Genomic DNA, 71,537 nt, shown 5'->3' with positions numbered 1-71,537 from the left:
TTTTATTTATTGCAAGTTATAATTATATAATAATGAGTAAAATATATTAAGTGAATAAAAATTCATGAAATAATATCTACAAATTCTAGAAGAGTAACTGTTAACCCAGCTGACCATCTTTCAAGAATGAAAATAAAGACATTTAAAGATAAAACAAAAATTAAGAGTTTACTTTTATCATTCTCTTACTAAACCAAATTCTAAAAGGATATACTTTAGGAAGAGTAATGAACAAAATAGTAATGTATATGTAAATATAGTTTAAAAAATGGTTGGTATAACAAGAACAACATTAATGCCTAATTTGTGATGTTAAAAACAAGGACTAAAGTGGGGTCCTGGTGGCTCAGTTGGTTAAGCGCCCAACTCTTGATTCTGGCTTGGGTCATGGTCTCACAACTAATGAGATCAAGCCCCAAGTTGGGCTCTGTACTGACAGTGTGGAGCCTGCTTGGGATTCTCTCTCTCTCTCTTTCTCTCAATATGTAAGTAAGTAAGTAAATACATAAATAAATACACATTTTAAAAAAGGACTAAAGTAAAATATTGGATAGCAATAGCATAGAGTTTTGGAGGAAAATGATCAGAATAATGTTCTGACATTTTTATATTTTTGAAGTGATGGTGTGAGACATTGTTACACATGAATGTTTAATATGCATGTTAAAAATTTCATAAGTAATCATCCAAAGAATAGAAATAGCAATGGAAACATAAATATATATATATTCTAACTGATTTAGTGGTCCTAAATACCCAATAGGTCAAAGAAGAAATCAAATGGAAAATCAGAATATACTTAGCAATGAGTAAAAATCAAGGCACAATATACCAAAATTTATGAGATACAGCTAAAACAGTGCTTAGAGACAAATTTGTATTTATAAGTGCCTACATTACCAGGAGGGGAGGGGGCAATATCTGAAATCAATATTCTAAACTTCAACCTTAAAACACTGGAAAACGCAGAACAAACTAAATCTGTTAAGTAGAAGGGAGGAAATAATAAAGATCAGAGCAGAAAAAAATAGAGAATAGAAAATAAAGATCTGAAACAAAAATCTGGCCCTTTGTAAAGATCAATATAACTGGTGAACTTTTAACTAGTGTGACAAAGGAAAAAAAGAAGACTCAAATTACTAGAATCAGAAATGAAAGTGGGACATTACTACCAATCTTACAGATATAAAAAGGACTTTAAAGGAATGCTATGTGCAATTGTTTGCCAACAAATAATGGAAAGGGGAGTGTATTTTGGAGTGTGCTGGCACACAAACTACTGAAACTGACTCAAGCTAGAAATAGACCATCTTAATAGATCTATAACAAATAAAAAGATTAAATAATTTTATAAAAGTAACCACAGAGATAAGCCAAGGCTTAGATTGCTTCATTGTTGAGTTCTACCAAACATTCAAAGAATCAATACCAGTTCTTCACAAACTCTTCCAAAACTAGAAGAGGCACTGGTGCTTCCCAAATCCTTCTGAGGCAAGTATTACTCTAATGCTAAAATCAGACAAAGACAGGACAAGAATCCTTCAGCCCATTATCTCTTATAAATATGGAGTCAAAAATCCTCAAGAACATACCAGCAAACCAAATCCAACAAACATATAAAATGAAGTATACCCTGGCCAATGGCGTTTATCCCAGTAATGCAGGGTTGGCTTAAAATTGAAAATCAACTAATGTAATACATCATTCAATAGAATAAAAACAAAAATCACATGATAATCTTAATAGATGCAGAAAAAGGCATTTGACAAAATCCAAACACCTTTATGATTAAAAATACTCAACTACGGGGCGCCTGGGTGGCGCAGTCGGTTAAGTGTCCGACTTCAGCCAGGTCACGATCTCGCGGTCCGTGAGTTCGAGCCCCACGTCAGGCTCTGGGCTGATGGCTCAGAGCCTGGAGCCTGTTTCCGATTCTGTGTCTCCCTCTCTCTCTGCCCCTCCCCCATTCATGCTCTGTCTCTCTCTGTCCCAAAAATAAATAAATGTTGAAAAAAAAAATTTAATAAAAAAAAAAATACTCAACTAGCAATAGAAGGGAATTTCTTCAACTTAATAAAGAACATCTACAAAACCCCCACAAGTAGCAGCATACTTAATGGTGAAACACTGGGTAGTTTCCCCTAAGATCAGGAATGAGACAAGGATGTATGCTCTCACCACTTCTATTCAATATTGTACAGGAAGTTCTGTCCAAGGCAATTAAACAACTGAAATAAGAAATAATAGGCATTCAGATTGGAAAGAAAGAAATAAAACTATTTCTATTCATAGATAACTTGATGTAGTATTTTGAAAATCCTAAAGAAGCCACTGAAGGCCTTTTAGAACTAATAAATTAGGAGAAAGCAGGAAAAAACCTCTCTGACCTCAGCCGTAGCAATTTCTTACTTGACACATCTCCAAAGGCAAGAGAATTAAAAGCAAAAATGAACTATTGGGACCTCATCAAGATAAAAAGCTTCTGCACTGCAAAGGAAACAATCAACAAAACTAAAAGGCAACTTATGGAATGGGAAAAGATATTTGCAAATGACATATCGGATCTAGGGCTAGTATCCAAAATCTATAAATAACTCCCCAAACTCCACACCCAAAAAACAAATAATCCAGTGAAGAAATGTGCAGAAGACATGAAGAGACACTTTTCTAAAGAAGACATCCAGATGGCCAACAGGCACATGAAAAGATGCCCAACGTCATTGCTCATCAGGGAAATACAAATCAAAACCATGCTGAGATTCCACCTCACGCCGGTCAGAGTGGCTAAAATGAACAAATAAGGAGACTATAGATGCTGGAGAGGATGTGGAGAAACAGGAACCCTCTTGCACTGCTGGTGGGAATGCAAACTGGTGCAGCTGCTCTGGAAAACAGTGTGGAGGTTCCTCAAAAAATTAAAAATAGATCTACCCTATGACCCAGCAATAGCACTGGTGGGAATTTACCCAATGGATATAGGAGTGCTGATGCATAGGGGCACTTATACCCCAATGTTTACAGCAGCACTTTCAACAATGGCCAATTTATGGAAAGAGCCTAAATGTACATCAACTGATAAATGGATAAAGAAGGTGTGGTTTATATACAATGGAATACTACTTGGCAATGAGAAAGAATGAAATCTGGCCATTTGTAGCAACGTGGATGGAACTGGAGAGTGTTATGCTAAGTAAAATAAGTCAGGCAGAGAAACACAGATACCATATGTTTTCACTCAATATGTGGGTTCTGAGAAATTCCAACAGAAGAGCAGGGGGGAGGGGTTGGGGGGAAAAGTTACAGAGAGGGAAGGAGGCAAACCATAAGAGACTCTTAAATACTGAGAACAAACTGAGGGTTGATGGGGGGTTGGGGGGAGGGGAAAGTGGGTGATGGGCATTGAGGAGGGCACCTATTTGGATGAGCACTGGGTGTTGTATGGAAACAAATTTGACAATAAATTTCATTTAAAAAAAAGAAATTAGTTCAGCAAGTTTGCAGGATAAAGATCAATATACAAGAATGGATTATATTTTTATATACTTGCAAGGATCAATTGAAAGTGAAATTAAGAAATCACTTCCTTTTACAATAGTATCAAAAAGAATAAAGTATTAGGGATAAATTTAATAGAAGAAGTGCAAAGCTTATACTTAAAAAATACAATGCATTGTTGAAAGAAATTAAAGGTCTAAATAAATGGATCAAAAGACTTAATATTGTTAAGATAGCAGTCCTCCCCAAACTGACCTACAGATTCAGTGTAATCACTAACAGAATCCCTCTCAGCTGACTTCTTTATAGAAATTGATGAGCTGATTCTAATTCACATGGAATTTCTTTTTTTTTTTAATTTTTTTTTTCAATGTTTATTTATTTTTGGGACAGAGAGAGACAGAGCATGAACGGGGGAGGGGCAGAGAGAGAGGGAGACACAGAATCGGAAACAGGCTCCAGGCTCTGAGCCATCAGCCCAGAGCCTGACGCGGGGCTCGAACTCACGGACCGCGAGATCGTGACCTGGCTGAAGTCGGACGCTCAACCGACTGCGCCACCCAGGCGCCCCAATTCACATGGAATTTCGAAAGAATCATAATAGCCAAAACAATTCTGAAAAATCCTGAATAAAGTAGGAGGACTGACACTGCCCAATTTTAAAACTTATTAGCACCAGGACAGATACATGCATCAGTGTAATGGATTGGGAATCCAGACATAATCTCACACATCTATGGTCAACTGATTCTTTGCCAGGGTGCCAACACCATTCTGGGGTTGGGGGGGGGAGGGAATAGGCTTTTAAACAATGGGGATGGGACAACTGCATAGTCACATACAAAAGAATAAAGTTGGAACCTTACCTCACACCATGAATATAAATTCACTCAACGTGGATCAAAGACAAACATAGAAGTAAAAACTATAAAACTCAGAAGAAAATATAGGAGTAAATCCTAATGATCATGCAGTTCCTCAAAAAAGTAAGCATTGATTTGCCATTTGATCCAGCAATTCTACTTCTGTGTTTAGACACAAAAGGGTTGAAAGCAGGTGCTTGACAGATATTCGTACAAGAGTGTTCATTGTAGCATTATTCAAAATAGCCAAAAGATGGAAATAACCCAAATGTCCAATAGATGAGTTTATCAACAAAATGTGTATGCATACAATGGAATATTATCTAGCTTTAATAAATAAGGAAATTGTGATGTATGCTACAGCATACATCACATAGTCCTTGAAGATGTTACGCTAAGTTAAATAAACCAGATTTAAAAAAAAAGACAAAGATTGTATGATTCTACTTACATGAGGTACCTAGAGTAGTCAAATGCATAGAGACAGAAGGCAGTGTTTACCAGGGACTTAGAAGGAGACTAAGTTTCAGTTTGGGATGATGAAAAAGTTTTATGGATGGATAGTGGTGATGGTTGCACAACAATGTGAAGGTACTTAATGCCACTGAAATGTGCACTTAAAAAAAGGTTGAAATGCTAAATTTATGTATATTTTACCACAATAAAAAAGTAAAATTAAAAAGTTCTTCATGACCTCAGATTTGATAAGGCATTCTTAACTATGACACCAAAAGTACAAACAGTAAAAGAAAAAAATAGGTAGGTTGGACTTCATCAAAATTTAAAACTTTTGAGTTCCAAAAGACACTATCAAGAAAGTGAAAAGACAACTTAGAGAATGCAAGAAAATGTTTGCAAATCACATCTGATATGGGAATTTTATCTAGACTATACAAATAACACTTATAACACAATAATAACAAGAAAAATGACCCAGTTAAAAAAATGGGCAAAGGATCTGAGTAGACAGTTCTCCAAAGAAGGTACAAAAATGGCAAACAAGCACATGAGACAATGCTCAACATCATTAGTCATCAAGAAAATGCAAATCAAAACCACAATGAGATACCACTTTGCACCCAGTGGGATGGCTAGAATTGAAAAGTCAGATAACAATGTTTGGTGAGGTTGTGGAGAAATTGGAACCCTGAAACTCTGTTGCTGGGAATGTAAAAATAGTCCAGCCTCAAACAATTAAACAGAAGGGAATAGATTAAGAGAAGTAAAAACACATGTTCACACAAACTTGTATGTGAATGTTTATAGAAGCATTATTCACAATAGTCAAAAGGTGCAAACAACCTATCATCCATCAGTGAATGAATGGATTAACACAATGTAGTATATTCCATACAATTAAATATTGGCCATAAAAAAGAAATGAAGTAATGATATATGCTATATACTGATATATGGAAGCATTATGCCAAATGAAAGAAGTCACAAAAGACCACATTCTATTCCATTCATGAGAAAATACAGAATAGGAATATCTATAGAGACAGAAAGTCAATTAGTTGTTGCTTAGGGCTGAGGACAGGGAATGGAAGAAAAACAGAATGATAGGTAAAGAATACTGGGTTTCTTCTTAAGGTGATGAAAATGTTCTAAAATTATGGTGATCATTTATCTGTGAATACACTAACAACCACTGAATTGTACAGTTTAAATGGGTGAATTGTATGGTATGTGAATTACATGTCATTGAGGCCATTTAAAAATGTTAAATGCTGAAGAACTGTCCTAGCAGATCAGAGCACTGTAAAAGGAAAGGACATTATAGTTTATGGGACTCTAGGTGGCAGCTTTGAAAAGCGTTGCTTCTAGGAGAGGAGGGTTATGTTTTAGAAAGGAAATGCAATACTCTGCCATGACAAAAACTCTCAGCAAATTAGAAATAGAGGAAATAAGAGTGATCAAGGGCATCTCTGAATAATTGACAACTAATATTAATGATGAAATATTTAATATTTCCCCCTAAGATCAGGAACAAGGCAAAGATGCTCACTTCTACTACTTCTATTTGACATTGTATTGGAAGTCCTAGCCATTCTAATAAGGCAAAACAATGAAATGAAAGATATAAAGATCAGAAAGGAGAAAGTAAAACTCAGTTTTCAAATGGCATGATCATTTACAGAGAAAATCTTTTTTTTTTAATGTTTATTTTTGAGAAAAAGCATGAGCAGGGAGGGGCAGAGAGAGAGGGAGACACAGAATCTGAAGCAGGCTCCAGGCTCTGAGCTATCAGCACAGAGCCCGATGCAGGGCTCTAACCCTCGAACCTAGAGATCATGACCTGAGCTGTAGCCGATGTTTAACTGACTGAGCCACCCAGGCGTCCCTACGGAGAAAATCTTAAGGAATCTACAGAAAAACTAACAAAACAAATAAATGAATTTTGCTGTCATAGTATATAAGGTTAATATTTTTAAAAATCAATTGTGTTTTTATATACCAACAGCTAATAATTGGCAATGAAATTTTTAAAATTACATTACAACAACAGCAACAAAAACACAAGCTACTTGGAAATAAATTAACTAAAGATGTGCAAGACCTATACACTAAAAACCACAAATCTTTACTGAGAGAAATTAAAGGAGATCTAAATAAGCAGAGAGATACACAATACTCCTGGGTTGGAAGGTTCAATATTGTTGATGTTGATATCTAGTCTCCTCAAATTGATTTACACATATTCTTTCTCCCTCTGTCTCTCTCTCCTCATATAATCCTAATGAAAATCCCCCAGACTCCCCCAATAAAAGAAAAAAAGAAAATCCCCCAGACATATTATAGAAATTAACAAACAAACTGATTCTAAAATGTATATGGAAATGAAAAAAAACATAGACTATACCAAGCAAAATTGAAGAAAAATAAAGTTGGAGGAATTAACTACTCAATCTCAAAAGTTATTATAACATTACAGGGATCAAGAGAGTTTGACACTATAATAAAGATAATGAAATAGATGATTGGAACAGAATAGAGAGCCAGAAATATACCCTTAGTTTATATTATAATTTGAGATTCAACAAAGTTGCCTGAAAATTCCAATGGGAAAAGGAAAATTTTCAACAAACATCACTGGAATAACTGGATACTCACATGGAAAAAAAATAAACATTAACCCCTATCTCACAGCATATATAGTATTTAATTTGAGATGGATCATAGACCTAAACATAGAAGTTAAAACTATGAAGCTTTTATTTTTATTTATTTATATATAGATTTTAAAGGTTTTATTTTTAAGTAATCTCTACACAAAACATGGGGCTTGAACTCACAACCCAGAGATCAAGAATCGCATGCTTTACTGACTGAGCCAGTCAGGGGTCCCCAAACCATGAAGCTTTTTTAAAGGGAAACTTACAGGGTGCTTGGGTGGTTCAGTCAGTTGAATGTCTGACTTAGCTCTAATCATGATCTCACAGTTCATGAGCCTTAGCCCCACATGGGGCTCCGTGCTGACAGCTCAGAGCCTGGAGCCTGCTTTGGATTCTGTCTCCCTCTCTGCCCTTCCCCACTCTCATTCTGCCTCTCTCTCTCTCAAAAATAATTAAACGTTTTTTTAAAAGGGGGAAACTTAGAATATCCTCATGATATGCATGTAGGTCAGTGAAGGAAATATTAAGCATAAGAGATAAAGTTGATTAATTAGACTACCAAAATTAAAAGTTTATGCTCTTCAAAAGACACATAAAAAATGAATACGTAAGCCACAGACTAGGAATGAATATTGCAGACTTATATCTGACAAAGGAATGGTATCAAAATATGTGAATTCTGACAACTCAACAGAAAGGAATAACAATAAAATTGGGCAAAGTTTTGAATTTCACCAAAGAAGGTGTGCAAATGGTTAAAATTTAAAAGACTGACAACATTAAATATTGGCAAGCCTTCAGATCAGTAGAATCCTTCACCATTGGTGGGAGTGTAAAATTATACAACTACTTTGGATAAAGATGTTCCAGTTTCTTATAAAACTCAAGAGACCTCACCCTATGATTCATCAATTCCACTCCTCACATTTACCCAATAGAAATAAGCACATGTATGTAAAAATACCTGCACAAGAGTATTCATAGCAGCTTTTACCTAATAGCCTCAAATTGGAAACAATCCAAAAGCTCATGAGCAGAAGAATACACAATCTCTGCCATATTCATACAATAGAACACTACCCAGAAATAAAAAGGAATGAATTACTGATAAAAAGAACATGGATGAATCCCAAAAGCATTATGCTGAGTAAAACAAACCCACACAAAAGAGGATATACCATATAGTTTCACTATAGGAAATTCTAAAACAGGCAAAACTAGTCCATGGTGGAAAAATCAGAATAATGTTGAGTAAGGGGTAGAGGATTTACTGCGAAGGGGCATAAGAAAGCTGTCTAGGGTGATGGCGATGTTCTATATCTCAATAGCAGTTTAGGTTACACAGATGTATGCAATTATTAAAATTTAGCAAATGTATAGTAAATACTTGTGCTTTTCATTTCATGTGTATTTTACATTAAAAATTGTAAAGAGGGGTGCCTGGGTGGCTCTACTAGTAGCTTAAGCTCCTGACTCTTGATTTCTGCTCAGGTCATGATCTCACGGTCGTGGGCTTGAGCCCTAGGTTGGGTTCCATGCTGGTCATGGAGCCTGCTTGGGATTCTCTCCTTCTTCTTCTGCCCCTCCCCTGCTTGTGCTCTCTTTCTGTCAAAAAAAAAAAAAAGTTTAAAAATTGTAAAGAAATATTGACCTCTATTTAATGATACTCAAGGTAAATAAAGTACTTAAGGGCTAATGTAGTCATGTGGGCAATTTGCTTTGAAATTCATCAAAAATAAAATGGATTAATGGATGGATAGGTAATTTCACCAATATGTAATAAGCAAAAATTATAATATGTTAATTGTAGAATCTAAGTGATAAATATATGAGTGTTATCTGGAAAATTATTTAAACTTTTCTGTATGTCCTAACATCCTTACAAAAATGCCAGAAAAAGGGGGAAGAATGACTTTTGAAGCCTGGGTGGTGAAAAGAAAAAATAAACAACAGAGGGAAATGTAGGATCTTAGAAGACAAAAGAGCCAAAAAGTCAAAGTTTGTATGAAATTCCCCCTCAAACATATATCTTTCCCCAAGCCATCTGTTAAGAAAAATGCAGGGGCACCTGGGTGGCTCAGTCGGTTAAGTGCTCGACTTGGGCTCAGGTCACGATCTCACGATTCGTGAGTTGAGCCCTGCGACGGGCTCTGCGCTGACAGCTCAGAGCCTGGAGCCTGCTTCAGATTTTGTGCTCCCTGTGTCTGCCCCTCTGCCGCTTCACTCTGTCTCTCGCATCGTCTCAAAAATAAATAAACATTAAAAAAAAAGAAAAAGAAAAATGCACTGGGGGCCCTGGGTGGCTCAGTCTGTTGAGCGTCCAACTTCAGCTCAGGTCATGGTCTTGTGGTTCATGAGTTTGAGCCCCACATCAGGCTCGCTGCTGTCAGCACAGAGCCCATTTTGGATCCTCTGTCTCCCTCTCTGTCTTTCCCCTGCTTGTGCTCTCTCAAAACAAAATAAAACATTTTTTAAAAAATTAAAAAAAGAAAGAAAAATGCACTTAACTACATTGACAGAAGAGGAAGGGAATTCTTTTTTCAATGTTTATTTATTTATTTATTCATTCATTCATTCATTCATTCATTCATTCATTTATTTTAGAGAGAGAGAAAGAGCATATGTCAAGTAGGGGAGAGGGAGAGAGACAGAGACAGAGAGAGAGACAGGAAGAGAGAGAGAATCCCAAGCAGGCTCCACAGTCAGTGGCAGAGCCTAATACAGGGCTCGATCCCACAACCCTGGGATCATGACTTGAGCTGAAATCAAGAGTCAGATGCTTAACCGACTAAACCACTCAGGCACCCCCACATTTCCTTTCTGATTTTCTGTTTGGATGATCTATTCATTCGTGTAAGTGGAGTGTTAAAGTCCCTTACTATTATTGTATTACTACTGATTACTTCCTTCATGTTTATTATTAGCTGCTTTATGTATTTGGGTGCTTCTGTGTTGGATGCACAAATATTTACAATTGTTATATATTTTTGTTGGATTGTTCCCTTTATGATTATGGAGTGCCCTTCTTTGTCTCTTGTTACAGGCTTTGTTTTAAAGTCTGTTTTGTCTAATATAAGTATTGCTATCCTGGCTTTCTTTTCATTGCCATTTACATGATAAATGCCTTTCCATTCCTTCACTTTTAATTTCCATGTGTCTTTAGATCTGAAATGAGTCTCTTGTAGGCAGCATTTGGGTGAGTCTTGCTTTTTTATCCATTCCATCACCCTATGTCTTTTGACTGGAGCATTTAGTCTGTTTATATTGAAAGTAATTATTATAGGTATGTACTTATAGCCATTTTATTACTTGTTTTATGGTTGTTTTTACAGTTCTTCTCTATTCCTTTCTACTCTTGCTCTTTTCTCATGGTTTGCTGGCTTTCTTTTTTTTTTTTTTAGCTTTTTATTTTTTTAAATTTACATCCAAGTTAGTTAGCATATAGTACAATAATGATTTCAGGAGTAGAATCAGTGATTCATCCCCTACATATAATGCCCTGTGCTCATCCCAACAATGTCCTCTTTAATGCCCCTTGCCCATTTAGCCCTTCACCCTACCCACAACCCCTCCAGCAACCCTCAGTTTGTTCTCTATATTTAAGAGTCTCTTATCTCTTATCTCCCTTCTAAACCCAGGGACAAGAATTGGCTCTGCACAGTTTTCCCTAAGCCTCCGGAACCTGATCCCAATACTCATTTCTGAGTCTCTCTAATGAGTATCACATGACTACTTTTCAGTCTGGTGAAACCTTTCTCTCTTTAATTTTCCCCCCTATTGTCACTAACACAAAACAAACAAACAAACAAACACCTCCTAGACTTAATTCTGCATTTGTTTGATTCATCTCCCCTGCTGGACAGAGACCTCTTTAGAGCAGGACTGGGTGCCTGATTATTTCTCTTCCAGGATTTAGTACAGCATCTTTGGCTAAATAAGTGATAGATAAATGCTTATTGATTTACTATTACTAGTATCTCAAGGAGCCAAGTGGATCAGTAAATTTGCATTTATGTGAAATATTCATTTGTCTGTAAAATAGAGACATGACAACTGTGTCCTGAAAGGACTACAAATTCAGTATCTATAAACAGATCATCCTAAGTGCATTTAGAAGCTGGATATGTAAAATCTATGCTGAAGCCTTTTGTAAAGTGAAGCTTTTAAAGTAAAATAATCATTGTTATACTTTAGAAATGTTATATAATTTAACAATCACTGTTCAATAACCTCTTTTACCCATGCGGTTCTTGTCTATTGTTCTGCTGTTCTGGTGAATTTTCTGAAGACGAGACAAACTTGCAGCAAACATGCAGTCTCTTAGAGACTTCTGAGTGACAGAGCAGTGTTCACACAGTGGTAGTGAGCTATGGTCAACAATAAGTCTGACCTAGATATGAATCCCATCTCTGCACATCCTGGCTATGGGGCCCTAATAACCATCTCCACTGAGCTGCAGCTTCCTCATTTGAAATGGGGGCTAATGACAGCTCTCTTGCAGGGCTATGGAATGAATTAGAGGTGAACACTGTAAAGCACGCCTCTACGGCCAGCATTTAATAGATGCTAATACTAGAAGCCTCCCGCCGACCCACAGTGTTTTTTTTTTTTTTTTTTGCCACCTGTACACATTGCAGCATGATCTAATGCTACCTGCTAATGCTCTGCTTTTTCCTTCTCATACACTTTAGCCTCCAATTAACATTCCCAATGACCCAAGGACTTTTGCTACAATAAGTCACTTTCAAATGCTAGGACAAGTTTACCTCTAAAAGTGCGAGCTGTCTGGGACACCTGGGTGGCTCAGTCAGTTGAGCATCCAACTGTTGGTTTTAGCTCAGGTCATGATCTCACAGTTCATGGGTTCGTGCCCCATATCTGGCTCTGTGCTGCTTGAGATTCTCTCTCTCTCTCTCTCTCTCTCTCTCTCTCTCTCTCTCTCTCTCTAAATATATATATATATATATATATATATATATATATATAAATATATATATATATATATATATATATATATATATATATATATATATATAAAATAAAAGTGGGAGCTGTCTGAATTATCCGTGCTAGATTTGATATACTATCTCATTCCACACACATAGGACAGTTAAGAAGTCAATAATCATTATAATGGTAGGACAAATGTCTTCTGCCACTTTTAAAAGCCCCATGGCTTTCTCTGGCTCATCACTGAAAGGATCCAGGCAGTTGGAAGATGAAGAGAGCCTGGGCCTGCATAGGGATGGTAATCACATCTAGAGCCAGAATCCTGGGCAACAATTCAACATCCAATTGATCTGGCCATTGATTGACCATCCTTATCTGAACACTGGAGTTTGAGTCCTGAGCTAGCATGAAGTTTCAGCTAAAGTGAGGCAAGTATTCTCTATCTGCTTTGGCTTTTCATGAGATTGTTTAAAAGATTAAACAGCTGCTACTTTGCCTCTAAGAATAATTAATTTCCAGTCCCTTGGCGCTGTGTTTCAGTTTAATACCATTTAGGGGAATTGATAGTTTCCTTGCCTTTATTGCCTTCAGAAAGAAAAGCCCTTAGGTGGAAATTTTCTTTTCTGTTTCTCTTCAAATTCATGGACACCCATTCTCTCTCAGCAAACCTGGAGGGCACTAGTCTGTCCTGATTTTTCTCCCTGAAAATATATTTCCACTGTGAACAAGGCCATCAGTACCTCTAATGTGCATCGAACACCCTGCCACTGATTAAACATCAGTACGGTGCCCAGAGAATGTTCTCCCTCTGTATGTGACTTCCATCCTTAGGAAAGAAAAAAGAACCCATAAGTTCCTTTAAATGGTGGATAAATATCTTTAAAATCAGATTCCAGCCTATGTTTCCAATTCGGCTTCATCTCTCTTAGTAAGCTACCTTTTCATCGTACCCCTTATTTTCAATGGAATTTCCTTCCTCTCTTTTCAAACCAGTAAGTTCCTATTCATCTTTGCAGATCCAGCCCCAAACTGACTTTCTTGGGGAAGCCTTCTCTAGACTCTCTCAGGCAGAGTCAGCCCTTCTCCTCCTGACTGCATGTTACCCATAGCCCCTGACGATATAGAGCACTGCTTCTAAAACTTTGGTGTTCCTATTAAAATGCAGATTCTGATTCTGGAGCCAAAGACTATGCATTTCTTTTTTTTTTTTTTTTTGATTAAAAAAATTGTTTTTTAATATTTATTTATTTTTGAGAGAGAGACAGAGTGAGAACGGGGAGGGGCAGAGAGAGAGGGAGACACAGAACCCAAAGCAGGCTCCAGGCTCTGAGCTGTCAGCACAGAGCCCAATGTGGAGCTCGAACCCACAAACTGTGAGATCATGACCTGAGCCCAAGTCGGACGCCTAACCAATTGAGCCACCCAGGCGCCCTGTTTGTTTGTTTGTTTGTTTGTTTTGATGTTTATTTATTTTTGAGAGACAGAGAGAAACAGAGCACGAGCAGGGGAGGAGCAGAGAGAGAGGGATACACAGAATCCTAAGCAGGCTGCAGGCTCTGAACTGTCAGCACAGAGCCCAACTTGGGGCTGGAGCCCACAAACTGTGAGATCATGACCTGAGCCAAAGTCAGTGCTTAACCAACCAAGTCACCCAGGTGCCCCAAGACTGTGCATTTATTTTTTTTATATGAAATTTATTATCAAATTGGTTTCCATACAACACCCAGTGTTCCTCCCAATAGGTGCCCTCCTCAATGCCCATCATCCACCCTTCCCTCCCTCCCACTCCCCAGCAACCCTCAGTTTATTCTCAGTTTTTAAGAGTCTCTTATGCTTTGGCTCTCTCCCTCTCTAACTTCTTTTTTTTTCCCCTCCCCCATGGACTTCTGTTAAGTTTCTCAAGATCCACATAACAGTGAAAACATATGGTATCTGTGTTTCTCTGTATGACTTATTTCACTTAGCATAACACTCTCCAGTTCCACCCACGTTGCTACAAAAGGCCATATTTCATTCTTTCGAGCTTTCCCCCTGAGATCAGGAACATGACAAGGATGTCCACTCTCACCACTGTTGTTTAATATAGTGTTGGAAGTCCTAGCATCAGCAACCAGACAACAAAAGGAAATCAAAGGCATCAAAATTGGCAAAGATGAAGTCAAGTACATGGAAAACCCGACAGACTCCACCAAAAGTCTGCTAGAACTGATACATGAATTCAGCAAAGTTGCAGGATACAAAATTAATGTACAGAAATCGGTTGCATTCTTATACACTAATAATAAAGCAGTAGAAAGACAAAGAAACTGATCCCATTCACAACTGCACCAAGAGTCATAAAACACCTAGGAATAAACTTAACCAAAGATGTAAAAGATCTGTATGCTTAAAACTATAGAAAGCTTATGAAGGAAATTGAAGAAGATACAAAGAAATGGAAAAACATTCTGTGCTCATGGATTGGAAGAATAAATATTGTTAAAATGTCAATACTTCTCAAAGCAATCTACCCATTCAATGCAATCCCAATCAAGATTGCACCAGCATTCTTCTCGAAGCTAGGACTGTGCGTTTCTAACACTGTCCCAGGTGACACTGATGCTGCTGATCCATGGAAACACTTTGAGTGGTAAGCATATACAAGTCTTAGCACTGGGTTTTGTTCTGCCTCCTCTTTCTGCTTTAGCAGAACAGTGACTGTTTCATTTCTGAGTACCCAGCACTGACTGATCACAGAGCCAACAGCAAAACCCCAAGTATTTGTTGAGTGATGATGACTCCTCCTCTGTCATACTTGCTCACATCAGCTTCCCCTCTCCATCTTTATAACCATTTCATAGACTTTAATGCTACTGTCTTTTTTTCTTCTTTATTTCAGGTGTTTTATTTTTGGTGTTTTTATTTTTAAGGCAGACATAGGCTATTGATTACTTTTTAACTCAGGAAACAGATAATTAAAGAAAAGATACAAACCACCTGGTCCTGCAGCTTTTATTAAGATAAAGGGCCTGGAAACTTCTCTTGCTGAGTGTTTTCAGGATTCCAGCGCTCAGTCTCACTCTGTATGCTTCATGTCTTTTGTGAGTGTGGCTCAGATTCAATGAAGGTGGGCTTGGATTTCATCCTCATTAGATTCCAGTTAACTAACGAGTATTCTCGTTTTACATGTACTCTGAGGATGGTGGAAGAAGGATAAAGTTTGTGATGGATGAGTGGCCCTCATCCATCCCATCCCAAGACAGGCTGGGGTTCCCTTTGTAAGCTAAGCACTCAGGAATGAAAAGCGTCTCATTTTTTCACCCAGTTCACATCCCTAAGCCATTCTCTTTTCCCTTTTGTCTCTGGCTTGCCCCCCCCCTTTTTTTTTTAACATGTACACTTTGTAGTCTGACAGGTACAATGAGTTGTAACAAGCAAAACTAAATTATATCATAAAGCAATACAATATATACATTGAGATGACTCTCAGTGAGCATTTGAGATGATGCAGTTCTGTATAACTTTAAAATAGTAGCAGCTATAGGAAGTCCCACCTGAAAGAAACTTGCAGAGATCATCTGGTCTAACCCCATCTTCAGATAGACCAGAAAAATCAGGCCCAGAAAAACCAGGCAGAAAGAGCATGCAAGCCAGGACCAGAAGTGAGGACCCCCATAAGTCCTCTCTTGCATGTGAAAGCCCTTGCTCCTGAACCTGACAGGAAAGGCCAGCTCCCTGCAATACACTTCCTGTGTCTGGGGGACTCTGGGGCCCCTTTTGGCCTCTACAAACTCTTTTTTTTTCTTTTCCAGGTTCCAGATGCATCACTATTTACTCAAGATTTCTGCTGTTTTTTTCTCTTGACTGATATTATGCCAGCTTTAAGTCCAGTGTTAACTTTTCTCATCTCTGGCTCCGGGCCCTGCACTTGCCATCAGACATGACTTATGCCGGGTCATAATTTCCTGTTCATTTATCTGCTTCTACTGCACTGACTGTAAGCCTCTTGAGCATATTATGTTCACTGTCCCCAGCACAGGATCTGGCACACAGTATAGTCTCAGGAAAGTGACAACTTACTTGTCAGGAAAAGGAGAGCCTTCCTGCATTCAGTTGGCATTCACATTTTGCATGCAGACCTCTTTGATAGTCACTGACTAATGCCTGGCTGCAGGCTTAGCTCAGCTCTTTGAAGAAGGATGTTATTATGCTCTGACCCAGAGACTAGTTTATTAAACCCTGTTTTCCCTTTTCAGGTCTCTTTCACCATGACTTATGTTATCTTATAAATTGGTGTTCGTGTTCAGAAGCAACTAAGCTACAATATTCTTAGGAACAGCAAAAACAAAACAAAACAAAGCAAAACTGTAATTCATTGAAGCAAAAGCCATTGTACATCTGCTGCCCATTTGCAACATGAGTGTTCAGATCTTAATGACTAAAAGTAGTATCTTAACAGACTGTTGCACACCTTTATCCTACTCCTAGGCCCACCCAATACGTCACACTGTTATTTCATCACACAATGTACACTCTAGACATTGTGACTTGATCGGATGATTTGGTGCCAAAAGTCCTCAGTTATCCCTTGTATCAGGGTTTTTCTCCTATGATAAAGCAATTAATTGTAGTGAAGGAGTGGGCTTCCAACAGTTTGGAGGTGATGAGTTCAGCATCTCCTTAACCACCAAGGAATTAAGAGTACAGTTCATCAGTCTCCCAGAGATTTGTTTCTTCAGCCATGCCCTCAGCAAGGGGGTTGTGTACCTCTAGCCACAACCTGGCCCCTTTCTCTGAGTTGGAGCCTGGTTCATGATACGACCATGGAAAAATGGTAAAGAGAAGAAATAGAGCTGGTTATAATTACTTAACAATAGCAAAAACTTTAAACATGTATACACTAAAAATACAATGCAATGTCTTCCTGAGAAGATATAGTCTATCTGTGAGTCACATACAGGCAAGGCCCTTATATTTCATATTCCTGTGGGATCTTCCATAAAAGTCATAGTGGAAAATGCTCCCCAGTGACACTTGGGAGAAAAATAATTGCCTCCTGGAAAGAGGAAAAAGAAAAGATATTCCCAAGGATTGGAATTCCTGAACATATAGTCATACCTTTTCTGAAAGAAAAAGACTGAAGGATTCTTGTTGTTACAGAGAGTAGTGCTTCCCAAATTTAAAGGGCATATCACTTGGGGATGCCGTTTAAATACAGATCGTGATTCAGTAGGTCTGGGGCAGGGCCTGCTAACAAGCTCCTATTGCTGCCCATGCCTCTGACTTGTAGACCCTCACCTGAAGAGCAAGGGCATGACCACGATGGAGCCCAATTCCTGGAAGATGTTGAGCACTCATGTTCCTTGGTCTCTGAGCTCGGAACATAAGGCCTACGGTTTCCTTCAAGGTCAGCAGAGACCCTCTTTCTAGCTGTAATTCACAGTGTGAATAATGACAAATATCTCCTTCCCTCTCCTGGGTCAACCACTGAGAATATGTTGCAAACTCTTTTTTGGGTGGTGGAGTTTAAATAATGAGGCAAGGTCTCTATGTTTCAATAGCCCAGTTCTTCCTCAATCTGAACCCAACCTAAAATGGCATTGATTATTTCCTAAGGCTGTCACTGTAGCTCACATGCTTCATACAAGATAGGAGACTATCCCAATCTGATTAACTAACCTCGGCCTACACTTCCTCCTAGCTTCCACAGGAAGTTAATTATACTGCTATAAGTCAATGTCACTGTGCTTAGAGTTACCTAAATATTTTTCAGGGGGGGAAAGGGAGTTAATAAGACTGAGGAAGCCAGGGGCCCCTGGCTGGCTCAGCAGGTGGAGCATTCAATTGTTGATCACTGGGTTGTGGCTTAAGCCCCACGTTAAGTATAGATATTACTTTAAAAAAAAAAATCTTATGGGGAGCATGGGTGGCCCAGTTGGTTAAGTGTCTGACTTTGGCTCAGGTCATGATCTCATGGTCCAGTCCATGAGTTCAAGACCCGTGCCAGGCTCTGTGCTGACAGCTCAGAGCCTGGAGCCTGCAGCCTGCTTCAGATTCTGTGTCTCCCTCTCTCTGCCCTTCCCACGCTCACACTCGGTCTCTCTGTCTTTCAAAAATGTAAAAGGCAAGTAAAGCAAAATGGTATTTGCATTCATAATTTGTGGATTCATTGGAGTTTGGGGGTCAGGGATTAGGCTGAACCTGGCAGGCCAGGATTGGGGTGATTTGCTCAATGTGGCAATGTTTAAGATGACCCAGGAAAGTTTGTTACATAATGAGAAATGCTTTTGAGATATTCTTAAGTGAAAAGGGACTCTGTGAGTTGAGAAGGCAATGTAACAACAGCTGTGTTAAAAGTTTGAAAACTAAGAAAGGAAGGAAAACACTAAGTGAGAAACTCAACTAAGTGCTTGAGTTTGAGTGAGAGGATATGAATATTTTTTCTCATAATTTTTTTTTTGTGCTTTTAAACATTTCTATAATGAGCATCGCAATTTTTAAAACATCTTGACTCTAAAAAGCAACTCGGTTAAGAGTGTCTGCCTTCTGTCTGCTTTGTTAATCACCTTGATGTTTTTTCTTTTGTTTTCTTCTTTACATCTGTGTCCTGCTTCTTTGAATATCCAGAGCTGAGGGCTCTTACTGAACCTGCTGAGAATGACCTATATCCTGAAACCACCCCAGAACCGCCATGAATGCAGGGACTCCTCTCCTCTTGAGCTCCTATTCGCTCTCCAAGGTAGTGAGGAAACACAATTCTGTTGGTGTCAAATAATAATAGTAAGGCCCAGCCCTGCAAGAACCGTGGCTTCCTAAACCATAGCGATCCTCTCCCTGAGAGGCATACGGGGCCTTGGGCACACCCCCAGGGGCCTGGACTGCACCTGTGGCTCTTTCTCGGTCAGAACCACTACCAGGCTGTCCTACCTCCGTGTTACTGTGTTAGGGGCCCTCCCCTCAGGCCCTGATGGTACGCAGGCAGTTCACACAGGCCTCCATTGGGGGCCTCCCTCTTTGCCTCTGCCTGGTCTCCTACCAGTCCTCCACCACCCCGCAGAATGATATTTCTAAGATAAAATCTGACCATGTCCCTTACCTAAATTCCGAAGTGGTTCCACAGAGTTTGGTGTTTTGTTTTCCTTTTACTGAAGTATGGTTAATATACAATGTTATATTAGTTGCAGGACTACAACACAGTGAATGGACAATTCTATACATGACTCCATGCTCACCATGGTAAGTGTAGCTACCATCTGTCACTACACGTTGTTAGAATATTATTGACGATATCCCCTATGCTATACTTTTGACTCAGATGTCAGGTAGAACATCTGAGGCCCCTTGTTGGGCCTGGGTGATGCCTCCGATCCAAACTGCAAGTCCTGCCCCGGGGCACTGGGTGTTCTGCCACAGAGAGCCCCCGCTGCTCCTGCTCTCACCCCTCCCCAGACTTGCCCGACCCTTGCTGGCCCTCCACGCCTTTGCCCACAACACTCCTCCTCCCTTTCACTCCAACATTCTTTCCTTCCAGTCCCGGAAGGCTTCTCCGATACATCTGTCCTCTTCCCCAGCCCCAAGAGGGCAAGCGTAGGGGTCCGGCTGTCTGACCCTGCCTGGGAGGGACCTCATACCCAAGGGCTCATATGGTGTGTGGGATTTCAAACTGTCTGTCTCCATTTTGCAGGAAATTCGGGCCCCTCTTAAGAGAGTTGTGGCTTTCTTATAGCACAGGCCGCGTCTTCCCGGGGCCTGGACTGTATCTTCCGGGAGACTCCCTGAGGAGGTCCACGACAGGTGGGCCGGGCTGCCTTCCAGGAGCCCATTTCAGCAAATGGTCGGCGCCTTCCTGCCGCGCACCTCTACACAGGGCTGCCTGTTCCAGCTCAGGGCGAGTGCGGGGCGGGCAGCCCGGCTCAGGCAGGCGCGACCACAGGCTGATGAGCGGAGCGCTCGCAGTAACTGCGTTTCGCAGGCTCGGAGACTCACTGGGGCGGCGTTCTCGGCCTGGCGCGCTTGGCTGCGGTGGAGCGACGCGCGTCTGCGGGGAAAGGTGCTTTCAGTCTAGAAGTTGGGTCACCGCGGGGGTGCAAGACCCGAGCGCACTGCCGGGCGTCATCGCCCGGGGCGTCCCGAGACCCTCCCCAGAGAGGGCGCTGGCGGCCGCGCGGGGTTCCCACCCAGGTTCCCGCGGCTCAGCTCGCGTGCGGCTGTGTCCCTGGATCGCGTCCCTAAACTCACAAGTGGGGAAGGATGTCTGGCCCCAACCTGCCCTTGCAGCGTCTCTTCCTTTCTCTACCTCCTCCAAAACCTGCGCTCTAGGAAATGGCCCTTCATCCCTTAAACAGCCAGACAAGGTAGCCTCCCTGGGGCTTTCCTCCCTTATGTTTCTGCCCGCGTTCGCCCAGTACACAGCCTTACTCCTGGTTCAGGGCTCCAGCCCAAAGGCCCTCTTACTACCCCTGCTGACCCTACCTATGAGAGCTTGCCTGAGCTCTCCGGGGACTGATATGGCCTAGCCCACCAGAGGCCTGCACGCAGGCGGCGTCCATGAGCTTGTCCAGGACAACAGTGGTTCACCAGCGGGATGCCTGCCATTCGGAGTCGACACCCGGAGTGGCAAGAAAGGAAGACACCGGTGGTGGTGGTGGCGAGCTATTTGGCTGGGAGCCCAGCTGCCGGCCCCCTGCCTCGGGACTCCCAAGGAAGGCACTGCAACATGCCTCCTCAGAGGGACACCTTGCTCGCTGAAAACTGACTACACGGAGGAGCAGAAGCCCACCGGACCCCGAGGGCTGGGGCAGAAGGGCCTGAGGTGCAGCCGCCTGTGAGGGCACTGCGGTAGGTGCAAGAGCCTGGAGCCAGGGCAATGCCTGGATTGTTGTTTCCTTCATTCCAGTGCCTGGATGTGACCTCTCCTGGGGTCTTGCTCTGGAAGGTGGGAGGCCTCAGTTGCTGTGGAGGGTTTGAGGCTGAACTTGCCTCAGTACCCTGCTGCTCCAAACAGAGAGCCCAGTGTCATCGCAGTTCCATGCCTGCCCCCTCCCCCACCCCGGTCGTGGGGCAGAGTATAAAGCACCAGCTGGAGACAGAGACTTGATTCCGACGCTTGGCAGCAGGGGTTCCATTTTCCGGGATGGAGACTCTGGTCTGTCCTCTGGAGGTTAGAGTCCAAGGCTCCATGCTGAGGGCAGTTGAAACCTGTGGGAGGCAGCTATGACTGTGGGGAACTAGTCAAAATGCTTCTGGGGTCTTTCTGTGGAGCTGACCACTCCAGTCTTGTGCCCAGACTAATGTTACATCACAGCTTTATCAGAGAAGGTCTGCTCTCCACCTTGGAGCACACACAGATAATTTTTAATATGCTTTATGTTTTGGAACAACTTGTTTTTCTTAAGGTGGTTAAAAGTTTCTTTTTGGAGTGGTGAAACAACTCTGGGAATATACTAAACACCATTTTAAATTGGTGAGCTGTATGGTATAGGGATTATATCTCAGTCAAACTCGACCCAGAGATAAAGCCACACAAATATGGCCAGTTGAGTTTTGAGAAAGGTCTAGAAGTAATTCAACAGAGGAAGTGAGACAGGGAAACTTGAAGGGAGCTTGTGAAGGAATGCTCTTTTTCCTGCCTCTCTTTTTGCTAGGCCCTGAACCCTTGCCTTACACCTGCCGTATAGTACACATAATGTATGTCCTCCTTGTAAATATCAAGGACTTAACGATTTCTTCACAGTTCCTCTAGCACAGTAGATAACATCAAAGGAGTGGCCAGGCAAAGTTGTTATGTCCAAAACACTGACTCTAGACATCATGATGCCAAGACCCCATAAATGACTTGTGGAGGACACCTGAGCACTTGTCCTTGTCCATGTTTTGGCAGTTCCTGGATGCCTGAGAGGTCACGTATAGCAAAACACCATCCTCAATAAAACCCCCAGACCCCAGGCAAAGATGAGACTCTCTCTCCTTTCCTTTCTGAGTCTCCCCGGACACTTGGTCTGCTATACTCTTTCACTTCTGCTATTCAGTAAATTCTGCTCTCACTTTCTCTTGGCTTGTGCTTGATTTCTACCTTGTGCAAAGCCAAGGATCCTCTTGGTTGGTCCTGTGGGAACTTCTCTGGGTTCTCAGACCTGACCAGCCTATATCAGAAGGATAGCCTTTTCAACAAATTGTGCTGGAGCAATCGCCCATCCATAAGCAAACAAACAAACAAACAAACAAACAAAAAAGAGTCTCAGCCTAAGTCTCACACCTTATACAAAAATTAAGTCAAAATACATAATGAGCTTAAATATAAATGTAAAAATAGAAAAATTTTGGAAAAAAAAAAGGAGAGAATCTTCAGGATCTAGGGCTATGCAAAAAAAAAAAAATAGACTGGAAAGCAAAAATATGAACCATAAAATTAAAAATTAAAAAATTGGATTCCACCAGAATTGAAAAACTTTTGTTCAGGGTAAGACCCTGGTAAGAGGACAGAAAGATGAGCTGTAGACTGGGGGGAAATATTTGCAAATCACAGAGCTGACCAATGACTAGTATCTAGAACATATAAAGAGCTCAAAACTCAACAGTAAAGGATCAAATTAGAAAAAAAAGCATCCAGTTAGAAAAAGGGATAGAAAGACACCAGGAGACGTTTCACTGAAGAAGATATACAGATGGTAAACAAAGCACTGAAGAGATGTTCATTAGCCATCGAGGAAATGCAGAATAAAACCATAATCTCATTATATACCCATTGGAAAGGATAAAAAAAAAAAATAGTGACCTCATCAGACATAGTTAAGGGCAATAGGAGGGATTCTCCTGTTATGGAAATGTATTGTATCTGGACTGTATCAACATCGGTATCCTGGTTGTGATATCGTATTATAAGTTTGCAAGATGTTACCACTGGGGGAAACTGGGTAAAGAGTACACAGAATCTCTGTATTATTATTCCTTACAACTAAAAGTATCTTAAAAAAAGAAGTTTAAGTTTTAAAATGTCCCCTACCCATATCTCTGATTTTAATAAATTTGCTTTAAGACAACCATATGAATAATTAAGCTTAATTTGAACATATCTTGAAATTGAAGGCTGATCGACTGTTTCTGAGCTATTGGGGCCTGAGTTATTGAAGCTTTCTTTCATGCATAGGTCACCACCCCCAAGCACTAAAAGGAGAGAGTTTGTTGAAGGGGGAGGTTGGACTCCTTTGGGGCCGAGGCTTGTCCAGGGAAGTCCTTGATAGCCTGGTGCCTCCTGGGTTGTGCCCTCTTTAGGGGAGAGTGTGGAGCTTGTGAAAAGGCAGACTGGCTCGTGAAAAGAGCCAGGATGAAGAAGCAGGAGGCCAGGTCTGCACCTGGCTATGTTCTGTGATCCTGTGCAAATATCAGAACCTCAGTGGGTTCTCAGCTGCCAGGTCTGTTAAATGGGTGTTGGGACTAGAAGTGGAAGTCTCAGAGTTCTACTCTGATATGTCTTCATCGATACACAGAGCATCACTCTGCCTCCACCTATGGGGTTGTTTACAAGGGACCTCTGTGTATGGCAGTTTCCTTATCTCTTCAATGTAAAGATTAATTGAGATGACATCTAATCCAACTCTGGTGGGAGCAGTAATCACAGTGGTAACAAAGCAAACAGTGTGAGGTCTGGCCAGAGGCCACAGAGAACAGCTCATGTTGAAATTAAAAGAAAATTGTACTGTATTTTATTAAAATAAAATATTAAAAAGTATATTATTATATACTTAAAGCCATTAAGATTGCGTTTATAAGTAATTAATAGCATGGGAAATGCTAAAGTTATCCTAAGTAAGTGAAGTATTATGTCAATTGTTTTGTGTAAAAGACACATTTTTAAAAGTGAGGATAAAATCTGCCCAGGAACACTGGCCTCTTGCTGATGACCTGTCCTTTTGATATGTCTCTTCAAAATAATAATATAGAGAGATGGGAGAGGAAAAGAACAAACTAAATGTACACATAAACTGTAGGCAGACTTTAGTAGGGAGCTAACAGAGAGGATAAAATGAGCCATCCCTATCCTGCCTGAGGATATAGGAGGAGCCCTGCCCCAGGAGAAGCTGGAATTGAGGAAAAACCCTGGAGTTCTGAGTGGTTCTTAAATCAAGGAGTGGGGGCCTCCAACAACAGCACTGTATTTATTTTTCTCAGGCATCATAACAAAGTACCACAGACTGAGGGTTTAAACGATTTATTTAAAATACATTTATTTAGGGGCACCTGGGTGGCTCAGTCTGTTAAGTGTCTGACTTTGGCTCAGGTCATGATCTCATGGTTTGTGAGTTTGAACCCTGCTTTGGGCTCTGTGCTAACAGCTCAGAGCCTGGAGCCTGCTTCACATTCTGTCTCTCTCTCTGCCCCTCCCCTGCTTGCGCCCTGTGTCTCTTTCTCTCCCTCAAATATAAATAAACATTAAAATAAAGAAAATAAATTTATTTATTTTCTAACAGTTCTGGAAGCCAGAAATTCAAGATCAAGTTGTCACCAGGGTTGGTTTCTTCTGAGGACTCTCTCCTTGTCTTGCAGATGGCTGGCTGCCTTATTCCTCTGTTTCACATGATGTTAACTGTGTGTGAAGATGTCTGTGTCCAAATGCTCTCTTCTTATACGGACACCAGTCGTATTGGATTAGAGCCCACCCTAAAGACCTCAATTTAACTTGATTACCTCTTTAATGACCTTATCTCCAAATAAGATTATATCCTGAGGTACTGGGGGTTAGCACATCAGAGTATGAATTTTGGGGGGACAAAATTCACCCCATGACAAGCGTAAATTACCATATGGCTAAAGCATCTGTAAACAAAGTTAAAAGACAGAGGACAAAGTGACAGAGGAAGAGAAAGAAATATTTGTAACATTTACAACACACAAAAAATTCTTATTCAGAATATACATACAGAGTTTATGTGAATCAATTAAAAAGTGTAAGCACTCCAATGGAAAAATGGACAAAGAACACGAATAGGAAATTCACAGGAAAGGAATGCAAAATCATCAACATACAGGAAGATTTTCAACTTCACTTATCAGTTTTATGCAAACTAAAACAAAGTGAAGTTTTTTTCAACTATCAGATTGGCACAAATTAAATTAAAAACACTGATAATAAGAAGTCTTGGCAACATATAAGGAAGTAGAAACTCTCAAATGCTAATGGGAAACATAAATAGGCATGGTGTTACAGAAGGCAGTACCTATTAAAATGTAGAACATGCATATCTTTTAGCCCAGTGTTAAACTTCTAGGAATCAATGTTACCAAAAAAGATGCACACACGCTAAAGGATTTATGTAAGAGGGCTTTTATTTCTGTGAGTGTCAAAAACAATGTAAATGTCCATTCAATGGGAGAGAAGTTAAATACAATCATTATACATCCCCTTCAGTGAACACAATATACCCATTAAAGTGAATGAGATGGTCTTACACATCCTGAGATTAAAACAAAGATCATCAAGACAAGGGAAAAAAAAGGAGTAAATTGCAGAACTATATTCTCATGGATCCATTTAATGTTTTTGTAAGTGTGTATTTTTAAAGTAGAAGTAGTACACAGGCAATTTTGTAAAAATGTTTACCAAAATGTGGCCATGCATCAAAGCTTCTCAGTCTTCTGAGACTGGCAGCTATCCTCACGGGAGCCTTGATTGCCCCCAAATGTTTGCTTTAATCAGTGTAATTAGCAGAACATCAATTAGGCTGGAAGACCTAGCAGCCCTGACTTCTTCCACAGCAGTGCCTTCTGTTCTGGCTGCCCTGCTCAGCCCCTTTGGTGACCTAGCTTCCCTCCATAGTGCGGTTCTCTCTCCCTCCATTGCTGTCTGTTTTCCTCATGAACTCTCATGACCACTATGGACAAATGGGAGGCTCTGGAGCCCTTTGATTTGCTAGGGCTTTGCTCCTGACTGTTGTTCCAAGTCACACTCCTCTTTTTTAAATGGCTCATTGGTGGCTCCAGCTTGTAAACTTTTCTGTTATGCTCCCCAAACTGTATCTCTTCCTGTTTCTCAGTTTACTGAGAATTTCCATTCCCCCCACCAACTCATTAAAGCCAGAAACCTGTGAGTTATCATTGTCCCCATCACTCATGCTTCATTAACCCTTAGATCCTACAGAGCTGATTCCTAAATGTCTCTCAAATCTGTATCCCTTTCTCTATTTCTACTGCCAGTGCTTCTCACCTGGATATATTTTCACTCCGACCTTTTACCACTCTATCCTCCCTCCATTTGGTAGAGAAAGCTCTGTAAAAATCAAATCTGACCATCTCCTTCACAGCTTAAAGTGTTGCTTGTGTCCCATGGCCTACTGGATAGAATCCAAACCCCTTGAAATGGTGTTCAAGGTCCAGTCCTATTCGCCTAGGCCACCAGTCCCTGCATACATGTAGGCACTTCCCATTCCCCTAGCCCTTCATACAACTCTGCATTTTAATAAGTACTTTTCTGTTAAAGGTCATCAGTACACATGTGTTGTTTTTTCCTCCACAGCACCCACTCCTACTTCTTGTTGTACCAGCATCCCAAGAACTATCTGCTTGCTTCTCAACCCACGTGTGTTTCAGATGAGTGAGTCCAGGCCTTCATCCCCCACTTCAGGACAAGCCAGATCTTTTAGCTTCCCTGTTCCTGGAATTTGAGTTTTGCACATCATAACAGGCTTGATGAGATAGTCCATTTCTGGCTCATCCCTACTTCCTGAGACTAATTCCTCAGTTTCCCTTTGAATCTATGAGTTGACAATCTTCCTATCAACTCCTTTTTGACATAACCCCCCTAAGTAATTTTCTAATGCTTTTAATCAAAGAAATTTCAGTGAACCCTGCCTTTCTGCAGCAAACTTACTTATCCTTCAGGATCCAAATTAAGTGTCCATTTACTCATTCATTTATTCACCCAACAAATATTTACTCAAAACATACTATAAGTTGGGCATTATGCTAAGTGCTGGGGATATAATCGTAAATTGAACATGTATGGTCTTTGACCATACGGACCTTAAAATATCTCCAAATAAGGGTGCTTAGGTAGCTCAGTCAGTTAAACATCTGACTCTTGGTTTCAGCTCAGGTCATGATCTCATGGATTGTGAGTTCGAGCCGCACATTGGGCTCTGTGCTGACAGCAGGGAGCCTGCTTGGGATTTCTCTCTGTCCCTCCCCAGCTCTCTCTCTCTCTTTCTCAAAAATGAAATAAATAAACATAGTAAAAATATCTCCAAATAAACAACTTTTGGGGGATTTCAGGTATAGACTGTAGAGTTAATCATTTTCCTCCATTTATGGCATCTTATCAGGGTTGTCATGGGCAATCAGTTAATTACCTCAGATCTACATCCCACAACAGGAAATTATATTCATTTATTAATAAGTATTTGTGTTCTTGTGAAAAGTATAGCATAGTTTTGTGAGTGTGTGCTTTTAATTAACACAGAGTATTACATCACATATTTTTGTAATTTTCCAATTTTCTTCATTAAGCATGATGGCATGCCTATATAATTGAGGTGACATAATGGGCCTTAGAAGCAAATGTAAGAATTTTTACTTTTCCTTCTAGTAAAATGGGAGGTCATTGAAGGTTTTGAGCAGAGAGCAACATGATTTTAACTGATGTTTTACAAGAAAATCCTGCTGTGTTGAGACTGAAATTCAGGAATGCAAGTGTGGAAGCAAGGAGGCCAGTTCAGGGGCTTTGGCAATAATCTATGGGAGATTTGATGGTGGTGTGCACCACCTACATGACAAACTCCTGTGTATAAACAAGAACAAAACCCAAGAGAAATACAACAGGAAACCCTCAAAACTAACAGACAATGTGAAATGCAAATCATTGATAATCAGAGAAATGCAGATGAAAACAACTATATGACATTGAATCTGTTATTCCAGAAAAAATTGTAAAGCTGCGTATTGCCAAGTGTTGGCTGGGACAGAAGGACTTAAAAGTCCTCTTGCACTGTTAATGAGAATATAGAATTGAACACCAATGTGACACTGCTGAGTTGTTAAGTATACACATACCCATGACCAAGCAATTCAACTTCTGAGAGAAACTTTCATACAGGTTCAAAAGAGAATATGTAGGAAGATGTTCATTGCAGCATTGTTTGTGGCAACAGGGAGTTGAAGGCCATCTAGGTCTCTATCACTGGGTCAATGAAAGGGTAAAATGTGTATCAGGTTTTGTGATAAGCACTTTATATGCATTATCTCATCTTTTCTTCAAAACAACCCTAAGACAGTGGTACTTTTTATTTTTAAGTTTTATTTATTTATTTTGAGAGAGAGAGAGCGCGCGCTTGTGAGCACAAGCACGAGTGGGGAGGGGCAGAGAGAGAGGGAGAGAGAATCCCAAGCAGGCTTCTCGCTGTCAGCACAGAGCTCTACTGGGGGCTCCATCTCACAAACCGTGAGGTCATGACCTGCGTGGAAACCAAGAGGTGGAGGCTCAATTGACTGAGCTCCCCAAGCTCCCCAAGACAATGTTATATATTTTTAAATTTTTTAAATGTTTATTTATTTTTGGGAGAGAGAGAGAGAGTGAGCGAGCTGGGAAGGGGCAGAGAGGGAGACATAGAATCCGAAGTAGGCTCCAGGCTCGGAGCTGCCAGTACAGAGCCGGACATGGGGCTCGAACTCAGAAACTGCGAGATCATGACCTGAGCCAAAGTCGGACACTTAACCGAGAGCATACAGCTTTACAGGAGATAAAAGGGAAACTATCCTCCCATGCACACAAACGGCTGCCTATTTTCTGGTACATTTTCCTTAGTTTTCTTTCAAGGCCACTGGGATTCAGGGACTCAACAGCGTACCAGGTACCCCAGCCATCCGGAGTCGTCTGACCCCCGTGGTCTTCCGGATCTTCGCTTTTCCGGGCCCCGGAGGCTTTGGGTTGGCCTGGGCCGTCAGCACCGCGGACAGCGCCACGGGTGCAGGGGCGGGGCGTACACAGTGACGCCACGACGCGCGGAGTCTCGGGGCGCGCGCTCCCGAGCGGCAGGCGCCACAGCGTCACGTGACCCAGGTAATTGGCTGGGCTCGCTGCTCACCCCCTGCGCGCAGCCCCTGACTTGCAGCTTCCAGGACTGCGCTGCCGCGCGGACCCGACGGCCCGGTGAGCGCGGCTGCCTCGCCACTCCGGGTCCCTGCGCCTCCTCTTCTCCTGCCGTCCTGGGGGGCGGCCCCTCTGCTCCCCTGTCCCGGGGCGCCGCTGCACTGGGGCCTGAGCCAGGCCCCGTCGGGGGTGGTGGGAGAGGGAGTGAGCGTGACCTTGGCTCCGCCCTTATCTGGCCAAGGTCTCTCCAAGGACCCCCAGCCCTTCATGCACGTTCGACCCTGTGAATGCAGTGTTTTGCGTGAAGGAGTGACTTGCTAACGGTGGGGTTTCAGGCATCAGCGTGGGTTCTTCAGCTCAAAGACTGCATACTGTCCATGCTGCCTTTCGTGGCCTTGTGGGGGGAGGGAGGCGGTGTGAGCTGCTGCTCGTCACCCTCAACAGGCCAGGCTTTGGAGGGCTGCCGAGCTGGGGATGGGGAGGGTCCAGCGTTAGGTGCCTGGCGGGACACACCAGGCAGTTTCCAAGTCTGAGGACCTCGTGGGGGCAGGGCCCTTACAGAAAGCTTTAACCAGGGTCTCTGCTTACAGATGAGGAAACTGAGACCGTGAGAGAGGCCGGGAGGGGAGTGAGGTCGCAGTCAGCCTGGGAAGTGCTTCTCCTGTACCCCGAGAGATGTTGGGGGAGACGGGAAGGTGCAGCGGGGTACAATGGGCATAAACCGGACCTTAAGGGCCCCATTCTGACCCCCCTCCACCATGGGCCCAAGCCCGCCCTTGCGTCCCCTTCCCTGCGACTCCTTCCCACACATACCACAGCCTCTTGGAACAGGTCCTGACTACCTTTGTACTTTTATAACCTCTGGGCTTTAGCTCAGGCCCTTTGTCTCTGCCAGTGAAATAAGCACACCCCTCCCTGCCCTGCTTCCTACCTTGGAGTCTGCCTTCTCTTGGGTTCAGCAAACTAGGGAAAAGCCCACCCAGTTCTTAGAATGTGGGGCCAGAGTAGGCCTGCAGCATTGCCAGTCCAGCCTCCATTGCTGCCTGGCTTCAAGGTCTTGGGGAGGGCCCTTCCCCTCTTTGGATCTCTGTTAACTCATCTTAACAATGGACATACTGCAGGAGGAGTCCTCACCAGCACAGCCCAGACAGGGCCTTGCATGTGGGAGGCTTCCTGGATAGCACGTGTGCAGTTGTTACGGTTGTGGGGTTGGGGGTGGGGATGGTACTGACCTTGTCCCTAGAGAAGAGACCCCCAAGAGTTGCCCCAAGCAACCTACCTGTTATTAGTCCACTGGGGACTGGGCTGGGCAGAGCGTCCACAGCATGCCTGACTGACTCTTTGCTGTCGCCTTCGCCTGGGTGGACAGGACCTGGTAGGGTTAGCTGGGGCTCTGGCTCCGGATACTGAGGTTGGTTCTGTCTCTAGCCCTCCAGGGTTCCTGGGTCCTCAAGCCCTGCTGGGATGGGGGCAGGGGTAGCCAGCTGGCTGCCTTCCTACCAGGCCAGGTGAAGGTCATAGCAGTGTCCAGCAGCCACTCCAGACCATTCAGTGTTTGTGACACAGTATTCCTGTACTAGGCCACGCTGGACACAGCCAGTCTTTGTCACTGCCACCCTGAGCCATCCCATTCCCCTGTGAGGGTGGGGGTGGGTGCTGGCAGAGAGAGCACTTCTGGCTGTTGCTATTGGAAAGGGCATGTCATTCTGAGAAATCTGGGTTTACATCCTGACTCTCTAGTGAGGAGGGTACAAGTTCTGGAACCATACTGAGCCCCATCACTTACCAGTTTCCCTTTTATAACGTGGGGATAATCTAAGTGCCCACCACATGAGATTGCTGAGAGGGTTAAATAAGCACAGTGCCTACCCCAGAGTCAGTGCTCACAGTCTGTGTGCTTTTATTTTTATTCCCACAATGGATGGTCTTGGTGTCTGGTTTCCTTTGCCTTAGAATGGGGATGATAGAGCTTCTTGGCTTGTTTAGATTCTTCTGATGTTCTAGGCCAGTATGTCCTATGTCTCTCCATCATCGCCCAGAGCCGTATGGGCAGGGTCAGCCCTGTATTTGCCTAGGGACAGTCAGTGGCAGAGCAGGGGTTGGGACCCTGGCACTCTGATCCCAGAGCCCATGCCTTGAACCCCAACCCAGCACCTGGAGAGGTGCTGTTCTAGGGAGATCTAGCCCCTAATGGCCCTTGCTCTGGAACCTGGACTCATCAGCTGGTGGGGGTGGGCATGTGGGAAGCTTGGGGCACTTGGGGCTCAGGTTCCAGCTGAACCCACCCCCTTCCTCCCTTCACTGGACTATATTTTTGCTTTTTAATTTACTCTGTTTAGAGTTCCTGCTGGTTGCCCTGAGGAGCCTACTTTCCCTCGCTTGAGAAGACCACCCTCTTCTCTTTACCGCAAGTGAGTTTGGAAGGGGAGGGAGGAAGCAGGATGGAAGGGCTTGTAGAAGGGCCAGCCAGATAGTTCTGGAGACTTGGTTGAGCTGATGGGTGGGGGTAGGGTGGGGGAATCCTGTCTAGGGGCATTGGCTCAGGACCAGATAGGACCTGGGAGTCAGTTTTGCCCCAGAAGGCATGTTTTCTGGGACTGAGCTGTGCAAGGGGAAGCAGGCTTCTGCTTGTGTGGCCTCTGGTGGGGTGGCTCTGGTGTTGCACCCCCACTTACAGGCTGGGATTCTCTAGGCAGAAGCATGTTGGTGAGGATTCAGGGGAAGCTGTTCTGTGTCCAGGCAGTACTAGGCTGGAGCAGAGGAGGGGCCTCTGCTCACACTGGTGGAGATGGGGGTAGGGGAACGGAGGTCCTACTTTACAAATCCTGTGTATGGGGAGGTGGCCTTAGTGGACCCTGCCAAGCTCCCATATTGCCTGGAGAGGGAGCCCCAGGGCTTGCCACTGTGACCGCTTCTGGTCACAGGGACCAGAGACCCAGCAGTGCCATGGGCCCCCTGAGATGGTGTAGCTCAGTCAGCCCTCCTTTCTTCAGGCTTTTTCCCGAGAAGCCATGGTACACCCAGCCCATGAAGGACTCCCCTGCTCGAGTTCCAGGGTGGCCAACTGTGTGGCTCGCTCCTTCTTGGGTGTACTGCCTGCACATGCCCTGTGACCCACACAGTGGGCTCTAAGACCTTGGCTGAGTGCTCCCTTTGGTAGGACCCTGGTGATAGTTGCTATATCAGGCTTAGGGGGATAGCAGAGAGGGAATGTGGGCTGGGTGGGTGGGCTCAGCAAGACTGGGGCTCAGAATGCTGAATAGCTGTTGGTGAAGTTAATTGAGCTGTGACCTACCACTAGGCAGTGAATCCGGGACTCCTGGCAGACTGTTCCATTTTCTCCTCTGTCTCATCAATGCCTAGCTCAGGGCCCCCTGCCCAGTAGAACCAAAAATACCAGATGAGTGAATGGTGGCTGCCAGAGCCTTTGTTCTGGTCCTGTGGTTTTTACCTCTCCCTCATTGCCTGTGTCCAGAATGAGTCAGCTGAGGCTGCTGCCATCCCGGCTTGGGGCACAGGCCTCGAGGCTCCTGGCCCCACATGATATCCAGATGTTCAGCCGGCGCAGCAGGTCGTCTGGGCCACCGGCCCCCTTCCCAAGCAGCAAACGTGGAGGCAGCTCCAGTTACATGGAGGAGATGTACTTCGCCTGGTTGGAAAACCCCCAGAGTGTCCACAAGGTCAGCACCCCCTCTCCGCCCGCTGTGGAGGGGGGAAGCTCCTGGAGCTGGGCTGTGGAGGGAGCGGTGACGAGAAGCAGCTTGCCTGCTGTCTGATCTTGGACAGGTTTCTTTGCCTCCATCGTCCCGGTTTATAAAAGCCTTGGCCTTGGTGTTGGGTGAGGAGAGTCTGTTGCTTTCCTGTTTCGGAACCAGCCAGTAGGTGGTAGTCTGGCCTGAGAAGCCCTGAGCCTGTCCTGCTCAGCTGCACCTGGTCTGAGATCTGCCCCTGCCCCCTGGTCATGCTGTGCTGTTTCCAGGTGGCTCTTTGTTATGTAGTTAGGGGCCTAAGTGTTTATGTATGCACTGAGCTGACAAAATAAATACCTGCTGATGGTAAAAATAAATAAATAAATAAATAATCAGATGACAGGGCAAAAAGGGAGAAGTGAAGCTGCTCTTCTCTTGACTCATTTTCCTCAGAGGAAAGTGATCACATGATTTAAAAACCAGAAGTGTGAAGTTACGCAGTAAAAAGGCTCCCTCCCCACCCATCCTCTGTCTGCTCAGCTCCCATCTGTCTGTCCCCCAGTTTATTCCTAGTTTCTTCTGTATCCTTTCAGAGAGTTTCTTTAGGTAATTTTTTTGCGAGTATAACTCAATTTCCCTCCCTTCACACAAAAGCAACATGTAACATCCGTGGCTTTGCTCCAGCCTTCTTCTCTTAGCACACAACTCCAAGATTTTCCATGTCACTGCATCAAGAGCCTCATTGTTCTTTTTCCCAGCTGTGTAGTATTCCATTGTATGGATGTGCCAGGCCTGTCCCCACTGACAGTATCTGGCTCATTTCCAGTCCCTGGCTGTCACGACCAGTGCTCCTGCGCATCATTTCATACATTTGTCATCTTGTACATTGCAGCTCTCTGTAGGATAAATTCCCCCAAGTGGAATCATTGGGTCACAGAGGATCTGTGTATATAATTCTGTTGGGCCTTGCCAAATTGCTTTCCAGAGGGCTTGTGCCACTTGTTCTTTTGAAGAAGGGTGCGAAGAAAACACTTGTGTTCTAGAACATGGAGGTGCTTAGGCATATGCATATCTGCTTTTGGCTTCTACATGAATAGTACACTTTTTTTTAAATATATACATTTTTTAAGTTTATTTATTTAGAGAGAGTACAAGTGCTAGCAAGAGGGGCAGAGAGAGAGAGAGAGAGAGAGAGAGAATCCCAAATAGGCTCTGCTCTGTCAACGCAGAGCCCAATATGGGGCTCAAATTCATGAGCCACCATGAGATCATGACCTGAGCCAAAATCAAGAGCCGGATACTTAACTGACTGAGCCACCCAGGTGGCCTCTGCTTGGTTCACTTTATAGTTACATATCTTGGTGATATTCTACCTGTTCCACAATAATAAATGCACCTTATTTTTTTTAAGACTGCATTATCTTCCAGAATCTAAATGTACCATCATCTATCTAACCTGTGTCCTATTGGTCACCACTTAGATTTTTTTAAGGTTTTATTTTTATTTATTTTTATTTTTAAGTAATCTCTGTACCCAACGTGGGGCTCAGACTTACAACCCCAAGATCAAGAGTCACATGCTTCACCGACTGAGCCAGCCAGGTGCCCCTAGATTTTTTTTTTACATTGTCATTTTTTAAAAAAATGTTTATTTATTTTTGAGACAATGCAAGAGTCAGAGTGCAAGCAGCAGAGGGGCAGAGAGGGAGACACAGAATCTGAAGCAGGCTCCAGGCTCTGAGCTGTCAGCACAGAGCCCGATGCAGGGCTTGAACCCACAGACCGTGAGATCATGACCTGAGCTGAAGTCGGACGCTTAGCCAACTGAACCACCCAGGCGCCCCTACATTGTCATTTTTGTGAACAATCCTGTAGGGAACATCCTTATATGTATATCTAGGCACTCCTGTATAAATACATTTCTAGCAGTGGAAATGCTGGTTCAAAAGATACATTCATTGAAAATATTGAGAGGGCCTGCCTGCCTAATTGCCCTCCTGCCAACCCACAATGTGTGAAGGCATGTTTCCCCCAAGGGCTAGAAGCCCCTTTCACACCTGAAGCCCCTGAGTCACAAGTTAGAGCCTTCCCCCAAAAGCCTTCCAAGCTGGGGACTGAAGAGATCCAGGCTTTAGGTTGGAGGGTCCTGGGCTAGTTGCAAGGGGTTTTCTCGGCAGGGTTCTGGGAAGGCCCAAAGAGCTATGGTGGTGAGAGAACACCTAGCACCCGCTGGGGACCCCAACCGGGACCACCCCCCACTCCTCCCGGACCCTGACATGGCTGTTTTCTTGCCTCTTCCCAGTCCTGGGACAGCTTCTTCCGGAAAGCCAGTGAGGAAGCCGCCTGTGACCCCGCTCAGTCACGGTTCCCTGAGAGCAGGCCATCAGTCTCGAGCCGGATCAAGACCAGCAAGCTGGTGGAGGACCACCTAGCTGTGCAGTCCCTGATCCGGGCTTACCAGGTAAGTGACTGGGAGGGCCCAGGTTTCGAGGCTGGATTGGCTTCTGGGATATGGCCAGGTGCTGACGGAAAGGGGACTGGCTCAGCTCCAGAGTCACCTTCCCCAGAGATTCCTTCTCTGAGTCCTCTGTTGCGTGGCTCTCACTCCTCTGGTTACTCGCTGTCTGTTACTGTTTATGTCATTAACCACCCCCTGGTATTTTTTGTGCATACTGGTATTTTGTTTGTTGGTGGTCTTTCTTAATGGAGAGCGGTCTCAGAAACCACTATGCCCCAGGCTTCCAGAGGAGTACTTAGTAAGTAATCAGTTTCAGTAAATGTTGAATGAAAGTTGAGTAGATTGACCCTTGTTAATAATGTCTGTTTTCTCTTCTTTAAAAAAATTTTTTTAAATGTTTACTTACATAAATAAACATTATGTATGAGAGAGAGCAAGAGTGCATAAGCGGGGGAGGGACAGAGAGAGAGAGGGAGACACAGAATCTGAAGCAGGCTCTGAGCTGTCAGTGCAAAGCCCGACGTGGGACTCAAACTCAAGAACTGTGAGATCATGACCTGAGCCAAAGTTGGATGCTTAACCGACTGAGCCACCCAGGTGCCCCTTCTGTTTTCTCTTCTTGACTGAGCATTCCAACAGGACTGAGACTGACATACAGCAGGTACCTAATTAGGGTTTACGGAATGAATGGACGGATAGTTCAGTAAGCAGCACTTCCTCTATCAGCTGCTCTGTTCTGGAGACTTAGGCTCTTCCCTGCTGGGTCCCCAGCGCCCCTGCTCTGACAAAGCATCTTGATGACGTTCCATATTCTTGGTCTTGACTGAACAGGACTAATTGGAGGGCTGCTCTGGGTGTTCCTTCCATAACAAGTGTAATCATTTGGGATCTCTCTGGGAATCTGGCTGAAAGTGTTTCATGAGAGAAACATGTCAGGCAGACATGCTGAAGGAAGGGCAAGGGCGTCCCGGGGCCCTTGGCAGAGACTCCGTGGGAAGGAGCAGCAAGCCACCGCAGGAGCCGGGGGAGGAGGAGGCCTTAGCAAATGGAAAAGGTGCCTTGCCTCTGAATGAGGCGCTCTGTGGGGTGGCAGCTGCACTTCCTGTGCACCAGTTATGCTGGGAGGGAAGCGGGAGGTGAGCAGGCCTGAGGACCCATGAATTGTGGGCCACTTGCAAGCAAACAGTAATAATTGTTCTTCTTGACTGGCTGAAAGAGCCAGAAAATGATCTAGCCGTTGACTTTGAAAACCAAGAGGAAAGAATGTAAAACTCCACATAACATACAAGATAGCATTGGTGCTGCTCAAGGGCCTTATTCTCCAACCACCGTTCCCAGCTCTTCAGCTGCTCTGTGTTCTTCAGCCGAGACTAAGCACTGGAGTCCTTCCAGCGGAGTAGTGTCTGGATTCAGGCATGTTACTGTGTATTTGTAGGGTAAAAATCTGCCAAAGGTTATGCCTGATGTGAGCAAGTTCCCACTGGGTGGGCTGCAGCTCCTCACAGCCCTGGAGGAGGCAGAGTTATTGTTTTGCTCATCTACACACAGTACTGAAAATCCTCAGACTTATTATTAAGAACATTTTCTTTTTTTTTTTTTTAATTTTTTTTTTTCAACGTTTATTTATTTTTGGGACAGAGAGAGACAGAGCATGAACGGGGGAGGGGCAGAGAAAGAGTGAGACACAGAATCGGAAACAGGCTCCAGGCTCTGAGCCATCAGCCCAGAGCCTGACGCGGGGCTCGAACTCACGGACTGCGAGATCGTGACCTGGCTGAAGTCGGACGCTTAACCGACTGCGCCACCCAGGCGCCCCTATTAAGAACATTTTCAAACATATAAGAGGTAGAAGAATTGTGTCTCAAACCCCACACCCATAAATACAGGGCCAGTCTTGATTCCTCTGTTAACCACCTCTGGCCCTCACCTGTTGGCCCTTGAGGATTTTGAAGCAAATCCTGGACATACCATTTCATTCACCAGACATTTTAGGATGGATTTCTGTAGGTAAGGCTCTTGAAAAATGTACCATGATAGCACCGTCACACCTAAAAATGTTAACAATCACCCTTAATGTCATCAGATATGCAGTTGGTATTCATGTTTGCCTGTTTGTCTACAGATTCCTCTCTGTTTTTGTGTTTGCCATTTTTTATTTATTTATTTATTTATTTATTTATTTATTTATTTATTTATTTATTTATTATGTGGAACAAACCAGGTTGTTTGTGCTGTAGAGTTTTCCTGAGTCTGGATTGTGCTGATTGCATCCCCATGGTGTCACTTCATCTGTCCCTTTGTCCCATGTAATTTCTATAAATTGGTAATTAGATCTAGAAGCTTTATCCAATATAGATTTAATTTTTTTGTTTCAAAATCAGCTTCCTGGTGGTGATGGGTACTTCATCAGTCAGCAGCTCTGGATGATTATTTCCTGGACACATTAATTCATTAGGAGTGGTAAAAATGGTGATGATATTCTAATTCTACTTTTGTTTCTTTGTTTATTACCTGAAGTACTTCTGTCAGGAGAAACTTACCTTTGTCAGCTCCACTTCTCCTGAGGTGCAAATTGTATAGGAAAGGCAAGATCAATGCTTGATTTTCAAAAGTATGACATGGTTCCTTAGTGTACTCCAAAGGTGGCCAATGAAGGTTTTTCTTATTATTTAGTATGATATGAATGCGTGAATTTAAACCTATTTGATGAATTATTTATTTAATTTTAATGTTCATTTGTTTCTGAGAGAGAGATAGCATGAGTGAGGGAAGGGCAGAGAGAGAGGGAGACACAGCATCTGAAGTAGGCTCCAGCCTCTGAGCTGTCAGCACAGAGCCCAATGCAGGGCTTGAACCCATGAACCGTGAGATCATGACCTGAGCTGAGGTTGGATGCTTAACTGACTGAGCCACCCAGGTGCCCCTATTTAATGAGTTTTAATCTGTTATAGATACCATCCTTCTCATTGTCAAAATGTGTCCTTATTCCCTGCCCCAGCAGTGTTTGAGGACCCCTTTCTTATCTGGTATGACAAGATGCTCTGAGCTTATCTTGTACATTTCTGTCTAGCACTGGACCAGCCAGTTCTTCACGGAGTGCTGGGAGGGTCACTGCTATGGTCTGGTCATGACTTCTGGGCCTTTTCAGTGGTTAGAGCCAGGAAATATGTGTTGTTTTTTTTAAGATTTTTTTTTTTAAGTTTATTTATTTATTTTGAGAGAGAAAGAGAGGAGAGAGAGAATCCCAAACAGGCTTTGCACTGTCAGCATGGTGCCCAACAAGGCTCGAACCCACAAACTGTGAGATCATGACCTGAGCTGGAGTCAAGAATCAGATGCTTAACAGATTGAATCACCCAGGTGCCCCTAACAGACAACACATTTATGGGTTTATACTGATGTTTCCAGATACTCCAAATGCAGGACTTAAGGTTTGTTCTTGACCTCATCAATCTTACGTCAGTGTCTTCTTTTAAAGATGCCAGAAATAGGGGCGCCTGAGTGGCTCAGTCGGTTAAGCGGCCGACTTCGGCTCAGGTCATGATCTCATAGTCCATGAGTTTGAGCCCCGCATCGGGCTCTGTGCTGACAGTTCAGAGCCTGGAGCCTGTTTCAGATTCTGTGTTTCCCTCTCTCTGACCCTCCCCCATTCATGCTCTGTCTCTCTCTGTCTCAAAAATAAACGTGGGGAGCCTGGGTGGCTCAGTTGGTTAAGCGTCTGACTTCGGCTCAGGTCATGATCTCACGGTTCGTGAGTTCAGGCCCCGTGTCGGACTCTGTGCTGATGGCTCGGAGCCTGGAGCCTGTTTCGGATTCTGTGTCTTCCTCTCTCTCTGGCCCTCTCCCGTTCATGCTCTGTCTCTCTCTGTCTCAAAAATAAATAAACGTTAAAAAAAAAAAATAAAAATAAATAAACATTAAAAAAATTAAAAAAAAAAAATAAAGATGCCAGAAATAGAGGTCTGAAAGACATCAATACAACGACTATTTGATTTTCCCACAGCCTGCACACTGTGGTTTTAAAATATAATTCTACTGCTGCCACTATTGATTGGTACTAGAAATGAATTTATAATATTTTTTTCCTGGAGTTCTGTTTGTCTGTTGGAGACATTCTGTTAGTCAGTTGTGTAGTTATGCCACCAATGGATGCATGAATCCATTGGTTTTGTTTTACTTTAATTTTTAAAACTTCATTTTGTTTTATAGCAATATAAACTATTTACAAGATTCCAAAATCAAATTTTCAAAGCCAAATGTATCCTTAAAAGTCTAGTTTCCATCCCTGGCATTCTACTCTATTCCTTTTACCAGAGATCGTGGTTTTTCTTCCTTTATGGTTTTCTTGTTTTATGATGTATTTTTCTAATGCCTATGTTCATTTGTATATATACAAATACATGCAAATGCATATATTTACTTGAATCTTCTCTTTCTTAGATAACGGGTAGTTTGCCACACATACTTTTCTGTAATTTTTTTTTTTTGCTTAACAGTATTTTGGGGAGGCTACTTCCTAGTAGCAAATAGGGATTTTTTTTTTTTTATTACTCTTAACAGCTCTGTAGTACTCCCTGTGGGGATTTCCCATATCCACACGCCAGTCTTCTATTGATGGACACTTGGAAGCTTCTAGAATTTTGCGATTACTAATAGTACTGTAGTGAACACTTTTGTGTATGCATGCTTTCTTATTTTTGAAAGTGGCATGATGTACTTTTAAGCCGAGTGGAGCTCCTGCCCACCTTAGTGGTCATGGCGAAGGCAGCGTGCAGTGGCTGGGTGCTGGAGACATGTGGAAAGTTGAAATTCTGAAGTGGGAAATGAGGGGCCAGGGCCCAGAACTTTGCTTTTGGTGAGGGTGTGTCCGTCTGGGCCCCAGCCTGGCCCTGACCTTTTTCCCCTTCTCCCAGATTCGAGGCCACCATGTGGCCCAGCTGGACCCCCTGGGCATTCTGGATGCAGACCTGGACTCCTTTGTGCCCTCGGACTTAATCACAACCATCGATAAACTGGGTGAGAGTTCGTATTGCTCTGGCAGTGCCGGGGCCAGCTGGTGGTGCCTGTGGCCCTTTGAGGGGCTCTGAGATAGCTTGCCTCCAGGGCCTGGGGTCCAGCAATCAGCCCCAGAAGCTTTCTTCTGACCTTTGCCCGGCTACCTCATACGATCTTCCCTCATCCCTAGCCCGTGCACTATGTGCAGCAAGCTTGTGTCCCAGCCTACCCTTGTGGTACAGGCTGGGTTCTTTTACCCCTCTGCACCCTGCAGACAGAGTCCTTGAGCTTTAGGCTGGAACTGGTGGGAGAGTGCCGGGGGCACTGTTGGAAGGTCTGGGGATATGGCTGGGCCCCACCTGGCCTGATCCCTCTCTCCTCCCCTCTGCTGCCTGGGCTGTGTGTATCTCCTCAGCGTTCTATGACCTGCGGGAGGCTGACCTAGATAAGGAGTTCCAGCTGCCCACGACCACCTTCATCGGGGGATCTGAGCATACCCTGTCTCTGCGGGAGATCATTCGGCGCCTGGAGGTGAGCACATACAAGTGTGTCAGGCACACCTGCCGGCTGTCTCTGGGGTGTGCTAGAGGGAGGGAGGATGCTGCCTTTTGTATTGCAGATGCTGGGACCGTTGCCCCTCTTCCTGGCTCCTTGTGGAGTCCCCACCTATTCCCCCAGAGCACCTACTGCCAGCACATTGGCCTGGAATTCATGTTCATCAATGACGTGGAGCAGTGCCAGTGGATCCGGCAGAAGTTTGAGACCCCTGGTGTGATGCAGTTCTCCAGTGAGGAGAAGCGGACCCTGCTGGCCCGGCTGGTGCGCTCCATGAGGTCAGGCCCCCGGCACCATGCAGGGTGGCTGCAGTGGTTGGAGGGTCTGCTGCAGGGCCATGAGATGTCCCGGGCCGTGGCTGAGAAACTAGGATAACTGGTAGGGGAAGTCAGGACTGGATGGGCCTCACCCCTGGCCCAGGGGAGGTCCATAGGAGCATCAGGGGCCAGGTGGCAGGGATGGGCTCCAGGAGAACATGACAGCAGGGGCAGAAGTGGCAGAAAGTGGCTGCGGGAGTTTGGGCAGAAAGGTTCCCTACATGGAGTGAGTGTAGCAGTGCTTCCTTGCAGGTGGGGCACCACCTGGCTGTGCCCACTGGCTGTCCGAAGCTGGGTCCAGGGCTGGCAGGGGCCTAGAAGAGAGCAGGGCTCAGCTGCTGGGTGCAGAGTGGATGTGTGGTGGTGAGGTACAGGATGGAATTTGAGCTGAGTGCTGAGGAGGTCTTTGTGTCATGGAAAGGGCAGAGTGTGTGTGTGTGTGTGCGCGCGTGTGCATGCATGTGTGCATGCACAGGACTATGGGCTGGGAGCAGGGGGAGATGGGTTATTGGAACAGTCTGACTGGAAGGGGGAGGGGGGTAACAGCTGGGGATGCGTGCAAGCAGAGGTCTTTATTTAGGCTGGGGGGATGCCCAGTCTCCTTCTGGCCTATGCTCCTGGTTGGTGGATTTTGATGGCAGGTCCTGACTGCAGAGGAAGGTGATGTTGCTGCTCCCTCTGCCCCGGGCATCCAGCTGTGGCCCTCATCAACAGCCTCTGTGACCCCCAGCCTCTCCATCCTTTCCCTTCTCTCCCCAAGCAGGTTTGAAGACTTCCTGGCCCGGAAATGGTCCTCGGAGAAGCGATTTGGCCTGGAGGGCTGTGAGGTCATGATTCCTGCCCTCAAGACCATCATAGACAAATCCAGTGAGATGGGGATCGAGAATGTCATCCTGGGGATGCCACACAGGTGGGCCCCCTTCCTGCTCCTCCACAGCCCATCTCTTCTCCAGGCCCAGCAGAATGAGATGGAAGGGAGGGGATGAAAATCAGAGCAGGGGTTTTGGGGGAACCTGAGGCAGGATGGCCTAGAAAGTTCTCAGAGTCGCTGGGCCCCAGGGCCTGCTCAGCACAGAGTCAGGCCCTTGGCCAAAGCCACATGGAGGCAGGGACTAACCAGGTTTGCTCAGACTCAGTTTTTCTCTTCCCATGTTGCCGCTGTCCCCAGGAGGGTCAGGATTTCAGAAAAGGGGTGTCATACCTCTGGGGGTTCCTGTGGACAAGGAGATGTGGAGGGTTATGTCCCAGGGAAGTGAGGGCAGGGCCTGGGCAGATGGCCATGGGTTGGCACCCTCTGGAGGGGGATCTCTGGAGGTGAGCTGAGGGCTTTTTCCCCTGGCTGCAAGCTGACTGCATGTTTCCCTGAGACCTTGATAGACTTGGAAGGCTGGCCTGGCAGCTGGGCGGTTACCTCTGAGCTAGAGCCTATGGACTAGTGAGGATTACAGCCTGGGGACAGAGACCAAGGTCCTGTGGAATGTGGCATAAGAGGACATGCAGAGCAGTCTCAGGGGCAAAGCCCCAGCATTTCCTGCGACCGTCTCCACCTGCTTGTGGGTGGGCCAGTCCTGGGCCGCACTAGCACGGGGGGTGGCTAGGTGTCCAGATGCGGTGTGAGAGGGTCTCCCTCCTGTGGGCTGGCTGCCAGGAGCCTGGGGTTTGTCTGTGATGGCTCCTTGCTCTGAGGGGCCCAGAAATGCCCAGTGTCTTATCAGAGGGTCAGGAAGAGCTGGCTCAGTGGTCTGAGGTCCCCCACACATGGCTTCAGTGGAACTCTTGGGGAGGATGGCACTGAGCAGCCAAGGGCAGATGTGGGACTGTAGGGTGGTGCTGGGGGAGGCTCCTGGCCTGAGGAGCGCCCTGGGAGCCAAAGGACTGTTCTACGCCAAGCTTCCATAGTGGGAGTTAAGGGGACTCTGAGGCTACAGGCCTTGTCCGAGAGGGGCTGAGGGTTGTTCATTCAGCTCCTGTGGCCTCATAGCCCTGACCCACAGAACAGGAGAGAGGCCCACCTGGAAGATGGCCCTTCTGTGAGGCCAGAGGTCTGGCCAGGGTGTGTGCAGGCCTGGGGCTGATGTCTGCTGGTGGGCTATGGGGGGTGAGTTCTGAGGCCTCCCCAATGTCCCGATCAACCTGGTGCCCACCCCTGAATTAAACCGCTGCCTGATGGGAAGTCCAGGCTGCACTAGAGAGTCCCTGGTCTCTGGCTGCTTTCCTGTCCCCACCACCCTTAGACCTCAGCTTTCCCGAACAGGTCCCCTGATAACTCCTGCCCTTAGGATCAGTCCAGTCCCCTCATCCCCGTCCTGCATCAAGACACTGCTGGCTGGGCTGGGAGTCATGTACGAGCAGCTGTGGGTAGCAGATTGGGGCTGAGGTGCTGGGTTAGGCTCAGCTTTTGGCTGGAGGACAGCGGGGTGGAGGTGCCGGGGGATGGTGCATGTGCATCCTGCCATGAGGCTGAGTGGCTCCTGCTTGAGGACCTCCAGAGTCTTGAGTTGTACAGGGGTGTCTAGGGGAGCTGGCCCACCAGAGCCACTCATGTGCCCTTGTAGATTGAGACAGGACAAGAGGGCCAGGCCTCCCTTGGGCTGTACTGGGAGGGCTCCCCTGACTGCCATGCTGGGCTCTGGTAGGCCCAGGTGGGGGGATGCTGGGGCCTGTCTCAGGAGGTGGCCTCTGCAAGATGAAAGTCCTACCACTTCTGGCTGCAGGGGCAGGCTGAATGTGCTGGCCAATGTGATCCGCAAGGACCTGGAGCAGATTTTCTGCCAGTTTGACCCCAAGCTGGAGGCAGCAGATGAGGTAGGTGTCAAGCCCTGGTCCCAGATATCTGGGAGGTAGATTCGGGAGGGGCTGGACCAGAAGCATCCAGGCTCAAACAGATCTGTAGATGGATGGATATGTGGAAGAATGGGGAGAGAATGGGTATGTTGTTGTGAGGCCACCAAGGTGAGTGCTATGATCTCTGAAACTTGGGAGAGTCCTCAGGTAATCTGGACCAACCTCCTTGTTTTTCAGCCAGGGAAACTGAGGCCCAGACACAGAGAGTACACATGGGGGAAAGGCATAGGGAGGGAGAGAGATAGGATCCTAAGGAGGCCCCACATCATCAGTGCAGAGCCTGGACTCGGGGCTCAAACTCATGAACCGTGAGATCATGACCTGAGTTGAAACCAAGAGTTGGATGCTTAACTGACTAAGCCAACCAGCGCCCCTGCTCATTTTTCTGTGGGATTTTGGGCTTTGTCTTACTGGTTTGTAAAAGTGCTTTATATATTGAGGGTGTTAGCCTTTGCCTGCATTTGTCTTATAGTTATTTTTCTCAGCTTGATTTTTTTCCCCCTAATACTGCATGTTTGCTTCCTTCATGGCAGATTTATTAAATTTTAGCCGCCTTATTTTTTATGGCTTCTGAGGTTTGTACGTTGTTTTTGAAGGGTCTTGAAACATATATAATGTTTTTCTCTGCTGTACTGTAGGCTCATCTGTCGTGTGTACATTGTTGGTTGCTTTGGTGCAAGGAGTTAGGTAGGGGTCCAGCTCCAGTATTTGCCACCGGTCTCAACACCCCCTTCATTTCTCTGCTTGCACCGTCATTAATGCTGAGGACAGTAGTTGATCATGTGAAGGGCTTCTGATGAGGGGCCTTGGCTGGCCTCTGAGGCCTGGGGGAACCTGCCTGCCTTTCACAAAGAGGGGCAGTATGTGGGGTGGGAGGGCAGGACGAGGGTGTAGGTCGGGAATAGCAGTCTTCCCAGGGAGCAAAATCCAGGGAGCGTCCCAGCCCTGCTGTGGGCTTGCATGTCCATGTGTCTGCCTGTGCGGCTGAGAGGGGTGGGTTCATCACGGCCCACCTCAACTTTCAGGGCTCCGGAGACGTCAAGTATCACCTCGGCATGTACCATGAGAGAATCAACCGGGTCACCAACAGAAATATCACTTTGTCCCTTGTGGCCAACCCCTCCCACCTGGAAGCTGTGGACCCTGTGGTGCAGGGAAAAACGAAGGCAGAACAGTTCTACCGAGGGGATGCCCAGGGCAAGAAGGTGAACTCGCCTGGGTCCTAAGGGGTGGGCTCTGAGGGCTGGGCTCAGGAATGGGCTCCGGGGGGCCGGGCTCTGAGGAGTGGCCTTTGAGGGCCGGGCTCTGAGTGAGTAATGGTCCCTGAGGAACAGGCCCTGGATCTTTGCAGTATGGTGTGCAGAGATGGGCTACACAGGCTTGGGCTCCTCTTGGCTCACATCCTGCCCTGCAGGTCATGTCCATCCTGGTTCACGGGGACGCTGCCTTCGCCGGCCAAGGCGTGGTGTATGAGACCTTCCACCTGAGTGACCTGCCCTCTTACACCACCAATGGTACTGTGCACGTCGTCGTCAACAACCAGGTGAGTGCCTGGGCTGCCTGCCAGACCTCGTCAGTGTCCCCCATTTCTGAAATTCAGGTAGCACTTTGGGGGAAGTGTGCGGTGATCCTGGTTTTAATCCCACTGCTCTGCCACTCCCCAATGTATGACTTCAGGCAGACCAGCCTGGTCTGTGAAATTGGTGTGTGTCTGTATGTATACATATACATATACATATACATATACATATACATATACATATACATATACATATACATATACATATACATATACACATACACATACACATACACATACACATGCATACATACACATGCACATATACATACACATATACACATATACATGTACGTGCACATGTACGTATGCACATGTATACACATACACATGTACATACACATATACATACACACATACACATACACATATACATATGCATATGTATACGAATCACATATACATATATACATACACATATACACATATACATGTATGTGCACATATACATACACACATGTATACACATACACATATACATACACATACACGTATACATACACGTATACATATATACACACATACACATATACATATGCACATGTATACGATACACATACACACATATACACACATACACATACACATACACATACACACACACATATACATATACATAAATACACATGCACCATGGAGAACGTTGTAAGGACAGGTATACAGGTGTAACTGGCACAGAGGCTGGACATGAAGCTAGATGCTGCTTTTAGCTCTATAGGAACCAGTCTTAGAACACAGCTGTCACAGGCCTTTGCTCTTCAGGCAGCTGTGCTTACTAATAGCTCTTCTGAGCCTATAAAGCCCTGAGTTAATTGCCTTATTTGCATTAAGTCATTTAATCTTCACAGAATAACCCTGTGAGGTGGTAGTTAATGAGCCCTTTTCGTAGATGAGGAGACTGAGGCTTTGGGAATTTAAGTACCTTGCTCAGAATTGCACACATAGCAACTGATGGGACTGGCAGTTACCCACGCCTGCATTCTCACTACCTCTGTGTAAAATGCAGGAAAAAAAAAAGGCATGATTTCCCTGGTGTTGCTGCCATCCCTGTTGGGCCTGCTGCTACGCCTAATTTAGGGGCCATTTACTCTTAAAAAATTTTTTTTTAATGTTTATTTTTGAGAGACATTGAGAGAGACAGAGACAGCATGAGCGGGGAAGGGGCAGAGAGAGAGGGCGACACAGAATCCGAAGCAGGCTCCAGGCTCTGAGCTGTCAGCACAGAGCCCGATGCAGGGCCTGAACCCACCAACCATGATATCATGACCTGAGCTGAAGTCAGACGCTTAACTGATTGAACCACCCAGGTGCCCCAGGGCCATTGACTCTCAGCCCTTCATGTGCCATGTATCTCCTGGTCACACCTAATGGACCTCAAGGCAAAGACAACTCCTATTTCCTTGACCCACCGGTCTCCCAGGCAGTTTCCTTGACCCACTGCCTGTCTAGCTCTAAGAATACAGAGGTGCTGTCATTTCCTCCTGCTTCTGCAGATCGGCTTCACCACAGACCCCCGCATGGCCCGCTCATCACCATACCCCACCGATGTGGCTCGTGTGGTTAACGCACCTATCTTCCACGTGAACGCAGATGACCCAGAGGCCGTGATATATGTGTGCAGTGTGGCAGCTGAGTGGAGGAACACCTTCAATAAAGATGTTGTGGTGGACTTGGTGGGTTTGGGGCTGTGAGCATGGTGGGGAGTATATAACCTGTCCCTGCTGTGCCACGTGGGCCACGTCTGCTATATCTTTGGCAGTGAGGGCTGGGAGTGCTTCTCGGGTGGAAGGTTTAGTGCTCCCAAGAACAGTCTGTACAAAGGCCAGGAGGTGGGGCATTCAGTGATAGGTGATAGTGGGGGGCTTTCAGGGGCCTCGAAGGGTGTACCCTGCCAGCTGTGCCCCAGTTGTGCAGTGACTAGGCCTGCACTGCCTGGGGACACGGACTGAGCCCCTCCCCATGCTGTCCTTGCAGGTCTGTTACCGCCGGCGTGGCCACAATGAGATGGATGAGCCCATGTTCACGCAGCCGCTCATGTACAAGCAGATCCACAGACAGGTGCCTGTGCTGAAGAAGTACGCGGACAAGCTCATTGCTGAGGGCACCGTCACCCTGCAAGAGTTCGAGGTGGGCAGGCTAGCATCATGGACACCTGGGATAAGCCTCCAGTAGAGCCGGGACCCTGGGGTAGTTGGTGATGTTGGCAATGATTTAAAGAAGTAGCCAATATGGCCTTTGTCCCTAACATCCCCTAGCTGTCAAGGACAGAGAACCAAAGACATTTACAGCCTGGTGGGGCATAGGGAATGCTGCCATGTGGGGGAAGCTCAGCCTCAGGCAGGAGTCCAGAAGACTTCCTACAGGAGGCAGGCCTGAACTGTTTGTCCTCACAGTTATCTGTGGATGCATTGGTCCTTGCGCCTTGAGGGAGCTCTGAGAGGAAGCACTGTGACTCTTTTCTGAGCCGCCTCCAAGTCCCTTGCTAAGCAGGAGGGATCCCCCTTAATTCTGAGACTTTGGCCTCTGGCCACAGGGTCCCTGCAGGCCAGCAGACAGACAGTTCTAGAATGTAGTGAGGAGGACCAGGGTTTACGAGTCTGGGTTGATCCAGCCTCTAGCTGTCTGGGCCATCAATACCTCAATCCCCACATTCCCCCTGATTTCAGGAAGAAATTGCCAAATATGACCGGATCTGTGAGGAGGCGTATGGCAGGTCCAAGGATAAAAAGATTCTGCATATAAAGCACTGGCTGGACTCCCCCTGGCCCGGTGAGCGAGTGGTGTGTGGCTGAGAGTGATTCGCCAGGGCCTGGGACCAAGGTTGCAGTGGGCCCTGGTAAGGGCAGTCACTGCCCAGCCCAGAGGCTGCGGGCTCCATCCATGAGACTCCTGAGGCTGTTGGGGGGCTGATTCCTGCAGGTGGGGATGGGCCTGGATACAGGAGAGATGGCATGTGTAACCAGCTATTCTCTGGAAAGGGAGGGCTGAACCAAAGCTGGTGGACGCCAGAGTGGAGAGAGCCTGGGGGAGGGGTGCTCAGAGGGCCTCCGTGGGATAGAGCTGGATGGCTGTGACCCTGGGCCCAGGGAGTGGTCCCCACAGGGGCCCAGGGGAAGATAGGAACTGAGCTGCGGCTGTGAGCTGTTGCAGGTCCCTAGGGTGGGTCAGGGTTTGAGTGCAGGTGGGGTTAAGGAAGATGTGGGCCCCTGCGTCCTGGGGAGGCATCGGGATCTGAGGCCCGATCACCACCCAGAAGCACTCAGACTCCGCTCTCTCAGGCTTCTTCAATGTGGACGGGGAGCCCAAGAGCATGACGTGCCCGGCCACAGGCATTCCCGAGGACGTGCTGACCCACATTGGTGAAGTGGCCAGCTCCGTGCCCCTGAAGGACTTTAAGATCCACACAGGTGAGGTTGCTGTGCGGGATGGTGCTCAGGGGTCGGGGAGGGGTGGCCGTGTCCCCACTTGGTTGTTGGCACGTCGGCTGAGCTCTTGGAACCTCTTCTGCACTCTTGTGAGGTGTCCCTGATAATAGTCGCTCTTAGCGTGGGCAGATGTAGAAGCCACGCTCCCTGCTGGATGCCAGTGACCAAGGCTTACGTTGGGCACCTTGGATTTTCCCAGTACCTTTGCTGGGGGTGTCTGCGGTCAAACAGAAGGAGAGCAGGGAAGCAGGGGCTTCTGTGGAGTGGGTAGTTGGACCTGGAATGTCAGGGGTGGGCAGGGGGTGGGCAGGAGTGCTGGGCCTGCTGCTGACCTGGATGGATGAGACAGGGCGACCCTGCCACTCCTTGGTGAGCCTAGCTGTACTTCCTGGCTGTGGCCGTCCTGGTTGGGCAGCCTGGAAGGCCCCCAAGATGGTGTGGGGTGCCTGTACACCCTTGGACCAGCCTGTGGGAGTTCCAAGGGGATTCCTCCACAGTGTGCGTGGCAGCCCAGGCGTCTTGGGGTGCCCACTCTGTGCGCGTGTCACATGGGTCCCGTGTGGGTATAGGACCAACAGGAGCCCCGCTTGGGCTGGGTGCCTGGGCTCAGATCCAGACATCTCTATAGTGCTGTGGTCATGCATAAGATAATTCCCTCTTTTGAGCCTCAGTCTCCTAGAGTGGCAGGTGACCTGTGGTGAATGTCCCTCAGTGCATGTGGCATCTACATGTGGCAGGTGCTCTCCTAGTGATGCCTGCTCCATCCCGAAGGGAGGGAAGCTGGGGATGGCGCACTCAGTCCTGCTCATGGAGTGGGTTTCCTGCGGCCTGCCAAGGCCCTGCTCTGTGGGAGGGATGTCCGTGGAGTACATACACACCTGGGCTGTCCCAGGTGGGGTCGCCAAGTCCCTGAATCCCTCAGGCCGGCTGCTTGTTCCCACAGGCCTCTCTCGAATCCTGCGGGGCCGTGCAGATATGATCAAGAACCGGACGGTGGACTGGGCACTGGCAGAGTACATGGCCTTTGGCTCCCTGCTCAAGGAGGGTATCCACGTGCGGCTTAGCGGGCAGGATGTGGAGAGGGGCACGTTCAGGTGAGGGTGGGGAACATTCTCTGGGTCCTGGGCCCCATGGGCATTAGCCTTGTCCACATTGACCCCACGGGCTTTCTGGGAGCTCGTCTATGCTGCTCAGAGTCTCCCAGTCAGCCCAGGAGCTCCGGAGTGGAGTTGGCTCTTCCTTCTCTTCCTGGACCATGTCTGGGGAGGCCTTATCTGGCTGAGGTAGTCACAGGTAACCCCATCAGCATCCCCAGCCCCTGCTCTTGGGTCAAGCCATCAGAAGGTTGCTGGGCCACCTCTCTGACCCTGTGGGATTACCACTGGGAAGGGAGGCTACCTGGAGGAGAGACCAGATTGCTCTGGCTTCCCAGGATCTTCTTCATGTGGCCATCCTATGGAATTCTGTCTGATTTCCTGGCACAGTGACAGAGGCTTGCCTGCCTCCTGTTACCTGGTCCACCTGCTGTGGGTGAACAGGTGGTAATCCACCTGCCCTCCATCCCTTCCCCATCTGTCTCTCTCTAGTCACCGGCACCACGTTCTCCATGACCAGGAAGTTGACCGGAGGACGTGTGTCCCCATGAACCACCTTTGGCCTGACCAGGCCCCCTACACTGTGTGCAACAGCTCCCTCTCAGAGTATGGAGTCCTGGGTGGGTCAGAACTCTGCCTGCAGGTCAGATGGGCCCTGAGATGCCTGGGGACTGGACAGGGTCTTGCACCCCAAGCTATCCTAGCTTTATTGTTTTGACCATGACCACCCCTGCACTGCACCCAACAGTTCTATCTCCAGAGCCCCTCTCCAGGCTCTGGGCTCCTGGGACTATGTCCCCTGTACTCTCTCTCCCTTGGCTTGACCTTTAGCTGGCCTGCTTCCTCCCTCACTGTCTCCTTCCAGAGGCAGAAACCCTGAAGAGACCAGCCCCCCACTCCCTCCCTTCCCCTCAACATCACTGCAAATATTTTGGGGGGTTCCTCTTGGCAGATGGCTCCTGCTGCCTCCCCAAGGTATCTTTGGACTCGGCTCCTTGTCTAGATAATGCTAAAGCTGGCCATAGGTGAGGTCGGAGCTGAGGGTGGGCATCTCTGGGCGTATTGTCATCTCCCAGGAAGGAAGATTTCTGGCCTTTGGGCCCAAGGAGTCCCCTGGCTCTTGCTGACCTGCTGGGAAGGATGGGTGGGGGCAGGGAGAGTGTATGAAGAAGAGCTGGGTTTGAATGGAGCCACTGCCACTTGATGGCAATGTGTGGCAGGCTCTGTGTCTGTGCCTTCTGTTTAGGCTTTGAGCTGGGCTATGCCATGGCAAGCCCCAATGCCCTGGTCCTCTGGGAGGCTCAGTTTGGTGACTTTCACAACACGGCCCAGTGCATCATCGACCAGTTCATCAGCACCGGCCAGGCCAAGTGGGTGCGGCACAACGGCATCGTACTGCTGCTGCCCCATGGCATGGAGGGCATGGTGAGGGCCATTGTGGTGGCTGGGGGCTGGGTGGGCTGTTGCACTCCTGGGAGAAGGTGGGTGGACCCTTGGCCTCCAGCCAGGTTGGGGGGTGTTTTCCTTCCGGGCCCCTGGAACACACGGGTCTGCTCAGGTTGGGGCCTGCGTAGGTCTGCGTTGCTGCTGTGCTGACATTGCTGTCACTAGCAGTAAAGTCGCTGATATCTGAGGATTTGCTCTGGGCTGGGTGCTGCTTAAAACCCTCTCTGTGAGCTCTTCCAGTGCTTACAACAAATTAACGAACCGGGTACTGCTCCCGGTTTCCAGATGAGGGAAACTGAGGCACAGAGAAGTCGAGTGGCTTGCCCAAGGTCACACAGCTAGAAGCTGAGGTCTGAATGTCACGCTGTGCCATCCTGCCAGTCCTGTGGTCTTCTCCTGAGTGACCAGTGTGTGTGCCGCCCACAGGGAAGAGGGAGGATGTGCAGGCCCGTGGGGGAGGGAAGGGGAGGAGCAGAGCCCTTAGCCTGACCAGCTGGGGGGATGGGAGAGCTGCACCGGCTCCAGGGAAGCTTCTGTGACCTCTGCCTGGCTCTGTGACCTGGGGCAGGGCCTTCCCCACCCTGGATGATTGGGCTACAGTGGATGTCCGTTGAGGGCCTGTTCAGCTTGGACTGGTCATCTAGTCAGGGACCGATCACTATTATCATCACCGAATGGCTGTTCAGAGCCAGGACTCCCTGTGCTGAGCATCTTTTTTTTTTTGAGAGAGAGCACCCGCACACTGCATGAGTGGGGGAGGGGCAGAGAGAGGGAGACAGAGGATCCGAAGTGGGCTTTGCACTGACAGCAGAGAGCCTGTTGTAGGGCTGGAACTCACATACTGTGAGATCATGACCTGAGCCGAAGTCAACAGTTGGCTGCTTAACGAACCGAGCCACACAGGTGCCCCTGTGCTGAGCGTCTTGAACACCGTGTGTAGTCCTGTGGGATTCTCACTACTGGACTGGGTGGTCAGTCCTGTGGCCCGTTTCACACTTGAAAGAAGTGGACTGGCTCTGCCCAAGGACATTTAGCTGGAGAGGCACAGGGTGGAGCTTGAGCCAGGCTGGGTGGGGAGGGTTGGGTGGCCTGCCTGTTGCCGTGGCACCAGGTCCTTGGGGCTGTGGGGCAGGTCGCCCTCATCTCATGGGGAGCCGCCTCCTGGAGGTCAGTGTGGTGTTGTCTTGCTGCTGCCATGGAGCGGAGCAGCCCATGTGGGCGAGAGCAGGAGCAGGAGTCAGGGTTCGAATGTGCCTCCTGTGGCTGAGTGACTGTGGGGTTGTTCCTTCATCTCTCTGCCACTCACCTTCATCTGCAAAGCGAGGAAACAAATGTCTACACCATGGGGCTGCTTTCAAGATTAGTGAGTGATGTGTATTTGGTCCATAGAGCTGTGCCTAGCACCCAGCAGGTACTCAGTAAATGGTAACTGCTGTAGGTCAGAACATTCAGGAAAAAGCATCTCACCTTGGCCTTTTTGCCTGTCCTTCCTGCCCTACACATTCACGTGTGCTGGCTCTAGCCAGACCCTCCTCTGAGAATGTCCTCTCTACTCTTCTTCCACATTCCTGGTCCTTTACTGTGGTTTGGGCTCCAGAGAGACAGGGCATCTCCTCCAAGAAGCCACCCAGACTTTCCCCTGAGCCCTGGGCCTTTGCAGGGCCAGGGGTTTGTCCTGTGTGACACTTAGGCCAGCCTGTGCCATGTAGCACTTGTTTTCAGGGCCCGGAACACTCCTCAGCAAGGCCTGAGAGGTTCCTGCAGATGAGCAACGATGACTCCGATGCCTACCCCGTGAGTAGTGCCCTCCCTCCTCCGGGGCAAGGCCAGGGCACGCGGGCCACGCGGGCCGGCCACCTCCCAGCCATACCCCGGCCCCCCCAGGTGTTCACCGAGGACTTCGAGGTGAGCCAGCTCTACGATTGCAACTGGATTGTTGTCAATTGCTCCACACCGGCCAACTACTTTCACGTGCTGCGCCGCCAGGTCCTGCTGCCCTTCCGCAAGCCGGTGAGCTGCCTGCCCTACTCACCGCCATAGCAGTGCCGGGCCCAGCTGCGGGAGCCCTGCCCAGGCAGGGCAGCTGGCAGCTGGGCACATGTTTCCCTCTTAGCTGATCATCTTCACACCCAAGTCTCTGCTGAGGCACCCGGAGGCCAAGTCCAGCTTTGACCAAATGGTATCCGGTAAGTGCCCAAGTGTGTTGGGGAGGTGGCTGATGGGGGGCCTGGTGGCCCATGGCCCTCTGCTCCTGGGACTCTTCCGTCCTCGCCTCCGTCCGTGCCTCTGCAACAGCTCCTGGCTCATTCCTCACCGGTGGCCAGGTTGGGAGTTTAGCGTGGTGGCCGCCTGACATGGTCTGGCTTGGGTCACTTGGGCTGAGAAGCAGGGCCAGAGCAGGCGCCGGGTGCTCCCCCTGCTACAAAGCAGGGCCCACCTGGCTGTGCTGGGGGAGCTGAGATGTGGGAGGCCTGGTGGAGGTCTGACCAGTACAGCAGGGCACGGAGTATCATTCAGTTACTCATTCAGTGTTCTTTCACTCATGAACCAAATAGATACTACTGGCCCTGGGGACCCAGTGCTCCTTCCAGGAGCTTTCAGGCTCCTTTACCCAGGAGTTGAGGGCCAGATAAAGCATCTGAAGGACCAGGTGTTGGAATTGAGATGTGACCCAGGGGAGGACCAGGGAGGGGCAGATGTGGGGCCCTGACGCTTCGGAGAGCAGAGCCATCTTGGAACACAGTCCTCGGTAGTAGGGAGAATGGCAGGTGCTGGCCAGGAAGGGACTCGGCAGTGTGGACAGGTGTTTGTTTGTCACCTGTGTGTGTTGGGGCATCCCCTCTGGTGTGGGCAGGTGACTGAGCCGGCAGTTCAGAGCTCTGGCTTTGGCACTGCAGACCTCCCAGGTTGAACACCCGGTGCTGGCTTTTCTCTGCTGAGGCCTGGCAACCAGGCACCCTCTGGGCTTCAGTGTCCTCACTTGAGGGGACACTTGGGGACACTATAGTGTCTTCCTCAGAGGTTTTTGGAGCATTCTTGGCTTGGTGCCTGGCACGTGGTGTGAGCCCAGGGAGGAAAAATGTTCAGAACTTGGGACATGGTGGCCTGGCTGCAGGCCTAAGGGAGGAAGGGAGAAATGTGTGCAGCCTCCCAGACAGCTCACCTTCTAGCTTGGTGAGCAGGTGGCTGGAGTGCATGCAGAAGGTAAGCGTGACTGGATGGGGAGCAGGTTGGGGGCAGATGTTGATGCTATCAGATGAGGACTTGATGTCACCTTCTCTATCCTCTCCAAGGGCTCTCCTTGTCATACCTGCCCCTCCGTCTTGGCTCCAGCCCATTTCTGTCCCTTTCCTGTGACATCTCAGGGTGTCATCTGTCCCCTGCTCTGTGGTTTGGCTCAAGAGGCCACAGATCCAAACCTGGGGGGTTAGTCTCAGTGGCCAGGGAGAGCATGGGGGTGGCTAGGGATGCGGGTCCTATTCTCGAGCTGTTCTGGCCAAGCTGATGCACCTGTGGGAGGTGATGTCCCTGCCATGCCCTGTTGGACCTCCAGGGGCCAGCTTCCAGCGGGTGATTCCTGAGGATGGGGCTGCGGCGCAGACTCCTGAGCAGGTGCGGCGGCTCATCTTCTGCACTGGAAAGGTGTACTACGACCTGGTGAAGGAGCGGAGCAGCCAGGGCCTGGAGGAACAAGTGGCCATCACCCGCCTGGAGCAGGTGCACCCCATGCCCTCACCCAGTCGGAGTGGTGGACAAGGTCAAAGCACCGGCCCCCGGGCTTTGGGCAGCATGCCAGGCAGGGCTGGGACTAGGCCCCACGAGGGGAGCTGGGGCTGTGGGCACACCCCCCCTTCTCCTGGCTGTACTCTGCTTTCTCCCTGCCTGCCCCAGATCTCTCCATTCCCCTTCGACCTGATCAAGCAAGAGGCAGAGAAGTACCCGGGCGCAGAGCTGGTGTGGTGCCAGGAGGAGCACAAGAACATGGGCTACTATGACTACATCAGCCCGCGCTTCATGACCATCCTGAGTCGGGCACGGCCCATATGGTAACGAGGCTGGGGGTAGGGGTGCCTGCCACCTACCCCTTGCCTCTGATGAGCCCAAGGGACTCTGAAGGCCTGAGGCTTCATCCTGGCTCTGCCCGGCCCATTTGCTGTGTGAGCCAGAACTGGCCACTGCCCTTCTCTGGACCACATTGGAAATCAAGGGGATAGTTTCATAGTCCCTGCTGGCTTTATGGCTGTTGGGGACAGACCAGGGACCCCATCAGTTCCACCTTACGGAGACTAAACCTTTGTCTTCATTCTGCAGCCGGAACTGAACTAGAAGACTTGCTGCATATCTCAGAGCTCCTTTGATAATAGGCCAGTCACTTAGCCTCTTGGGACCTCAGGCTCTTCACCTCTATGGCAGGATGATGATCAGGATTAGACCCGATGCAGTCCTGGGGTAGTGGCCAGGCCAGGCCCAGACCTCCTTTTAACGTGTCTCTTCTCCCCCAGGTACGTTGGCCGTGACCCAGCGGCTGCACCAGCCACAGGAAACAGGAACACTCACCTGGTTTCTCTGAAGAAGTTTCTGGATACTGCCTTTAATCTCCAGGCCTTTGAGGGCAAGACATTTTAGAGCTGGCAAGGCCTGGCTGGGTATTGCTGTGGGACTGGCTGGTGAGGGGAGGGACGGGTGTGCTCCTGCCCAGGAGAGGGGCTGTCCAGAGCCCCAGGATAAAATAATACTCACATAAGTGATTAAGGCCAAAGGTAGGTGCTGCTGGCTTCAGTATTATGCTACCTTGGACCTTGGTGTTTGTTTATGTCAGAATCTGTTAGGACTGAGCAAGCCAGAGGGCTCTGATAGATGGGCTGTAGTTCGGGAGTGTTTCCCCGCTTGCCCTGGTCTTCCTGAAATTTTTGTGTGACTTCTCCATCTGTGCTGTTCGTGTCTCTGCAGACAGCCACCCAGGAGCCCATGTCTTTGGCCCCTATCTCCCATCCTGGTAGATCTGGTTGCTGCTTACCCTGTCCTTGTTCATTTGTAGATTCAAGGAATGTTCTGTTTTGTGCTCTTAGAAATAAAGATTTCAGCAATAACAACCAGGTGAAGCAAAACCATGCCAGGTGATTTAAATGTGCTCTGTTTTATGGAGCGTGTCATAATGAGGTATGTCAGCTTCTGTGTGAAATACAGCCGCAGCTCAAGTGTACCAAAGCAGAAAACCAAATAACAGAGAAATAAAAAAGTGCTTAAGAGAGTTTTTCTGTTTTCATTTCATGTAAAACTGGGGAAGAGGCATATGGTTTAGAGAAGGTAGGGAATGGGGAGGGAGAACAAACTAAACATGTAGAGGATGAAATATCTGCCTCCATTGGACAGATTTTCTTTGGAGCACTAGGCAATGTTTGCAAATCTGTTGGCATGTCCACTCTAGCTTTTGTTGGTTTTGCTTCCCCGCAGAGATGCTGGGAAAGGTGCAGCACAGGAGGGATGTTTTGCTTTCTGCAAAGCACTTATTCATTTATCCCTTCTTAGAGTACTTTCTCTGTGCTACACTCTGAGGCCTGGGTGAAAGTTATGTTGGAGGTAACTGTGGAGGGTTGTGGGAGTCAAGGAGGCCTCCCTGGAGGAGGTGGTATTTGAAGGAAGAAGAGTCCTAAAGGAGAACCAGGAGAGATGAACCTCTCATGGAGCAGACCTAGAAATACCACAGGGTTGGGGTGGGTAGCCTAAAGGAACAATCAACCTGAAGTTGGAGAACAGTCTGTTAAGTTCCATCAGCCTCAAATAGAGCTTATTGGGATATGCTTTGAACCACACCACAGGAGCAGGAGCATTCTTTTCTTAATGTTTATTTTTGAGAAAGAGAGACAGAGCATGAGCAGGGGACAGGCAGAGAGAGAGGGAAACACAGAATCCGAAGCAGGCTCCAGGCTCTGAGCTGTCAGCACAGAGCCCGACACGGGGCTTGAACTCACAAACTGTGAGATCATGACCTGAGTCAAAGTCGGATGCTTAACCAACTGAGCCACCCAGGCATTCCCATACCACAGGAGCATTCTAAGTGACATAAAGTAAAAATAATTACAGCTGCCTGTATCATGTGTCTGTTGTGTCCTGGACCCACTGCCGGGGTTTTGCATATGTTACTAAATACTGTTTAGCCTTCATCTTGGCTTTGCATGCTGGGAATATGCCCATTTTACAGACAAAGAAATTGAGGTTCACATGAAATTATTTGCCCAGGGTCACTTGCCAAGTGGACTTCGCCTCTGCCCATAAGACTGCATTGCTGCCCTTGGGAAATCAGCTCTTCCCATATCATGTGTTCCTGGCTCCGTGGAGACCCAGTGGTCTGGGCTCTCCCTGCAGTCAGGCCGTGGCCAGCAGGGATGCACTTGGGCTAGGCAGAGTGCCTTCATACTCAGGAGGCGGATAGTCGGGCTGTCCTGCCTATAGCACACATTGCCCCTTCTTCACTCTCAAGTGTAGAAAGGCTACACACAGGCTGGTGAAGACCAGCTGGTGAGATCACTGACCTGAGGAAAACCAACCTCATGAAACGAGGGGTCTAAACTCCACAAACAAGAACTAATGCTGGGAAGTGAAATTGAGCTTACAAAACAAAGGCTTCAAATGAACTGAAATAATTTCCGGGGGGCAAGGAGGATATTGCTACTATGAAACAATAGCAGACAATGACTATATAGATATTTAGAAAATACCAAATATTGCCCAAATAACCTCAATGGATGGCCTGAATAGCAGAACGGACACAGCTGCGATGCGAAATAATACATTTGGAGATGAGGCCAAGGAACTCTCCAAAAAATGCAGAACAGTGAACAAAGATGTATTTAAAAGAGTGCTTTAAAGAGTAAGTATAGATCCTGCAGTTCTGACATACATGTAACAGGAGTCCCAGGAGGAGAAAGCATGAGGGGATCTTGTGGTGATGGAAATATTCTTTTGACTGTACAATGTCAGGGTTGCGGTTGTGACATTTTACTGTAGTTTTTCAAGATGTTATCATTGGAGAAATTTGATCAAGGCTACACGGGATATATTTCTTACAACTGCATGCAGCTGGAGAATTATAAGAAATAAAGGAGTTTCGTTTAAAAATGAATTATTTGCTTCCAGTTATCAAGTTGGGAAAACTTGTATAACTTGGATATAAATCCTTTGTCAGATATATGTTTTACGAATATCATCAGTCTATGGCTGGTAGTTTAATATTTTCTAATAGTTAAAGATTTTTATTTTCATGGAGTCCAATTTATCATTTTTAATGGTTTACAATATTTTTGTATTCTAAGTAAAAAATTGTTTCTTAACCTGATGTCACAAAGATTTTCTCCTAGACAGTTCATAGTTTTATGTATGTACGTATGTATGTTTATTTGTTTTTGAGAGAGACAGAGAGTGTGAGGGGCTGAAAGAAAGGGAGACACAGAATCCAAAGCTGTCAGCACAGAGCCTGACGCAGGGCTTGAACTCACAAACTGCAAGATCGTGGCGTGCGCCAAAGTCAGACACTTAACCAACTGAGCCACTGAGGCGCCCCAAGTTCATAGTTTTAAATTTAAGTCTATAAACATACATTCTGAGTTGCTTTGCAGGTGGTATGAGGTAAGGGTCAAACTTTAGTATTTTCTATATAATACCCAACTGATCCTCAAACACCTTTAAAAAGACTATCCTTTTTATTCATTGAATTAACTTCACACCTTTGTGAAAGTATAGTTAATTATATAGCATCAAGAATATGAAAACGTAAAAAGACACTATCAATGTATAAAAAATTCCTGAGATAATTAAAAAAGATCTAACAAATGGAGAGTTATGCCATATTCAGAGATGAAAAAATTTAATATTGTTAAACACCAGTGCTCCCCAAATTGATCTATATTCCATACAATCCCCATCTAAATTACATTAAGCTGTTTTGTAGAAATTGACAAGTTGATTCTAAAATTTATATGTAAATATTTAAGAACATAGAAGAACACTATATAGTTTCAAGATTTGTTATAAACTATAACAGAAGTCTGCTGGGATATTGAATGGAATTGTGTTGAATGTATATATCAACTTTAGGAAAAAACCTTCCAATCAATATGTTCTATGTTTATGAATATATTCTATATCTATGTTCCATTTATTTATATCTTTAAATTTTACTCAGCAGTGTTTTGTAGTTTTTCAGTGTACAGGTATATCACATGTGTAATTAAGTTTATCTGTGAAATATTTTTAGCCATCATAAATGGTAGCAAAATTTTAAATTTATACTCTTTCATTGTTTATATTGGAATGAAATTTATTTTTATATGATGCGATCATGCTTATTAGTTCTAATGGCTTAAAAATTTTTTTTTAACATTTATTTATTATTGAAAGACAGAGAGAGTCAGAGTGTGAGCAGGGGAGGGGTAGAGGGAGAGGGAGACACAGAATATGAAGCAGACTCCAGGCTCTGAGCTGTCACTCACAAACTGCAAGATCATGACCTGAGCCAAAGTCGGACGCTTAACCGACTGAGCCACCCAGGCGCCCCTTTAAAAAAATTTTTTTTAACGTCTAATGGCTTTTTAAAAATAGATCTTGGATTTTCTACAAAAACAATCATATTATCTGCAAAGAAAGTCTTATGTCTTCCTTTGCAATCTTTATACATTTTATTTTTCTTGCCTTCCTGCACTGTCTAGGGCTTCCTGTAATATGTTGAATACAAGTTGTAAGAAGTTACCTTATTCCTGTTCTTAGAAGGAAAGCATTTAGTCTTTCATCATACGGCATGATGTTAACCAAAGTATTTTCTTGGGTCCCTTTAACAGGTTAGTAAAATTTCTTCTATTCTGGTTTGCTGAGAGTTTTTCTAAGGGATGGATGTAGGATTTTAGCAATTCTTCCCTCCATTTATTGACATCGTATTTTTCTTTCTTAGTCTGTTAATATGGTAGATTGGCTTAAAAATTTTTTTTAATGTTTATTTATTTTTGAGAGAGACACACACAGTGCAAGTGGGGGAGGCAGAGAGGGAGACACAGAATCTGAAGCAGGCTCCAGGCTCCAAGCTGTCAGCACAGAGCCTGACGCGGGGCTCAAACCCACGAGATGTGAGATCGTGACCTGAGCCGAAGTTGGCCCCTTAACCAACTGAGCCACCCAGGCACCCCAGATTGGCTTTTGAATATTAAGTCAACTTTGTATTCCTGGAATAAACTCATTGGTTTATGATGTGTTATCAATTTGCTTATTGATAGACTTGATTTATTAAATTTTGGTTTAGGATTTTTGTTTCTGTGTTTTTGAGGGATATTGTTCCTATAGTTTTCTTTCTTGTAGTGTCTTTGTCAGATTTTTATATCAGTGTTCCATCATCTATTTTCTGGAAGAGATTGTGTAGATATGGCATTTAATTCTTCTTTAAATGTTTTAGAATTAACCAGTGAAGCCACTTGGGCTTGAACTTTCTTTTTGTGGAAAGGTTTTAAACTATGAATTCAATTTCTTTAATAAATTTGGGGCTATTCACATTATCTGTTTTCTCTTGAGTGAGTTTTGATAGTTTGTTATGGGCCGAATTGTGTTGCCCCAAAATTAAAATGTTTAAGTCCTAACCCTCAGTACTCTAGAATGTGACTGTATTTAGAGATCTGGCCCTTGATGTGGCAATTAAGTTAAAATGAGACATTAGGGTGGGCCCTAATCAAATATATGACAGGTGTCCTTATAAGAAGAGATTGTGACACACACAGAGGAAGAACATGTGAAGATACAGGGGGAAGATGGCCATCTACAGACCAAGGAGAGAGGCTTCAGAAGATACCAACCCTGTTGATGCTTTGAATTGGACTTCTAGCTTCCAGAATTTTAAGAAAATAAATTTATATTGTTTAAGGCATCCAGTCTTGGTACTTTGTTATGGCAATCCTAGCAAGTAATACAAGATCTTTCAAGGAATTTTGTCTACTTCACCAAGTTGTTGAATTTATTAGCATAGAATTGTTTATCAAAATGCAAAGAGATACCACCTCACATTCATTATAATGGGTACTATTTTTTTTAATTTTATTTTTTATTTTTAAAAATTTATATCCAAATTAGTTAGCATATAGTGAAACAATGATTTCAGGAGTAGATTCCTTAATGCCCCTTACCCATTTAGCCCATCCCCCCTCCCACAACCCCTCCAATAACCCTCAGTTTGTTCTCCATATTTATGAATCTCTTCTGTTTTGTCCCCCTCCCTGTTTTTATACTATTTTTGTTTCCCTTCCTTTATGTCCATCTATTTTGTCTCTTAAAGTCCTCATATGAGTGAAGTCATATGATTTTTGTCATTCTCTGACTGACTAATTTCACTTAACATAATACCCTCCAGTACCATCCACGTAGTTGCAAATGGCAAGATTTCATTCTTTTTGATTGCCGAGTAATACTCCATTGTATAGGTACACCACATCCTCTTCATCCATTCATCCATGATGAACATTTGGGCTCTTTCCATACTTTGGCTATAGTGCATAGTGCTGCTATAAACATGGGGGTGCACGTGTCCTTTCAAAACAGCACACCTGTATCCCATGGATAAATACCTAGTAGTGCAATTGCTGGGTCACAGGGTAGTTCTATTTTTAGTTTTATGAGGAACCTCTATACTGTTTTCCAGAGTGGCTGCACCAGTTTGCATTCCCACCAACAGTGCAAAAGACATCCTCTTTCTCCTCATCCTCGCCAACATCTGTTGTTGCCTGAGTTGTTAATGTTGGCCATTCTGACTGGTGTGAGGTGGTATCTCTTTGTGGTATTGATTTGTATTTCCCTGATGATGAGTGATGTTGAGCATTCTTTCATGTGTCAGTTGGCCATCTGGATGTCTTCCTTGGAGAAGTGTCTATTCATGTCTTTTGCCCATTTCTTCACTGGATTATTTGTTTTTTGGGTGTTGAGTTTGATAAGTTCTTTATAGATTTTGGATACTAACCCTTTATCTGATATGTCATTTGCAAATATCTTCTCCCATTCTGTTGGTTGCCTTTTAGTTTTGCTGATTGTTTCCTTCGCTGTTCAGAAGGTTTTTATTTTGATGAGGTCCCAGTAGTTCATTTTTGCTTTTGTTTCCCTTGCTTCCAGAGACATGTTGAGTAAGAAGTTGCTGCGGCCAAGATCAAAGAGGTTTTTCCCTGCTTTCTCCTCGAGGATTTTGATGGCTTCCTGTCTTACATTGAAGTCTTTCATCCATTTTGAGTTTATTTTTGTGTATGGTGTAAGAGAGTGGTCCAGGTTCATTCTTCTGCATGTTGCTGTCCAGATTTTCAAGCACCACTTGCTAAAGAGACTGTCTTTATTCCATTGGATATTCTTTCCTGCTTTGTCAAAGATTAGTTGGCCATATGTTTGTGGATCCATTGCTGGGTTCTCTATTCTGTTCCATTGATCTGAGTGTCTGTTGTTGTGCCAGTATCATACTGTCTTGATGATTACAGCTTTATGTATAGCTTGAAGTCTGGGATTGTGATGTTTCCTGCTTTGGTTTTCTTTTTCAAGATTTCTTTGGCTATTTGGGGTATTTTCTGGTTCCATACAAATTTTAGGATTATTTGTTCTAGCTCTGTGAAGAATGTTGGTGTTACTTTGATAGGGATTGCATTGGATATGTAGATTGCTTTGGGTAATATTGACATTTTAACAATATTTGTTCTTTCTATCCAGGAGCATGGAATCTTTTTCCATTTTTCTGTGTCTTCTTCAATTTTCTTTCATAAGCTTTCTATAGTTTTCAGTGTATAAATTTTTCACCTCTTTGGTTATATTTATTCCTAGGTATTTTATGTTTTTTTGTGCCACTGTAAATGGGATCGATTCCTTGATTTCTCTTTCTGTCACTTCATTGTTGGGTGTATAGGAATGCAACCAATTACTGTGCATTGATTTTATATCCTGCAACTTTCCTGATTCATAAATCAGTTCTAGCAGTTTTTTAGTGGAATCTTTTGGGTTTTCCATATAGAGTATCATGTCATTTGCAAAGAGTGAAAATTTGACCTCCTCCTGGCCAATTTGGATGCCTTTTATTTCTTTGTATTGTCTGATTGCAGAGGCTAAGACTTTCAATACTATGTTGAATAACAGTGGTGAGAGTGGACATCTCTGTCTTGTTCCTGAGCTTAGGGGGAAAGCTCTCAGTTTTTCCCCATTGAGGATGATATTAGCGTTGGGTCGTTCATATATGGCTTTTATGATCTTGAGGTATGCTCCTTGTATCCCTACTTTCTTGAGGGTTTTCATCAAGAAAGGATGCTGTATTTTGTCAAATGCTTTCTCTGCATCTGTTGAGAGGACCCTATGGTTCTTGTCCTTTCTTTTATTGATATGATGAATCACGTTAATTGTTTTGCGGATATAGAACCAGCCCTGCATCCCAGGCATATATCTCGCTTGGTCGTGGTGAATAATTTTTTTAATGTATTGTTGGATCTGGTTGGCTAATATCTTGTTAAGGATTTTTGCATCCATGTTTATCAGGGAACTTGGCCTATAGTTTTCCTTTTTAGTGTGGTCTCTGTCTGGTTTTGGAATCAAGGTAATGCTGGCTTCATAGAAAGAATTTGGAAGTTTTCCTTCCATTTCTATTTTTTGGAACAGTGTCAAGAGAATAGGTGTTAACTCTTCCTTAAATGTTTGGTAGAATTCCCCTGGAAAGCCGTCTGGCCCTGGACTCTTGTGTTTTGGCAGATTTTTGATTACTAATTCGATTTCCTTACTGGTGATGGGTCTGTTCAAATTTTCTATTTCTTCCTGTTTCAGTTTTGGTAGTGTAGTGTTTCTAGGAACTTGTCCATTTCTTCCAGATTACCCATTTTATTGGCATATAATTGTTCATAATATTCTCTTATTATTGTTTTTGTTTCTGTTGTGTTGTGTTGGTGATCTCTGCTCTTTCATTCTTGATTTTATTTATTTGGGTCCTTTTCTTTTTCTTTTTGATCAAACTGGCTACTGGTTTATCAATTTTGTTAATTCTTTCAAAGAACCAGCTTCTGGTTTCACTGATCTGTTCTACTGTTTTTTTGGTTTCAATAGCATTAATTTCTGCTCTAATCTTTATTATTTCTTGTCTTCTGCTGGTTTTGGGTTTTATTTGCTGTTCTTTTTCCAGCTCCTTAAGGCGTAAGGTTAGGTTGTGTATCTGAGATCTTTCCTCCTTCTTTAGGAAGGCCTGGATTGCTGTATACTTTCCTCTTATGACTGTCTTTGCTGCGTCCCAGAGGTTTTGGGTTGTGGTGTTATCATTTTCATTGACTTCCATATACTTTTTAATTTCCTCTTTAACTGTTTGGTTAGCCCATTCATTCTTTAGTAAGATGTTCTTCAGTCTCCAAGTATTTGTTACCTTTCCAAAATTTTTCTTCTGGTTGATTTCGAGTTTTATAGCGTTGTGGTCTGAAAATATGCACAGTATGATCTCGATCTTTTTGTACTTACTTAGGCCTGATTTGTGTCCCAGTATATGGTCTATTCTGGAGAACGTTCCATGTGCACTGGAGAAGAATGTATATTCTTCTGCTTTAGGATGAAATGTTCTGAATGTATCTGTTAAGTCCATCTGGTCCAGTGTGTCATTCAAAGCCATTGTTTCCTTGTTGATTTTTTGATCAGATGATCTGTCCATTGCTGTGAGTGGGGTGTTGAAGTCCCCTAGTATTATGGTATTATTATCGATGAGTTTCTTTATGTTTGTGAATAATTGATTTATATATTTGGGTGCTCTCACATTTGGAGCATAAATGTTTACAATTGTTAGGCCTTCTTGGTGGATAGACCCCTTAATCATGATATAATGCCCTTCTTCATCTCTTGTTACAGTCTTTATTTTAAAGTCTAGATTGTCTGATATAAGTATGGCTACTCAGGCTTTCTTTTGTCAACAATTAGCGTGATAGATGGTTCTCCATCCCCTTACTTACCATCTGAAGGTGTCTGTAGGTCTAAAGTGGGTCGCTTGTAAACAGCAAATAGATGGATCTTATTTTCTTATCTATTCTGTTACCCTATGTCTTTTTATTGGAGCATTGAGTCCATTGACATTTAGAGTGGGTACTGAAAGATATGAATTTATTGCCATTATGTTGCTTGTAGAGTTGGAGTTTCTGGTGGAGTTTTCTGGTCCTTTCTAATCTTTGTTGCTTTTGATATTTATATATACGTACATATATATATATATATATATATATATATTTTTTTTTTTTTTTTTCATCTGTTCTCCCCTCAGAAAGTCCCCCTTAAAGTTTCTTGCAGGGCTGGTTTAGTGGTCACAAACTCCTTTAATTTTTGTTTGTCTGGGAAACTTTTTATCCATGCTTCTATTTTGAATAAATACAGCCTTGCTTGATAAAGAATTCTTGGCTGCATATTTTTCTGATTCAGCACACTGAATATATCCTGCCACTCCTTTCTGGCCTGCCAAGTTTCTGTGGATAGGTCTGCTGCAAACCTGATCTGTCTTCCCTTGTATGTTAGGGACTTTTTTCCCTTTACTGCTTTCATGATTCTCTCCTTGCCTGAGTATTTTGTGAATTTGACTATGATATGCCTTGTTGATGGTCGGTTTTTGTTGAATCTAATGGGGGTCCACTATGCTTCCTGGATTTTGATGTCTGTGTCTTTCCCCAGGTTAGGAAAGTTTTCCACTATGATTTGCTCACATAACCCTTCTACCCCTATTTCTCTTTCTTCCTCTTCTGGGACCCCTATGATTCTGATGTTGTCCCTTTTTAATGAGTCACTGATTTCTCTAATTCTTAAATTGTGCTCTTTTGCCTTAATCTCCCTCTTTTTTTTTTTTTTTTTTTTTGCTTCATTATTCTCCATAAGTTTGTCCTCTATATCGCTGATTCTCTGTTCTGCCTCATCCATCCTTGCTGCTGCTGCATCCATCTGTGATTGCAGCTCAGTTATAGCATTTTTAATTTCATTCTGGCTATTTTTTACTTCTTTTATCTCTGCAGAAAGGGATTCTAATCTATTTTCGACTCCAGCTAGTGTTCTTATTATCGTGATTCTAAATTCTGGTTCAGACCATTGCTTGTATCTATGTTGGTTAAATCCCTGGGTGTCGTTTCTTCCTGCTCTTTCTTTTGGGGTGAATTCCTTTGTTTGGTCATTTTGAAGGGAGAAAAGGAATTAATGAGGTAGAAAAGTTAAAATTAAAAAAATTAAAATTAAAAAAAATTAAAACTAAAAAATGTTAAAATTAAAAAATTAAAAACACAAACACACACAAAATCGAATAAATGATGCTAGATTCTAGGTGTGTTTTGTCTGGGTGTTGAAAGTGGTTTGACAGATTAGAGAAAAAAAGTGGGGGGGGAGAAAAATAAAATCGTTTGAGAATTTGAAAAAATGAATACACTGAAGTAGACTAAAATGAGATGATGGGGGTAAGATAGAATTTGATAAAATATACACAAAAGTAAAGAATATAGTAGAAAAAATTAAAAATAAATATGAATTTTTCTTTTTCTGTATTTAAGAAAAAGAAAAGAAATGAAAAAGAAAAAAGATGAAAAAAGAAAAAAAATCATTTGAAAATTTGAAAAAGTGAATAACCGTAGTAGACTAAAATAAAATGATGGAGGTAAAATAGAACTTGAAAAAATTTACATAAGAGCAAAAAAATAGTAATAAAATTTAAATAAAAATATTTTTAATAGAAATTGAAAGTAAAAATGAAGTTTTTCTCTTCCTGCATCCAAGAAAAAGGAAAGAAAAAGAGAAAAAAAGAAAAAGAAGGAAAAAAAAGAAATTGTTTGAAAATTTGAAAAGGTGAATACCCTGAAGTAGACTAAAATAAAATGATGGAAGTAAAGTAGAACTTGAAAAAATTTACACAAAAGTAAGAAATATAGTAATAAAAATTAAAGACAAATATTTTAATAAAAATTGAAAATAAAAATGAATTTTTTCTCTTTATGTATTCAAGAAAAAGAATTATAAAAGAGAAAAAGAAAAAAGAAAAAAAAGAAAGAAAATTGAATAGATGAACCTGCTAACAGATTGAAGTAGGACTGAAATTGCTTCGTTTTCCCCTAGAAGTCAGTCTACGTAGCTCGTTAGAGTCCATAAATTAAGCTGGCGGTGAGACGTGTTCTTGAAGAGCGAAGTTGGCCCAGTTGGGCGGGGCTCAGTGTAACAGCTTCACTCCCCAGTAGATGGCGCTAATAGCCTACTGGGGTGTGTATGCACATGCGCGGGAGTGACAAAAATGGCACCACCCAGCTATCCAGTCCATTCTCCCCATCAGCAATCGCGCACCCGTTCTCTGTCTTCAGCTCTGGTCCACTCCCCGCTTTTTCACTCTTCATGACCAAGCCCCAGGCAGTACCTCTCTCACGAGTTTTGTCTCAGATGCGGCTGTTTTCCCCAGCCCCTTACTTCCGAAGGACTGCGGCTTTGACCAGTTCTGCCCCTCTGCGGGAGGGTCTCACCGTGCAATGGCTGAATGAGCAATGGCCGAATATCGGCTGCACCGAGGAACGCCTGCGGGACCCTGCTGCTGCTGGTGCCCAGAGACTGCGGCCAGGTGCCAGCCCGTCCCAGAAAAAGTTCGTGAGACAATGTAGCAGCAGCTTTTCAGGGATTATGGAAAATCACAACACACATCTGGCACCAGGCTTCACCCTTAATGACCTTGCCCCAGCACCAGCAAATGCGGCTGCCTTCCGGGGTCTGCTGGGACCAGGTGGCTTCAACAGTCTCTACCGCATGTCTTCCAGCAGTGGAACCGCTTTTCCCTGTGTGGCCCGAGAAGCTCCCGGACCCCACTCTGTTCCTGGGGATTCGCTCTTCCCACCAGAGCACCGCCAGGTATTGAGCCACGGAGTTGCAGCCTTTGCTCTCCCCTTGTTTACAGTATTAATGGAATTTAAACCCTCTCCTTTCTCCTTTTTCCCTTTTTAGTTTAGTCCCTGCGGCTGTTTGCAGTTTTCCACTTTCTCTCCAGCTGCTTTTGGGGAGGGGTGCTTTTCCCGTATTCTCCTCTCCTCCCTAGTCTCCGTCCTCTCTCTGCCCACTTTCCCTACCTTTTACGGCTTCTTGCTCCCCAAATTCACCTTTCTGCGCTGCGTACCTGCTGAATTCTGTGGTTCAGGTTGCGCAGATTGTTGTGTTAATCCTCCAATCAGTTTTCTAGGTGCGTAGAATGGTTTAGTGTTGGTCTGGCAGTATTTCATGGACACGAGACATATAAAAAACTTCCATGCTGTTCCGCCATCTTGGCTCCTTCCTCATTATAATGGGTACTATTAAGAAAAGAAACAGGGTGCCTGAGTGACTCAGTGGGTGAAGCGTCTGACTTTGGCCCACGTCATGACCCTGCACTTTGTGGGTTCGAGCCCTGTGTTGGGCTGACAGCTCAGAGCGTGGAGCCTACTTTAGATTCTGTGTCTTCCTCTCTCTCTGCCCCTCCCCTGCTCACAGTCTGTCTCTCTGTCTGTCTCTCTCTTTCTTTCAGAAATAAACATAAAAAAAAGAAAGTAGCAAGTGTTGGCAGGGATGCGGGGAAATTAGAACATTGTGCACTTTGGTAGGAATGTGACAGGACCCCGAGTGTTCATTGGTGGATGGATGAATACGAAAAATGTGGTATGTTGGAAGGATGGATTAAATAGGTGATGGGGATGAAGGAATGCACTTATGATGAACACTGGGTGATGTGTAGAATTGTTGAATCACTATATTGTACACCTGAAACTAATATAGCACTATATGTTAACTAACTGGAATTAAAAAAGAAACTTGGAGCTCCTGAGTGACTCAGTTGGGTAAGTGTCCAACCCGTGCTGTCAGAGTGGAGCCAGCTCTCTCCCTGTCTCTGCCCCTCCCCCCCTCAAATAAATAAACTTTAAAAAGAGTCGAATTATTTTTAAAAATGTATATATATGTAATGGCATATTCAGCTTTAAAAAGGAAGGAAACTCTAACATACACAACAACATGGATGAACCTTGAGGACATTATGCTAAATGAAATAAGCAAGTCGCCAAAAGGCAAGTACTGTATAATTTCACTTATATGAGATACTTAGAGTAGCCCAAATTATAGAGACAGAGGTAAAATGGTGTTTACTAGGAGCTAGAGGGATGGGAAGTGGGAAGTTATTGTTTAATACATATAGAGGTTTTTAAAAAATATTTGTTCTTAAAAAATGTCTATTTTGAGAGACAGCATGAGCAGGGGAGGGACAGAGAGAGGAGAGAATTTTTTTTAATGTTTATTTATTTTAGAGAGAGAGAGAGAGAGAGAGCACAAATGGGGGAGGGGCAGAGGAGGAGACACAAAATCCGAAGCAGGCTCCAGCCTCTGAGCTGTCAGCATAGAGCCTGATGGGGGCCTCGAACCCACAAACCCACAAACCATGACCCAAGCTGAAGTCAGACGCCCAGCCAACTGAGCCACTCAGGTGCTCTGAGGAGAGAGAGAACCTTAAGCAGGCTCCCCGCTCAGTGTAGAGATGGACACAGGGCTCTATCCCATGGCCATGAGATCATGGCCTGAGCTGAAATCAAGAGTCGGATGCTTAACCAACTGACCCACACAGGCACCCCCAGTTTCAGTCTTATAAGATGAAAAGAGGGGCACCTGGCTGGCTTAGTTGGAGAATGTAACTCTTGTTCTTGGGATTGTGAGTTTCAGCCCATGTTGAGTATAGAGATTACTTTTTAGAGAATCGTTAAATTTTTTTTAATGTTTATTTATTTTTGAGACACAGAGAGACAGAACATGAATGGGGGAGGGGCAGAGAGAGAAGGAGACACAGAACCTGAAGCAGGGTCCAGGCTCTGAGCTGTCACCACAGAGCCTGATGAGGGGCTCAAACTCATGGACTGTGAGATTATGACCTGAGCCGAAGTCGGATGCTCAACTGACTGAGCCACCCAGGCGCCCCTTTAAATAATCTTTTAAAAAGTAAGATGAAAAGAATTCTGATGATAGTGATGATAGGATGATAATGATTGTACAATATTATAAATGTATTCAAGTATGACTTAACTGTAGACTTATAAATGATTAAGATATATAGCTTTTATGTATTTTACCACAATTTAAAAAGTTGGAAGAAGTGTTCACAGTATTCTTTTAATATTCTTTCTAGGTCTATAGACTCTGTTGTGTTTCTTCTTTCATTCCTGATTTTGGGAATATGTGTCTTTTTTCTTTTTTTCTGGAAAGTCTGACTAGAATTGTCCAATTGAAAAAGTACTTTTCAAAAAACCTACTTAGAGTTTTATTGATTTTATTTTTTTTCATTTTCTGTCATTGATTTTTGCTCTTATTTTTTTTAAATTTTCTTTTTTTACATTTTATTTATTTTTGAGAGAGAGAGAGAGAGAGAGAGAGAGAGACAGAGCACAAGTGGAGGAGAGACAGAAAGAGGGAGACACAGAATCCGAAGCAGGCTCCAGGCTCTGAGCTGTCAGCACAGAGCCCAATGCAGGGCTTGAACCCATGAACCGTGAGATCATGACCTGAGCCGAAGTCAGTTGCTTAACCGACGGAGCCACCCAGGCGCCCCTCTGCTCTCATTTTTTATTTTCTTATTATTTTAATATTAACTTGCTCTTTTTGAAAAAGTTCCTTTAGGTACATGTTTA

The 71,537-nt window shown here is 45.2% G+C and overlaps 1 protein-coding gene across 2 annotated transcripts; it reads left to right on the top strand.

Moving 5' to 3' along the window:
- The first annotated feature begins 29,426 nt into the window (after nt 1-29,426).
- Nucleotides 29,427-57,133, top strand: OGDHL (oxoglutarate dehydrogenase L). 2 transcript variants are annotated; one of them, XM_025917898.2, is made up of 24 exons: nt 29,427-29,540; nt 31,820-31,891; nt 32,956-33,160; nt 35,472-35,630; nt 40,541-40,643; nt 41,038-41,153; nt 41,301-41,455; nt 42,258-42,404; nt 44,209-44,299; nt 45,364-45,543; nt 45,753-45,881; nt 47,411-47,590; nt 47,892-48,044; nt 48,584-48,686; nt 49,196-49,324; nt 50,286-50,436; nt 50,929-51,056; nt 51,683-51,861; nt 53,605-53,676; nt 53,767-53,892; nt 53,996-54,068; nt 55,436-55,599; nt 55,774-55,928; nt 56,385-57,133. In XM_025917898.2, the coding sequence occupies exons 3-24, from the start codon at nt 32,957-32,959 to the stop codon at nt 56,506-56,508; spliced, it is 3,021 nt and encodes a 1,006-aa protein (XP_025773683.1). In that variant the 5' UTR covers nt 29,427-29,540; nt 31,820-31,891; nt 32,956; the 3' UTR covers nt 56,509-57,133. The 2 variants fall into 2 exon arrangements, with proteins under 2 accessions (XP_025773683.1, XP_086536385.1); XM_086680259.1 differs by lacking the exon at nt 53,605-53,676.
- The last annotated feature ends 14,404 nt before the right edge of the window (nt 57,134-71,537 follow it).

This window comes from Puma concolor, chromosome D2 (assembly GCF_028749965.1).
Source record: "Puma concolor isolate L17-30 chromosome D2, mPumCon1.1.hap2, whole genome shotgun sequence".
In the NCBI taxonomy this organism is placed as follows: domain Eukaryota; kingdom Metazoa; phylum Chordata; class Mammalia; order Carnivora; family Felidae; genus Puma; species Puma concolor.
Note: the sequence above shows the minus strand (reverse complement) of the source record. Positions and strands in the feature narration are given on the sequence as shown.

Excerpts from the sequence above, each read along its gene's own strand:
- OGDHL (XM_025917898.2), top strand. The coding sequence starts at position 32,957 with ATGAGTCAGCTGAGGCTGCTGCCATCCCGGCTTGGGGCACAGGCCTCG. Across the intron at positions 44,300-45,363 it reads AGCTGGAGGCAGCAGATGAG|GGCTCCGGAGACGTCAAGTA; the intron begins GTAGGTGTCAAG and ends CTCAACTTTCAG. Across the intron at positions 54,069-55,435 it reads CTTTGACCAAATGGTATCCG|GGGCCAGCTTCCAGCGGGTG; the intron begins GTAAGTGCCCAA and ends TTGGACCTCCAG.